General features: G+C 42.9%; 4 protein-coding genes and 1 pseudogene across 4 annotated transcripts; 2 read left to right on the forward strand and 3 right to left on the reverse strand.

Moving 5' to 3' along the window:
• The first annotated feature begins 270 nt into the window (after window positions 1-270).
• LOC132571985 (olfactory receptor 2D3-like) lies at window positions 271-1,209 on the forward strand. The gene has a single exon (XM_060238777.1). It carries the CDS (start codon window positions 271-273, stop codon window positions 1,207-1,209), a length of 939 nt encoding a protein of 312 aa, XP_060094760.1.
• Window positions 1,210-7,185: 5,976 nt separating this feature from the next.
• Window positions 7,186-15,868, forward strand: LOC132571459 (olfactory receptor 2T2-like; the record flags this gene model as incomplete). Its single annotated transcript, XM_060238254.1, has 2 exons — window positions 7,186-8,109; window positions 15,830-15,868. Coding segments are annotated over exons 1-2 (963 nt in total), but the record flags the coding sequence as incomplete, so codon positions are not given.
• A 14,484-nt stretch (window positions 15,869-30,352) lies between these two features.
• On the reverse strand, window positions 30,353-32,875 carry LOC132571986 (olfactory receptor 2Z1-like; annotated as a pseudogene).
• A 229-nt stretch (window positions 32,876-33,104) lies between these two features.
• LOC132571987 (olfactory receptor 2T5-like) lies at window positions 33,105-33,992 on the reverse strand. Its single transcript, XM_060238778.1, has one exon. It carries the CDS (start codon window positions 33,951-33,953, stop codon window positions 33,105-33,107), a length of 849 nt encoding a protein of 282 aa, XP_060094761.1. The 5' UTR covers window positions 33,954-33,992.
• Window positions 33,993-45,606: 11,614 nt separating this feature from the next.
• LOC132571988 (olfactory receptor 2T5-like) lies at window positions 45,607-46,198 on the reverse strand. Its single transcript, XM_060238780.1, has one exon. It carries the CDS (start codon window positions 46,189-46,191, stop codon window positions 45,607-45,609), a length of 585 nt encoding a protein of 194 aa, XP_060094763.1. The 5' UTR covers window positions 46,192-46,198.
• Between the last annotated feature and the right edge of the window lie 25,891 nt (window positions 46,199-72,089).

A 72,089-nucleotide genomic window follows, 5' to 3' on the forward strand; every position in this document is an offset into this window, starting at 1 on the left:
CATAGGTCAGTAGGCAGATTCTAAAAAGGGGTAATATATCCATTAAGGTTTTGCATACATTTACAGGTATTTACAGGTATTTGCATGTGATCTGTTCTCCACACTTTTTTTTTTTAAAAAAAAATCATGGTGTATTTGATCAAACTAGTTTCTCTGTGTGGATTGATTCTTCAAAGCAATTTGATTTGGCACTTTCTTTAGCTTTGGCACTTTCTTTAATTTTAACATTTTAGAAAAAGTAAATAACTCCTCATCTCTCTTAGACTAAGGATGGCAGATGATCTTGAATGGGAAAATCAGAGTTCTGTGTCGGAATTCATCCTGTTGGGCTTCTCAAGCCAGCCCCAAATGCAACTGATGCTGTTTGTTGCCTTTCTAGTCCTGTACCTTCTGACCCTGTTGGGCAACAGTCTCATTATCACCCTCATCATGACAGACTCTCGCCTCCACACACCTATGTACTTTCTCTTGGCCAACCTTTCCTTCTTGGATATTAGCTATACCACCACCACAGTGCCCCAGATGTTAATACACCTCCTCTCCAAGAGGAAAACCATTTCTTATGCTCGCTGTGCTGCCCAAATGTACATCTTCCTGTCCTTGGGGATAACCGAGTGTGTCCTCTATGCTGTGATGGCTTATGATAGATATGTTGCCATCTGTTACCCATTGCGTTACACCATCATCATGAGCAGACCTTCCTGTATCAAGCTTGCTGCTGGGTCTTGGACCTGTGGCTTTCTCTTTGCCATGATGCACACTGGCTTCACTATGAGGTTGCCCTACTGTGGCCCAAATGAGATCAACCACTTCTTCTGTGAAGTGCCAGCCATCTTAAAATTGGCCTGTGCAGACACACGGGTCAATGAGATGGTGGACTTTGTGCTAGGTGTGATTCTACTGATGACCCCTCTTTCTTTGATTGTGGTGTCTTACTGTTTAATCTTTGCGGCTGTTTTGAAGATCCGCTCCACTGAAGGCAAGTTCAAGGCATTTTCTACTTGTAGTTCACATATAACTGTTGTGACCCTCTTCTACAGCGCCGCCATGTTCATGTACATGCGCCCAGCCTCCAGCTACAAGCCAGAGAGAGACAAGAAATTTTCACTCTTTTACAATGTGGTATCTGCTTTGTTGAATCCTTTTATCTACAGTCTAAGAAACAAATATGTCAAAGGAGCCCTGGTCAAACTGATCTGTAAAGAATAGCAAGTGTTTCCTTGGGATTATAAATGGGCAGCGTGAAAAATCACAAGTCCCTTATATCTACATTGCACAAACCAGGCACTGTGCATGAAGATGAGGGTCAGCAATTGTCTGGCTTTTGTTATATGACCTCTTCAAAACTGTTATATGACCTTTTGTTATATGACCTCTTCAAACTGGGTGTGGCAGCATAGAAAATATATGCATTGGCAAAGTTCCCTGACTGCCATGCACAGAATTCTTAAGATAATTGATAAGAATTTTAAAGGCACCTTGCAAATGTTATGAATAAAGTGATGCTCATACATTATTCAGGCATGTATAACTGGTAACTAACTGTGAAAAAAAGAGGTCAGTAAAATAAAAACACAAGACAGTTAAAGAACATCGGTGTTTGTACCTTTCGTTTTTTGAACTAACTTGTGTAATTGTGCAGTTCTATTGTATGTAGAAGAGCTTGAAGTGCTACTATTACTAGAACATTATGCTTATTTATTTTTTTAAAGTAAATGGGAAAGTGGGGTGTTGGTATGTAAGTTCATTCATATTACAATGCAGAAAATAAATGCTAGAAATTTTACAGAGCTTGGACACTTTTAGAAAGAACAAAAAGTATGCTCATGCTATTTAAGCATATGCAGAACAAAAAAGTGAGAAGACCCATTTTTTAAATGGACTATATTTAATATAGATCAACTTTATATAGCATTTGAATTACAGGTATAAAAACTACGAAACTGACAGCAGTATTGCTTAAGGAAAATAGCCAAATGCTGTGGAGCTGAAATTAATTAATAAACTTGACCATGTCAATATGGACTATAAATAGGTGTGCCAAACCCTCCCCCACCCCAGTGGGGATGGGAGTCTCTTGCTGCCAGGTCCCACCTCTCTGCCACCACTGGTGAATTACTTCTCTGCTGCCAGATCCACTTCTGCACCGTTGGTGAATTACCTCCCCCTCCAAAAAGGGAGGAATGGCCAGCATTTCAGCAACATGCCTATGTGACCTGGAAGTGATGTAGGCACATGAGGGACACTGATAGCAAAACTCTGGTTTGGGACAAAAACTCTATGGTAGAAACTAATTCAACCATAGATGCTAATTCAACCATAGAGTTTGCCCCCAAACCAGAGCATTTCCCTCCAATGACCCTGATATGCCTACATCACTTCTGGGTAATGCAAGTGCATCACTGAAATGCTGGGCATTCCCCCTAGCTGCTGGTAAGTCCCCCATGCCCTGCCAGCGGCTCGGAGGGATCTGGCAGCCCTTACTATAAAAGGACATTTTCTTCCAGTGGGATGTGTTTGTAATTATGTTTAAATGCTGTATCAGTCAGACTAAGCTTTTATTGATATTCACATTAGTTCTTATTTCATTAAACGTGAACTAGAGAGGCCTTCTATATGGAGAAGAATTAGCAAGACACAACCATCCTGGTGTTTTTGGGAGCTTCCCTGTAGTATCTGGTCTACCACTGCTGACGGAGAATGCTCAACTGGATCTGCTGGGGCAGCTCTTGTATTCTTCAGTAAATGGCAGTCTGGGCATAAAATGATATCTATATGTCTTCTGGGCAGGCCTGTAGCTTTGAGGGGGCCTGTGGGGGCACAGCCCCCCAACTTCTGGCCAAGGCCCCCTGACTCCGGGGCCCCAAGGAGCCTCAGGGGCCCCAGCAATGTTGACGGAAGCTGCCACCAGCCCCATGAGCAATTTGTGTGGTGCAGAATTCGCTTGTCTTTCTAAGCTGGCCACGCGCGCTTTCTCCAGTGGGGGTCTGGCTGAGGAGAAGAGGCACCGGCTTGCTTGCTTGCACCCTGTACAGATTTTGGGTTGGGCCACTGTAAGGGTAGAGTTTAAGAACTTTAAGGGCAAGCTGGACATTCTCGTGGTCAAACGCCAGCTCACCACATTACTGGGGCTGGCCTGGTTTCGACTGCTGGGTATTCAAATAGTGGGGGTGCAGCAGATGCGAATGCAAAATTTCGAGCACATGTGCCGAGAATTCCTGGAAGTGTTTGATGGGTCCCTGGGGTGCTACAAGGGCCACCAATCACCTTATCCCTCGATCCCCACATGAGACCGATAAGGCTGAAGGCCAGGCGAGTTCCGTTCGCTCTTAAACCAAAAAGAGAAGCGGAGTTGGACCGTCTCACGGCCCAGGGAGTGCTAGAACTGGTATCCTATGCTGCATGGGAAACACCTATAGTCACTCCAGTGAAGCCGAATGGAGATGTGCGCATATGCGCTGATTACAAGTGCACAATAAATAAGGCACTTCAGGACAACCCATACCCTGTTCCGGTGGTCACCCACATACTGGCAGCCCTAGCAGGCTCTAAGGTTTTTGGGAAACTGGACTTGGCCCAGGCGTACCAGCAACTCCCGGTGGACGCCGAGACAGCAGAAGCCCAGACCATTGTGACTCACAGGGGAGCTTTCCGGGTGCAGCAGTTGCAATTTGGGGTTAGTGTGGCTCCGGGGATAATGGATGCTCTTCTCAAAGGGATCCCCGGAGTGCAACCGTTTTTTGATGACGTTTTGATTGCCGCCCCGGACGCTGAGGAGTTCAGCAGCCGTCTGCGCGAGGTACTCCGCCGTTTCCAGGCGGTGGGACTTAAAGTAAAGCGGGAGAAGTGTTCCCTCGGGGTGTCGAGGGTAAAGTTCTTGGGGTTTGCAGTAGACGCCGTGGGAATCCACCCGACAGCCGACAAGACCAGGGCTATTGTCCACGCCCCAGCCCCCACGTGCAAGATGGAGTTACAAAGTTTCTTGGGATTATTAAATTTTTATCATTCATTTTTGCCCCACAAAGCGACCATCACAGAACCCCTTCATAGGCTCCTCAATAAAAACGCCCCGTGGGTCTGGGAAAAGAAGCAGGCCGCCGCTTTTCAGGCAGTCAAGGACCTCCTAGTTTCCAATTATGTGCTCCACCATTTTGACGAATCCTTACCAGTGATTCTGGCTTTCAATGCTTTCCCGTACGGGGTGGGCGCCATTCTGGGGCACCAATTCCCAGACGGGAGGGAGGTTCCCATGGCCTATTATTTGAGGACCCTGACCCCTGCGGAGCACAACTATGCCCAGATGGACAAGGAGGCCTTGGCAATAGTGGTGGGTGTGCATAAATTCAACAACTACCTGTATGGTAGGCGTTTCACGATTGCTATGGACCATAAGCTGCTACTGGACCTCCTTGCCCCAGACCGCCAGACACTGCAAATTCTGTCACAGCACATCATGCGGTGGAACCAGTTCCTCAATTCGTACACATATGCCCTGGTCCACCACCCTGGCAAAGCTATGGGACACGCGGACGCCCTCAGCCGCCTGCTGCTGCCCTCTATGGACCCGGATCCCACCCCCGCCCACCATGTGATGCTCATAGAGACTCTACCAGAGAGGCCCCTCCACGCCGCTGAGGTAGCTAGGGCCACAGGTAGAGACCTCATCCTTGCACGCGTTTTAGACTGGGTGGGAAGGGGCAAACTGGACGCAGAATTCAGGGCATTCGCATCACGCAGAGAAGAACTGTCCATGCACAAGGGGTGCCTTCTCTGGGGTAGCAGGGTGGTGGTCCCCCCCCCATTGCAAAAGCAAGTGCTGGAAGCCCTACACGAAACACACCCAGGGATAGTGCACATGAAGGCCCTGGCACGTAGCTATGTATGGTGGCCGGGGATGGATGAGGAGAAAGAAGGGTGGGTTCGAAGGTGCCAACCCTGCCAAGAGTCCCAACCTGTTCCGCCCCTGTCCACTGCTGGGAGTCCAACAGGAGGCCATGGTCCTGGTTACACCTAGCCTTTATGGGGCCATACCAGGGCCAGATATTCTTTATCTCAGTCGATGCATACACCAAGTGGTTGGAAATGATTCCCGTAGCTTCAACCTCCTCCATGGCAGCAGTCAGAGCCTTGCAAAGGGTCTTTTGCACTCATGGGATTCCCGAGACCCTCATCACAGACAATGGGACCGCTTTCACCTCCCGGGAATTCCAGGAGTTCTTGAATCGGTACCTCATCCAGCAGGTGAAGGTGAAGCAAGTTGCAACCCTGGGGCAGGTAGTGTAAAATCCGATGGAAGCCCCACGGAGGAGCATGAGAGTGGCATAAGGCTAGTGGGGAATCAGTCTCTGTGTATGGAACACAGAGGAATACCGATAGGGATGGGCGACTTCACTGGGGAGTTATTCCAAAGTGACAAGGAGTCCTCATCACTTCTAGCCCTCCACAGAATTTCCAGTGGTGATTCATGGAGAGCGACTTCTGATCATGACCATAATGATGCCCCGGGGTTGCAACTTGCTTCACCTTTTTCATGCAGCAAACAGAAATCAGTTTTTAGAGGATCTTGTTTGATGAATAAAAATAGCAGAGCAAGTTGTAGCCTCGGGGCAGATGGTGTGAAATTCTACAGAAGTCCCGCGGAGAAGAGGAGAGTGAGAGCAGCATAAGGCTAGTGGGGAATTGGTCAGAGTGATGAATGATGAGTGGCTGAGTGATGAGTGATGAGCCAGTTTGGCTTGGAGTGCTTGGTATCAGTGTTCCTTCTAAACTGAATTAGTGTAGCTAGCTTACACTTTTTAAAGCTTCTGGCTCACACATTTTTGCCTTAGATCAGGAAAAATGGCCCCAGAGCTAACTAATTTATGCAGTAGCTCACAACTTTAATGTCAGTAGCTCACAAAGTAGAATTTTTGCTCACAAGACTCTACACCTTAGAGGGAGTATTGCTTAGTATACTACTAGCATTGCAAAAAGTGCAAAAAAAGTGCAGAAAAGGGCAAGTAGAATGATTAAAGGGTTGGAACACTTTCCCTATGAAGAAAAGTTAAAACTCTTGAGTCTCTTTAGCTTGGAGAAGCGTCGACTGAGGGGTGACATGATAGAGGTTTACAAGATTATGCATGAGATAGAGAAGGTAGAGAAAGAAGTACTTTTCTCCCTTTCTCACAATACAAGAACTTGTGGACATTCAATGAAATTGCTGAGCAGTCAGGTTAGAACTGATAAAAGGAAGCACTTCTTCACCCAAAGGGTGATTAACATATGGAATTCACTGCCACAGGAAGTGGTGGTGGCTACAAGCATAAACAGCTTCAAGAGGGGAATGGATAAGCATATGGAGCAGAGGTCCATCAGTGGCTATTAGCCATAGCTTATTGTTGGAACTCTCTGTCTGGGGCACTAATGCTCTGTATTCTTGGTGCTTGGGGGCGGGGGGACACAGTGGGAGGGCTTCTAGTGTCCTGGCCTCACTGGTGGACCTCCTGATGGCACTTGGTTTTTTTGGCCACTGTGTGACACAGAGTGTTGGACTGGATAGGCCATTGGCCTGATCCAACATGGCTTCTCTTATGTTCTTATGTACTAAGTGTGATCTCAGTGAGACCAAACAACATTAGGACTGTACTCAGTTTTGCTTTGTTGCTTTTGTATCTTCATTTACATATATATAAATTGCTTTAGCTTCACTAGTTAAATATGAATAAAAGTTTTAGGAGTCAGTATCAAAGTCCCCAAAGAAAGCCATACCTCAGAATATCCCCCCCCCCCAGAGATCAGAGACTTTGAGCTCCCTGGATGATGCAAACAGCAGCCACAATGTTGAAAAAAAAACCCTAATTAGTTGTATCACAGCATATTTAATGGAAGGATGTTCCAACCACTGCTTGGTTTGTGGGCACAATGCTGAGCATCAGAGCAAAATATCAGAGGGTTTCAGTAAGACTTAACTTCAAAGGTAATAACAAGGTCTTCAGATCTTAAAGAATATTTAGATTTCTTTTTAAAAATTCTATTTTTAATGTGGACCAAGGGGGCCTATTGAATTGGCCTCATGACAAACGTCATTATGAAACTGTAAGCAAGATGTTGTATCGTTTAATACAATTGTTTAATAATTTCCCCCCCACAGATTTCCCTTTCTGTTTCAATATCCAGCCTTCCTTTTGTGCCTTCTGGTGAAATGAAATGGACAAGATGAACAGGACATTATGGACTGAGTTTGTTTTCCTTGGGTTACTGAACCACACAACAACCCACACAATTTTCTTTGGTGCTCTTCTAGTTGCCTTCCTTATTGCCTTGTTTGGAAATTGTCTCTTTCTTTTGCTGATCCAAGCAGGTTCTGCTTTTCAGACCCCCATGTATTTCTTCCTCAGTCAGTTGTCCTTCATAGACATTTGTCAGATCTTCACCATTGTTCCTAAAATGTCAATGGACTTCTTAAATAAGAAGAATGTCATTTCATTGGCTGGATGTGGCATCCAGATATTCTTCACAATGACCATGGGAGGGGGAGAATGTCTCTTGCTGACTGTGATGTCCTATGACAGGTATGTGGCAATATGCAAACCCTTGCAATATCCTGTACTCATGACCAGGAGGATCTGCCTAGTCTTGTCATCAGGAGTCTGGATTGGTGCCTCTTTCCATGCTCTGATACACACCATTTTTGTCATCCATCTACCTTTCTGTAAGTCAAATGTCATCAATCAGTTTTTCTGCACAGTTCCCAGTGTGCTGAAGTTGTCCTGTTCTGAGACATCCACCTATGAGAAGGGATTATTCCTCGCAGGTATTGTGATTCTTCTTAGTCCTTTCTCAGTCATTCTGGCTTCCTATATTTCCATTCTTTTGACAGTCCTGGGAATGCAGTCAATTGAAGGAAGGCGCAAGGCATTTGGCACCTGCATATCCCACTTGTGTGTTGTAGGGATCTTCTACGGAGCAGCCAGTTTTAACTATATGAGACCTGGGTCATACAGAACACCACAACAGGATAAGATTGTCTCAGTGTTTTGTGACACTGTGACCCCTATGCTGAACCCCCTGATCTATAGTCTAAGAAACAGAGATGTTTTAGCAGTACTGAAAAAATCGCTTGGAAAATGCAGTTGATATACATGAAGGACAGCAAGACCTAGATTTGTGATAAATTTAAAGGCTGTTAATTCAAAGGCTAAATATTCAGTTTTAGGCAGCCTCAAGAGTATCAGATTTAAGACAAAGTAGATCTCTGCTCCTTTAAACTTCTGTTTTCTGCCTTCAATAATCATCCACTGTTCAGTCAATGTAATATGCATGCTGTTTTATCATCTCTGTGAGCTTCCTATAATAGCAGAAGAATTTAGGCATGTAATATCAGACCATCTCCTTTTCCTTCCTTTGAGGTGATATTCTATGGTAGCATTTGTAGAGCTTAGTTTTGAGTGCTATAGAATAGCAGGTTCCCTAATGTTAGATAAAATGTCTGTTTTTCTGTCAGGACACTGAGGCTGATTCCACACTCACCTTTCTCCAGGGCAGGCTTATGTTTCTGGGAGGAGCAAACTGGTGATTTCGCACCAGTTGCTCCCCGCCAGCATTTTGCGCAGGGTAAACCTGCTATTTGCCCAGCTGCAATGTAAATGTGTTTTTTCAGGTTTACACTGCAGCGGGGCAAATTGCTGATTTGCCCCGCGCAAAATGCCAGCGCTGAACAACTGGTGCGAAATCGCCAGTTTGCTCTGCCCAGAAATAGAAGCCTGCCCCAGAGAAAGGTGAGTGCAGAATCAGCCCGAGTCAGCAAGGCTGACAAGAAGGATTTATTTTTAAGTTGTCAGAACAGGTTACAAATAAAGTAACATTACAACTCAGGCTATGATAAAATGTTATCTTCTTCCCAAATTACAGTGTATAAGAATAGTGTATACAAATTAACATAATAATTCACAATGACTTTACAGCCAATTTCTCAGTGACTTAAAGGAATTATATGAATCTGATTAGACCCACTGGTATGCAGGACTTCTAATTTACCTGGTCTGTTTTACCCAGGAGACAGACTTTTTTTTTTGTAATTTCACCTGATTTTTTTCTTCCTACGAGTGAGACACCAAACTAACATATCTGCTCACTCCCAGAGACAGATCTTAAATCCACATGTCTGCTTTTCTCAAATCTCACACTATAAACTGCTAACTTACAGCTCTTCACCTAAACATTCTATCAGCTCTTTGCTTGGATGTTGCAACCACAATCAAATCATCTCAGACATACAGAATATGATTGGTTGCTTTAAAGTTCAGGGTCAACAGGCCCTCCTCCATCACAGGCCCCAGAAATTGGTATTTGTTGAAATAGTAGAGGTTTTGCCATAGCTGGTTATTAGGGTTACTTTGTGCATGAGCCCCATCTCAGTGTCCAAGAGAGACCAAGTGATGTTGGATCTGAAAAAGGGTAACTTAATCAAGCCGAGCTAATCAAGGAATTTCTTGAGTTCTGCAACAGGGTTAGGAAACCAAGGCACTAGATTCTGTTCTTCTCTCTCCCAAGTAGCCCTGCCTGGGTTCTCCGTCCTTCACCAGGGTTCTCCGTCCTTCACCAGACTAGCGGGCGGGGGGGAGGGGTGGCCTTTTTTATACGTGAGGATTGCTCCTTCAGGGTGCTTCCGCCGCCAAAGATCAAGGGTGTGGAGTATGTGGGCCTGGTGTGGGACATTGGGGAGAGTTTGGCAATCTGGCTGGTGTACCGTCTGCCTAACGCACCAGCCAGTGCCTTACCATCCCTGATGGAGGCTGTAGCAGGCTGGGCATTGGAGCATCCTCAATTTATAGTCCTGGGTGACTTCAACGTCCATGGTGAGGATGCGGCTTCCACTCGGGCGACGGACCTAGTGCTTTCCATGGCAGCACTAGGACTCTCCTAATATATAACAGCACCCACGCTTCGGGCTGGGCACACACTAGACCTTATCTTTGCAGCGGGAGTTGTAGTGGATCAGATTTCTGCCGAGGCAGTGCCATGGTCTGACCACCAGGCCTTGAAGGCTCATGTGAACATCCCACCCCTTTCCCGTTTAGGCGGTGAGCAAGTTTTAGCTTGCTCGCGTAGCCAGATGGACCCTCTGCAGCTTCAAATGGCCATGCGGGATCCCTGGCCCTCTGGCGACTCGCTGGATGAGCTAGTGGAGATCTGGAATAGCCAACCCTCCACAGCCATCGATGAGATCGCTCCCCGACGTCCTCTTCATCCTCGTTCACGATCCGCTCCATGGTATACCATGGAGTTGCGATCAATGAAACAGCGATTAAGACGACTAGAGAGACGATGGCGACATACTCGCGATGAAGCTACGAGAACATCCTATAGGTAATTTATGCAGACCTATGAGATGGCAGTTCAGGCTGTAAAAAAGACTTATTTTGCATCCAGAATTGCATCTGCGACCTCGCGCCCAGAACAATTGTTTAGTATAATTCAGTCACTAACAACTCTATCACAGGGTAAACAAAATATTAGAGAACTGGAAATAGGCTGTGAGGCATTTGCGAGTTTTTTCGCAGATAAGGTCTCGTCGCTCCAATGTGACCTTCCCGCCATAGTTGATACAGTGAAAGAACTTGGGGCACCGAGCGCGTCTTCTGGTCCAATTCTGGATTCCTTCAGTCCACTCAGCCTGGAGGAAGTCAACAGGATCCTTTTGGCTGTACGCCGTACAACTTGTAGGTTGGATCAGTGCCCGTCATGGCTTATAAAAGCTAGCCAGACGTGGCTACGTGAACCACTACAAGGTATTGTCAACAGATCCCTGGTAGAAGGGAACTTTTCCACACCTCTTAAAGAGGCAGTGGTCCGCCCCCTCTTAAAAAAACCATCTGCAAATCCGGCCGAATTGGCAAATTATCGGCCGGTATCAAACCTTCCTTTTTTGGGTAAGGTTATAGAGCGGGCGGTGGCAACTCAGCTACAGGGATTCCTGGAGGACACTTCCGCACTGGATCTATTCCAGTCCGGCTCTCGACCAGGTCACGGGACGGAGACGGTTCTGGTCGCCCTCATAGATGACCTCATGCAACATCTGGACCAGGGTGGCTCAGCGGTGCTGTTGTTATTAGATCTGTCAGCTGCTTTTGATACGGTTGACCATCAGCTACTGACTAGCTGCCTTGCCGATGTGGGGATTCAGGGGTTCGCCTTACAGTGGTTGACCTCCTTTCTCCAAGATCGGGGACAAAGGGTGGTGATAGGGGAGGAAGTATCCCAGATGCACTCTCTCATCTGTGGGGTGCCACAGGGAGTGGTCCTATCCCCGATGATATTTAACATCTATATGCGCCCCCTTGCCCAGATTGTCAGGAGGTATGGACTGGGTTGTCATCAATATGCACCCAGCTCTATCTATTGATGGGCGGCCAGTCCAACTGTACCCCGGAAAATCTAGACCTTGCTCTTCAAGCCGTGGCTTCTTGGCTCAGGCCGAGCCGGCTGAAGCTGAATCCAATGAAGACGGAGGTTCTCTGAGTCGGGGTGACCCGGAAAGGGAGGTTTGTCTGCCGGCTCTTGACAGGGTGCCATTAATACCGGCCCCTAAGGTCAAGAGCTTGGGCATGATCCTTAAGTCCTCCCTCACAATGGAGGCCCAAGTAGCAGCCACTGTTAGATCCGCCTTTTTCACCTTTGGTGGGTGCGGCAGCTGGCCCCGTTCCTGGAGCACAATGACTTAGCAATGGTGATCCATGCCACGGTCACCTCAAGAATAGATCACTGTAATGCTCTCTACATGGGGCTACCCTTGACGCTAACCCGGAGACCACAGCTAGTGCAGAACGCTGTGGCACGACTGTTAATGAGACTCCCTCGATGGGAGCACATTCAGCCGGTGCTGAAAGAGCTGCACTGGCTTCCTGTTGTGTTCTGAGTTCGTTTCAAGGTGTTGGTACTGACCTTTAAAGCCCTTTATGGTAGGGACCTGTCTATCTGCGGGACCTCCTTTCTCCGTATATTCCCCAGAAAGCACTGTGCTCAGGGACGAAAAATCTAATGTCCATCCCAGGACCAAAAGAAGCCAGGTTGCATATGACACAAACCAGGGCTTTCTCGGTGGCAGCGCCAGAACTCTGGAACGCTCTCCCAGAGACCATAAGGGCCTTGCAGGATCTGCCTACGTTCCGCAGGGCCCGTAAGACCGAATTGTTTCGATAGGCCTTCGATATCTAACTGAGAGAGAGCTGCCACTGGACATCATATAGAGCACCAAGTAGAGTACTGGTGGTCACTACCGAATTTTTAGAACCGCCTATATTGTACTGTATTAACACAGCACCATGAAATGGTTTTAAATAATTTAAATATGTAATTATGTTTTATATGTTTTATTGGTTTTAATGGTAGTAATGTAATATTGTGAGCCGCCCTGAGTCCACTTGAGGAGAGGGCGGGATATAAGCTTAATGTAATAAATAAATAATAAATAAATAAATTCTCAATATTGGGTGTCTGCCTACTTTCAAAATAACTTCATTTAAAAGGCAAAACCCATGAAGAAAGTAGAAAACCAGCTGCGGAATGGGGGCTAACTTCTTGTGCTGTGTGCTATATGCATGACTACCTGCTTGCTAGGCAAAAGATATGGGTGCATGCTCAATGCAATAGCTCCTGGGTTTCAGGGACTAAGCTCATAACCTTGAGATTAAAATTGCAAACTTGCCAAATGTGGTCAAGCATAGTGGCAGTCATTGCAAAAGTTCTTACGGTGCTATCCTAAGAGTTACGCCCTGCTAAGCACATTGATCAATACCTGAAGCTCAATCAATAGCATTGTGCCCCCTTGCTTTTGCATTCTTTAATATTTTTCAGTAGCTATGTCAGTATTGTTTGGGAACGTGCTAGCTTCACTAGATTTTGTCTATAATGAAGGAAAAGCCTTGATATGAAAAAACCCAACAAGGCTTCTCTAAAGGGAACTCCTGCCTTGCCGGTTCTTTGGAATTCTTTTTGATAGTGTCAGTGAGAAAACTAACATTGATCCCAGGCATAATATTTGGATTTTTAAAAAAAAGCTTTTGACAAAGTCAGTCATAAAAGTCTTTTGAGTGGTCCCTTGGGTAACAGACTCATGGATCATGGAGAAATGCACAGATATTTTAACCCATAAATGAATTTTACCTTGGTTCGTTCTTTAAAACTTTTATCTGTTTTCTTTATTATGGTTATTATACCTGGTCTGATATTCCCCTATGTATTTTTAATTTTAATTGGTTTCTATGAGAAGATATTTATTTGTGCAACTTATTGCATTTTTTTACACAATAAGGATGCAATTCACAAAGTGTATTCATCACACAGAGTCCTTTCTGCCAAATTTTACACAAGCAGCATACCCATTTTTGAGGAAATTAAAATTCTCACTTGCCAAATTAGCAGAAGTAAACAAGAGTTGTGAACGAATGTTTTCTCTATATGTTGTTGAAGGCTTTCATAGCCAGAGTTCATTGGTTGTTGTAGATTTTCCAAGCTGTATGGCTGTCTCTAGCCTTCTGTGTTGTACCTCTGAGGATGCCAGCCACAGTTGCTGGTGAAACGGCAGGTTCTACAATGCCAAGACCATGACCATACAGCCCAGAAAATCCATAACAACCAATAATCTTTCCTCCTTTATAGACCTCCTCAGTGGGAGGTGGTGGTCTATTTTAAAACAAAAATAGTTTGGATCAATAAGAAGTACTATACCATACTTCCTTTATCCTACCACACTGTTCAGTTGATTTTTCTCACATCCAGCTGATATTAGAACCCAGACAATCAACAAAATTACTTTAAATAAAAGAATGGTGTCTAAAGGGCCTATCTGCCTTCATCTGCACACTAGAGGTTTGTTGGAAAATAGACACCTCTCCATCACACATCTTTATACATGAATGTTTTGTGTTTTTCCCATGCCAGGCTTAATAGACCTCTGGGTGTTAGGAGGATTTGGTTTGGATTCATATTACATGGAATTAATGCTGAGAAATCCTTAATAACAGTTTTGTCTTATATAGAGAAGTGATGGAGAAGGAATTGGATCTTTCCTTATCACTTTCCTCTGGTATATCTTATGGTTTGGTGGGATTGGAGACTGATGTCTTAGCTTTTACTTTTACAAAGCAGAGGAGTCACATTTGAAGGGTGGAAGGGACAAAGCCTTGGCCCCGGGCTCTGCGCCCTTATAATCTGCAAGTCAATAGAAGAAAGAAGTGTATGTGTCATGCACCACCTGGACTGGGGGTCATGCCCCTCGAGTGGCCATCGCCTGTCTACCTCCTGGGTTCCCACCCTGGGAGGCGGGGGGGGGGTCTCAGAGTAGGGTGGAGGGCTGAGTTACAGCACCCTGTCATCCCTCTGGCTGGGCCTTAGTTCTCCTCTTCCACCTTTCTCTCTCTCCTTCTGGCTATATGAGGCTTGCTCAGGCACCAGCTCCATTCCTTTGAATCATCACCGACCACCCCTCACTGGCTGCCCAGCCCTCCTTTGATTCCCCTTCCAGCTCCCATGTCTCCTCCCCCATGGTAACCCTCCAGGCTCCCTTCTTAAGGGAAGACACCCAGCAGCCCCCTCCCTCTCCTGGGGCTTGCTGGGCTGGCTCTGGCAGGTGGGCTAGATGTTTAGGTGTGGTGTGGCAGGCCCTATGGGCCTGCCGCAGTCTGGAGCAAAATGCTCTTGCTGGTTGGACTCCTCCCTTCCTATTCTTCGTGGGGGTGTGAGGGAGCCAGGCAATGCCGGCTCGGATTTGGGGCTGGGCCTGCCTATCCACAGGGCAAGTCCCAGGCCCGGTGTCTTCGGCGGGACCTGCTTCGTCCCCGCCCTCTGGAACAGCCACTCCTCTGACCACAGCGGCGGGCGCTGGCTCCCTGGCCCTCTGGGTGAGTGGGGGAGGGCAGGGCTGTCCATACCATACCAAACCTTTAATGACATAACAGTTGGAAATAAAAATACACAGAATATAAAAATTTAAACATTGGAGATAAAATCAAAATGAAACTGAGCTTACAGATGCATTCATACATTGTCAGATTTAAATTTAAGGATGTCAGCCAAAAATTTTGCCACAGCCTCGCTAACCTCCCCCTCAGTATCATTCAATAAATAATAACAGTGTGGCAGAATAGACAAATCTGGGGAGAAAGAAAGCTTGCAGAATAAATCTTTACGGAGATTATGATAATCTTATGCTTGCAGCCTGCAGCGTAGCTGCTAGGCTGCATGAGCAGAGTTTGCTTCCCTGGATGGGAAGAGTCAGGGGGTGCCCGTTTCGGCGAACAGAGAAAAAGGTCTGCGCTCCTCGTTGGCTCCTTTGTCTTGGCAGATGATTGTTTTTGGTTGGATGTCGGAGTTTGTTGTGGCAATCGACTGGGCAGCGGCGGGTGAAGCGTTGGCTGGAGCATCAGCGTTGGTTGGAGCGTCGGCTGCAGTACTGCGGACTGGCAGCGGCATCGGAGGCGGTGGAGGACGTGGCGTTGTCCTTCTTGTTGGCTGAGTCTGCCTAGGGTTTGGGGTCTGCTGGGGCAGGGGTTGTGGAGCCCAGGGGTTGGTCTTTCCCCTTTTATTTTTTGGGGGTGTGGGCCTGTGGGGCAACCTGGGTGTTTTATTATTGCCCTTGAAGTTGGCAGGTGGCCATATTGGAGAGCCTCCCTCCCCCTTTTTTCCCCCCTTCTGGGGACATTGGTGTGCAGCAGAGCCTTTTCTGGCCATTTTGAGTTCCCTTTCTTGTTCCAGGGGGAAGCCATTTTAGAGTGGAGCTGCAGGAGGCCATTTTATGGTCTTGTGCTTGCTATTTAGATGGCTGGTGGAAAAGGGTCGGGCAAGCCCAAAGGGAAACAGCCAGCGCCTAAGGCACTCAAGGCTCCTGCGAAAAGGCCACCACCATCGTTATCCTCTTCTGATGAGGAGGGTGATATGGTGGTTGATTCCAATATTGCTTGTAGATTGAGAGCATTGGAACTAGGCTTCCCAATCCCCAGGTCCCAGAGGGGGGTCCCCCGGTTTTACAGACTTCCCCCCTCCCCCAGCCAGCTGGCCGGAGGGGGAAGCCCCGCCCCCACAACCATCATGCACTTCCATGAACGATTCCCATAGGAAATGATGGGGAATTGATCCGCGGGTATCAGGGGCTCTGAGGGGGCTGTTTTTTGAGATAGAGGCACCAAATCTTCAGTATAGCATCTAGTGCCTCTCCCCAAAATACCTCCCAAGTTTCAAAATGATTGGACCAGGGGGTCCAATTCTATGAACCCCAAAAGAAGGTGCCCCTATCCTTCATTATTTCCTATGGAAGGAAGGCATTTAAAAAGATGTGCAGTCTCTTTAAATGTGATTTGCTGCATAAATGGCAGACTCAAGTGAATGGATTTGTATGGCAACATCGGAAGCCAAGGCTTAATTTTGCGTCTTGTAGGCGATCTACTTCGAGGGGTGGTTTAGCGGTCCCAGATATCTCCAGATATCATGATGCTATCATCCTCTCCACCTTAATTAAATATTACAGGCCTTCCTATGTGGCAGACTGGAAGCTGATTGAAAACTCCTATCTTAAGACCTCTTCTTTTCAGGAGGAGCTCTGGGGCATCTCTAGACGGGCTAAGTCTTCTTTTTCTTCCAATCCTTTTCTAGCTTCTCTCCTGCAAGTTGGCGCAAACACTGCAACCTGCTAGCCCCCCCCAACTTCCCCCTTAGCCATATTTGTCGGTCAACCCTGGTTTACTCCAGGTTTGAATAAACACTCTTTCACATCATGGAAACAGTTGCGGCTGACCCGCTTTGCTGATGTCCTCTCCAACGGTGTTCTGAAAGATAAAGTGACCTTGGAGGCAAACTCTGAAATTCGACTCCCCTGGTTTGAGTACCTGCAGCTTAAGCATTTATTAGACACTCATCACTTTAGCCTTTCCTTGCGGATTCATCTTGGGGAGTTTGAGAAATATTTGTATAGTGACGAAGCCCCTATTAGGGGATTGATATCGAAAATTTACAAACTGTTACTCCACTCCGTTGACACAAAACCACACTCCTATCAAGGGGCCTGGCACCGAGATCTGGGTGCCGAGCTAACTAAGGAGCAGTGGCAGGTTATTTGGGGCTCCTCCATATATAAAACGAAGGCACTAAATGTGCAACTTCAAGCCATTAAAGTTCTCACATGCTGGTATATGACTCCAGCACAATTATCCCACTCTTCCTCTACTTCACCTCTTTGTTTTAAGAACTGCGGCCAGAGAGGCACATTTTTCCACTCCTGGTGGCTTTGCCCCGTCATACAAAGCTTTTGGAGGCTAATTTACCAAGAAGTGCATGCCCTCACCTCATACTCTCCACCATTCACGCCAGAGTACGCTCTTCTGAACCTTGTAGGCGCCTCACGCGGTCCTGACCACACAGAAGAACTAGTTTCACACATGTTCGTAGCAGCTAAATTCGCAATTGCCCTGGTTTGGAAGCAACAAACTCCTCCTTCGAGACAGGCATGGTGGCTGAAATTGTGGGATTATTTTGTTTTAGATAAGCTCACCTATGATTTGGATCCTCGTTGCTCCTCCCAAACCACTTCCCTAGACTTTATGTGCAAATGGCGTCCCTTTATTGATAAAGTCTCGAAGGACAGCAGGAACCCTAATGACTCATACCATGCTATTTTGATGTCATGTCAACTAATGTTGTAGTTAGCCTTTAATAGCTAACCTTGTATGTTTCCATTTCCCTATTTTATATTGGTACATGCTACACATCTGTTGATGTCTCATCACTATTGTACCTTGAACTTTATATTAATAAAGCTTTTCAAAATAGAAAAAAAAATGTGATGGCCAGAACTCCCTTGAAGTTCAATTATGCTTGTCACACCCTTGCTTTTGGCTCCACCCCAATGTCTCTTGGCTCCACCCCCAAAGTCTCCTGGCTCCATCCCCAAAGTCCCCAGATATTTCTTGAATTGGACTTGGCAACCCTAATTGGAACAGGCAGCGGGCATCCTTTCTCCAGGTGGGAAGGATGGTGTGAGGCAATCTAAGAAGGGTAAGCAGGCGAGTATTCTCACCAGCTGCCTATTCTTTTTTTTTTTTGTATAAACAATTTTTATTAGTAACATATGGTAGCAGAACTATATCTACAACTTATAAAAACTTAAAATAAAAGAGAAACCTTTCTACCCCATATCTTACTTTTCTCCCACCCCTCCCCCCGTTACTTGACCCCCGCCAGTGTTATTTACTTAAAGAAAGCAAATATTAAAGGTACCCTTAACTATTAAAAAAAACAACCCCCCCCAAAAAGTTATATTCTTATTTTAAAAACCTTAATCATTATCAAAGATTGTCCAGTGTCCTTTTATTTTCCACTCTTTTTCTACGTATCTTCTGAATTTCTTCCACTCCAACTTAAAAAGTTCCAAATCATAGTCTCTTAGTTTTCTTGTTAATTTGTCCATTTCACTCCATGACATAACTTTTGTAATCCAATCCCATTTCTCTGGTATTTTTTCTTGCTTCCGCAGCTGCGCATACAATGTCCTAGCAGCTGAGAGCAAGTACCATATTAAAGTTCTATCTTCTTTTGGAAATTTTTCCATTTTTAATCCCAGCAGAAAAGTCTCTGCCACTTTATTGAATTCATATCCCAAAATCTTAGAAATCTCTTGCTGAATCATCTGCCAAAACATTTTAGCCCTTTCACAAGTCCACCACATATGGTAGAAAGAACCTTCGTGCTTTTTACATTTCCAACACCTATCTGGCATCTTGTTGTTCATCTTTGCTAATTTTTTTGGAGTCATATACCATCTATACATCATCTTAAAACAGTTTTCTTTAATACTATGACATGTTGCGAATTTCATAGAATTCTTCCACAGATATTCCCAAGATTCCATCTTTATTTCTTTGTTTACATTAATTGCCCATTTTATCATTTGAGATTTCACTGCTTCATCTTCTGTAGACCATTGTAAAAGTAATTTGTATACTTTTGAAATTAATTTCTCACTATCTCCAAGCAGAACTCTTTCCATTTCTGTTTGCTCCTTCCTTATTCCTTCGGTTTTAATATCATTCTCCACCAAACTTTTTATTTGTTGCATTTGAAACCAATCATATTTGTAACTTAGTTCTTCTGCAGTTTTCAGTTCTATTTTTCTACTTTGTATTTTTAGTAACTGCTTGTATGATAGCCGTTTTTCTTTGGCTGTTTTAGCCGTTATCTTTATCACTTCAGCTGGCACTATCCACAAAGGTCTCCTCTCATCACCATATTTCTTATACTTTATCCATACATTTAGTAGATTACTTCTTACATAATGGTGAGAGAAAAGGCCATCCATCTTCTTTTTTCCGTAATATAAGTATGCATGCCAGCCGAATTTTTTTCCATGGCCTTCCAGCACTAAAAGTTTTTTATTTAACAACATTGTTAAATAACGTTGTTAAACCAGACTGCCTATTCTTGAGGGCAGGTCTGGTGGAGTCATGCCTGGCAAGGACGCTGGCCTTTGCGGTCCAGATGTGGGTTTGATGGCAGCGGCTGGAGCATCGGGGGTTGGTTTGCCATTGGTTCCTGCTGGATTCGGAGGTAGGTCAGGTGATAATTTACAGGCGGAGCCTGGGCAGTTTGGCTATGGGGAGCATGGGGGCCTTCTTCAGCAGGGGCACCTGCCTCCTCTGCGTTGGGTGAGTTTCAGAATTGGGCTTGGCCATGTGGGCAAGGCGTTCCTAGTGTGTACCCAGGCGCAGGGCATCCTGGCATGGCTGGTTCCTTTATGGGGGCACCCTCAACATATGGGATGGTGCCTTTTGCTGCTTTGCCATTTGGGGAGGTTGCCTTGCCGCTGGGGGACCACTTGCTTCCCGCTACTAAGGAAAAAATATTAAAAGGGGGGTACGTGGATATTTTTTCTCTTCTCTTTCGGGAGGTTGAGAAAAAAGACAAGGAAGATATGGATGAGAAAGAGAAGAAAAAATGGAAAAAACAGAAGGTGGACAGGACCTGGGCTAATTGGCTTCCTGGGTTCTGTATTTATGCTGGGGTGACTGCGAGGGCGCAGCCGTGGCGTGCAGCATCCCTGTTCCAGTATTTGGACATAATTTATAAAGGCTATACGGCCTTTAGTGGACCAGCCTAGTTACAATATGACGAGGAATTTAGGATGAGGGATGCCCTGTATCCGTCCCTTCAGTGGGATTGGATCCATCAGCAGCTTTGGCTGCAGGTTATGCCCCCGGCTAGGCCTAATCTGGGTGATCGCTCTGATAGTAGTCACTTGGTGAGTAGGTCATCCACATCCGCTGCTGGTTCATCAGGCTCTCCCCACAGTGCAGCGGGGCAGGCGGTTCAACCCCGCATGCTCTGCTGGGAATTTGGATCCCTTGGGGTATGTAATAGGAAGGCGTGCCAGTTCAAGCACGAGTGCCCCATGTGTGGTGGTTCCACTCATTTGAGAACTGCCCTAGAACCCGTGGGCATAAAAATACAAAAAAGCCTGGCGGGAGCGGAGGAGCCTTTCCAGCTAAGAAAGGGGCCCAGCCCGATAAGGGTGGGACCTCTTGAGCAGTGGCTGTCACGGTACCCTCGAAGGGTTGATAGTTTGTATTTGTTAGAAGGTTTTAAAGTTGGGTTTAGGATCCCTTTTCAGGGTCCTCGAGTTCCGTTTATGTCAGGAAACCTTAAGTCAGTTCAGGGCTTGGAGCAGGTCGTTAGGGACAAGGTTGCAAAAGAGCTGGCTGAGGGAAGGATACTGGGTCCCTTTTCACATCCTCCAGTGAGTACTCTTAGAGTCCCACCTTTGGGTGTGGTGCCTAAAAAGGCGCCTGGTGAATTTTGTTTGATTCACCATTTGTCTTTTCCTAAGGGGAAGTCCATGAATGATGGGATCCCGGAGCACTTATGCTCTGTTAGGTACACCAGCTTTGACCAGGCTATTGCCGTGGTGAGGCGTTGCAGGGTGGGGGCAGAATTGGCGAAATGCGACATTAAGTCTGCGTTTTGCCTTTTACAGGTCCATCCCGATAATTTTGAGCTTTTAGGGTTTTCTTTTGAGGGTCAATTTTACATGGATAGAGCATTGCCAATGGGCTGCTCTGTGTCATGTTCTTCTTTTGCGCTTTTCAGCACATTTTTAGAATGGGCTGTGTGGGAGAAAGCGGGTTTGCAGGATGTCGTTCATTATTTGGATAACTACCTTTTTGTGGTTCCCGAGGGGACTGGGCGCTGTGGGCAGCTGCTGTCTGGCTTTGTTGAGCTGGTGGTGGAGCTTGGGGTTCCTTTAGCGCCTGAGAAAACTGAAGGTCCGACCCAGAGGTTGACCTTTTTGGGGATCGAGATTGACACTATTGTGCAGTTGTCTAGGGTGCCTCTTCAGAAAATAGTGGAGCTGAGGGCTAGGATTTCTACCTTTCTTCTTAAAAGGACGGTTACTTTGTTGGAGTTGCAGCAGCTAGTTGGGCACCACAACTTTGCTTGCAAATTGGTTGCTCCTGGGAGGGTTTTCCTTAGAAGGCTGTGCGATGCTACAGCAGGGTTACGCTTGCCTCAGCATAGAACTATGGTCACCTGCAGCATGAGGGATGATTTGAGGGTTTGGCAGGAATTTTTTGAGTCCTTTAATGGAGTCTCTTTTTGGAGGGACAACATGAGGCTCGAAGCTGAGCTCCAGGTCATGTCTGATGCCGCTGGATCACTGGGTTTTGGAGTCTTTCCAGGGACATCGGTGTGCGGGTAGTTGGCCTGACTCCTTGTCCTCTCCCACCACATTTGACATTGTCTTTCCCAAAGACAAGAGCTTCACTTTTGGAACCCATGCTTCCTCAATACCTAGGCCTACAGCCTACTAATTCTCTAATAATGGTTTCCACCAACCATATTGACATCAGACTGACTGGCCTGTAATTTCTTGGATTTCCTTTGGAACCCTTCTTAAAGATGGGGGTGACATTAGCTACCTTCCAGTCCTCAGGAATGGAGGCAGATTTTAATGAAAGAGTACCTATTTTGTCAGGAGAGCCACAAATTCATACTCTTGGATGTATGCCTTGTGGGCCTGGTGATTTATCAGTTAAATTGTCTATCAGTCGTAGGATCTCCTCTCTTGTCACCTCAATCTGACTCAATCACTTTCATCACTGCCTCCCAAATTTCCTCACTGGACAGCTGAGGTGACCTGGCAGCTCTATCACCAGCACAAGAATCACACAATACTTTGAAACCCTAAATGAATGGGATTAAAACATAGAAACAGAGCTGGAAGTGACCCCAAACAACATATACTGCAAACGCCTCACGCAATGAAGAAAATTCACAGCTACTCCCCCCTTCTCCAGTGACTCTGATCTATGCTCAGAGGAAGGCAAAAACCCTCCAAGATTCCTGGGCCAATCCAATCTGGAGGAAATTATGAAATGTTGAAAGGGAGAGTCAGGATGGTCAAATCTCTTCTAGATGCTTGGTGGCTGTTTGAATTCATGACACTACATGTTCAGTTACAATGAATACCGCATATGTTCAAACACAGCACTTTTTTCTTACACTTCTTTATTTTCAAAACTGCAAATTATCTATCTATCTATCTATCTATCTATCTATCTATCTATCTATCTATCTATCTATCTATCTATCTATCTTCATCATCATCATCATCATCATTATCTATCTTTCTATCTGTTTAAAAGTTTTTATTAGTTTTGAAGAATTGGGAATAGGGGATAAGAAGGGATAAGAAATAAAAGTTACAAATCAGTCTTAATCTGCATAGAGAGTACTTGCAAAAAATACTGCATCTGCCATGCTTTCTTAAAATACATAGATTGTCGCATATTATTATCTCTTAACTTTGCATCATCAACATTTTGATATTTTGTTTTATAAATCTTTTTGTTATAATATCTATTGAATTTGGCATTTCCAGTAAAAGCAATCTTATAATACAGAATACAGGAAAAAGGAGACATAAGTTCACACCAGAGAATCTTCAGAGTCTTGAGTATCTAGCCAGGCATAGAATTTCAACCAATATTTTCTTGCTTCTTCCTTAGATTTCCCAGCCAACAGCTGGGATAAAAAGTCCAGTTCTGCTGTTTCCAGAATTTTCCCCACCAAGTCCATTCTCGTGGGAATTTCCTGAAGTTTTCATCTCTGTGCCAAAAGAATCCTGGCTGCTGTATTGAAATGCGCCAACAAATATCTCATCTCTTTGGAATAGTCCTCAGGAAATATGTTCAATAAAAATAGTTCTGGTTTGAATTGAATCTGTGTCTTCATAATCTTCTGTAGTAATTCATGAACCATTTTCCAATAGTCCTTCCCCATCTCACATGTCCACCACACATGATAAAAAGAACCCACCTGTTTAGCACATTGCCAACATTTGTTAGTGACAGCAAAGGGTTCATTGAAGTTCCAAAATAATCAGACTTGTCTTTGTTAAAAGCTAAGTTCCATTTATTGATTACAACAATGTTACTCTCTACTGGTAGGCATTGAAAGTGATAAGGGATAGCTTGATACATTGGCATATATGGGCACACATCAAAGGAAGGCTCTTTAAACCATTTCTCATAATAAAACTACAGTCCATTCTGCAAGTGATACTTTCACACGCCGCATTATCTCTTCCTGGAGATGGCTGCACTCTCCCCCCTGGTGATGTCCTTGCTCCGTTTAAAAGGCACCAGAGAGGCTAGCTTGGCGCTTTGCACTTCAAAGGTTTCACTGACCTTTGGAGTTCTGGCAACCTTGGTTCCCACCCCTCCTTTTTTCTCTAGCAAAGCACAGGGGTTAGTAATGTAGGGGCTTATTCAGTAATGTGGTTAGTAAGCAGGAAATATATAGGATCACACAATACAGTTGCTTTAATGAATCACAAGCTGACAGTTAGACATATTAGTATACATCTTACACAACTTCTGTGGAGTCATGTACCATCTGTAAAACATCTTATACAAGTTTTCTTTAAAGATCACTGACCTTGCTAATTTAATATTGAATTTCCACAATCTCTCCCATTCTTCTAACATAATATTATGACCCAAGTTTTTCGCCTATTGGACCATGCAGTCTTTTACAACTTCATCTTGCATCTTCATCTGTAATAGGTACGCATATAGTTTAGAGATTAGCTTTTCTTGAGGACCTAGAATAATTTTATCAAATGGGTATTGTTCTGTGTTAAAGCCTATCGACTTGTCTTTGACATACCTAGATTCGACTTGCATTCTCAACCACCAATTCATTTTAATGTCCAGGCTTTCTAACTCTTCTCTGGTTTTCAGTTGATTGTCTTTTCCCAACAGGTCATCATATCTATAACTCTGGTTAGGTTTTAAAAGATTTGGATGAGTGAATGCTTCCACTGGAGATACCCATCTTGGAATTTTCTGATAAATTCTCATTTTTAACCATGACCATGTGTGATACAAAGATTTCCAAAACCAATGGTTCTTAAAATAGGAATGTCCTTTAAGTCTTTGATACCATAGATACATATGCCAACCCAGATTGAGATCATTTTATTTATTTATTTATTTATTTATTACTTTCAATTTATATCCCGCCCTCTCCGCAAGCGGACTCAGGGTGGCTTACAACATCATAAAATACAATCAATATGTCCCTCTAACAGCAATTGCCTCTTCTCATTCAATAGTATCCGGTCTCTTACCCACAAGAACACAGAAGCTTTATAATACAATTGCCAATCTTGAAGGCCCATATCTGCTCTCAATTTAGAATCTTGCAGGATCTTTAGTTTTATTCTTGGTATTTTGCCTTGCCAAATATATTTAGAAACCATCTTATTCAATTCCTGAAAAAAACCACTATTTAAAAATACTGGGATAGTTTGAAATAGAAATAATAGCCTTGGGAGGATATTTATCTTTATTAAGGCTATTCTTCCCATTAAGGATAAATTCAAATCATGCCATTTTCCCAGGTCTTTTTAAATTTATTTTAGTAGTTTATCATAGTTGTCCATTTTTAAACCGCTGCACTTATTTGAAATAAGTACACCTTTTCTCATACAAAAACCCTGATTTTGTTGAAGAGATTGAATTTGTTCTATCATCAAAATCTTTGTCAAAAAATTTGTTTTGTGGTAGTTGATCTTCAGTCCTGCCCAGTAACTAAATTGAGTGATCTTATTTATAAGACAGTCTATTGAGTCTATTGGTTGCTCTGATATAAAAACTAGGTCATCTGCAAAAGCTCTCAATTTGTATTGTTCACCTTTTACCACCGCTCCCTAGATACTTGTATCTTCTCTTATCTGGTTATTCAATATCTCTAAACATAAAATAAAAAGGAGTGGTGACAGTGGGCAACCTTGTCTTATACCTTTTTGAATATTAATTGCTTCTGTTAGTTCACCATAACCCTTCCTCTTTGGAAAGAGTATATTGATTCTACTGCTCTCAAGAAATTTTCACCACATTCCAGTTGTAACATAAATTGCCAACGAACATTTTCAAAGGCCTTCTCAGTGTCCAAACAAATTAGTGCCAGTTGTTTCTCTGGATGACTCATAATATTCCAATATATTACAAACTGTTCTAACATTACCTTTCAAATATCTTCTAGGAAGGAATCCAGCCTGGTCTTGATGTATTGTAGACTGTAGAACTTTCTTCAAACGTTGTGCCAATATTGGAGCAAAGATTTTATAATCCACATTTAAAAGAGAGATTGGATGATAGTTTTTTATATCTTTCAGATCTGCACCTTCTTTTGGGATTAAGGATATTGTAGCTTCTTGCCATGAAGCTGGTATTTGGCCGTCTTGAATCTTTTCAAGGAGACGTTTAAATGATAACAGTAAGGACTCCTCATAACCTTTGTAGAATTCCGCAGGCAGTCCATCTGGACCCAGGGCTTTACCATTGTTTTGAGATGTCATTATGTCTCCAAGTTCCCTTATTGTTTTTGTTGTTCTTCTGTAAATTTATTAAGATTATTTTGGTTAATATAATCTTCTAAATCTGTTTTGTGAACTTGTTTATCTTCATATAGCTTTTTATAAAATTGTTCCACAATTTGACATATCTCCTGTTTTTGAACTTTCTCTTTATTATTCTCATCTTTCAAAACTGGTATTATTCTTTTGGCATTCTCTTTTCTCATTCTATAGGCCAACCACCTTCCAGGTTAATTGGCATGCTCAAAAAAGTGTTGTCTGGCATATCTCAATTTTCTCTCCATCTCCTCTATGAGTAACAAGTTCAATTGATGTTGTGTTTCTTTCACCTCATTTTGGAACTCCTGTTTTGTCGGTTGCGTTTTAAGTTCTTTTCAGCTTCTCCAGCTTGCAACATTAGTTTTTGAAAATTTTCAGTTCTTTCTTTTTCTTTGCACTATATCTAATTGTGAGGCCCCTGAAGTATGCTTTAGCAGTATCCCAAACTACTTGCATCTTTACATCTTGTGTTATGTTCCGTTATCTGGTCTTCCTCCTTTTAACAGGAGAATTGAGTCCATTCACATTAATATAAATTATTGATGCCATTATGGATTTTTCTTATCACTCTCTTTTTTTTATCTTTTTTAGTCTGCAGTCTTGTCGGGTATTTCCATGATTCATTTGGATTCTCTTCACCAGAGCTTTCTTCTTCCTCTTCATCATCCTTTTCCTTACCCTCTTTTCCCTTCACTCTATCCAGAAAATTCTGGGCTTTGAAAATGGAGTTTATCCTGTACCTGTTCTCTTCATAAGTAAAAAGGAGGCCTTCTGGCATTAGCCATGTATAGGGTATTTCTCTTTCTCTCAGGAAGCCTGTCAAAGCTTGGTATTCTCTCCTCTTTTGTCTCACTGGCCATGGTACCTCTCTCAAAATTTTCACCATATTTCCAGCTATCATCATTGGTTTGTCTCTTGCTTGCTTCAAAATATCATCTCTGGTCCTCTTTCTTGTAAGTTTCAAGTGAACTTTACTGGGCAATTTATTCCATCTCGTAAAGCTTGATGGCACTCGTCTTACTTGATCAAACTCTTCTTCCATCCTTTGAGGAGTCACCTGTAGAAATTCAGCCAAGGCTTCACTTAATATTTTCTGTAGATCTTCAGTTTTATCTTCTGGTATGTTTTGAAACCTCAGCATATAGGCAGCTCTGTCTGTTTCCACTTGCAAGAGTCTGGAATCATGTATGTTCTGTTCTTTTCCCAGTTGTTCCACCTTTTGTGTATTATCTGTCACCTGGGCATCTAATGCCTTTAAGGCTTTATTAATCTCTGCTGTCTGTTTGCTGTTCTCCAAAAGTTCTTGTTTGATCTCTGCCATCTGCTCTCCTTTACTAGTCAGCTGTGCTATGGCTGTTAGTAGAGTATTTTGCATCTCTTTCAGATCTTCCTGTATGGTCGTAAATTTCCCTGGCCCAGATGAGGAGCTGGGTGAAGATATTGGTGGTTTGCCTTCTCGATTATCTTTTTTTTAAATTGTTTCTTTAAAGCCAATCGCGGCTTTATTTTCCATCCTTATTAATATAATTGCACTCACAACCACAAGATCCATATGCTGCCTCTTAGGGATTTGCTTTGGAACTCAATATTCCTGTTTATAGTAGATAAGCTAATCTCTGCCAGACAGTGCCAGTATTATAGAGTGATTTTAAAAGGAAAACAGCCTTCTAGCTTCTGTCAACAATTTGCCAGACCCAAAACAATGATATGACTAGTAGTAAACAAAATCTTTTTAGTACAACATCCTTAGTGCCACTTAGCCAAAACAGTTAAACTCACTAAAACAGAAACGGTTTTGGCGACGCGCTGTTAGGAACGGCTCGGACCAGCACATCCAGAGCCGCTTCTAAATCTGACAGCGGAGGGGAGACTGGGACCCAGGAAGGGTCCTGGAAGGCAAGCAGCTCGAGCAGTCGAATGGGGGTGACAGTGGCGGCTGCCCTCTGATCCCAGCTCGCTCCAAGCCTTGCTGTCTCGAGATCGCCATTTTTAAATAGCTCGAGGGTTGACTGCCGGACTTTTCCTTTTCTTCTTTTGAATTAAGCAACTCTGCATCAGTGGGACAAGCTGCATCACTATTATGAAGACTAAGTTTTCTTCTTTTCACTACTGAATCCTGAGGCATTGTTTTAGACAAGCAGGAAAAGCAGAGAGCTGGGACTAAAGCAGAACTCAGACAAAGGCAAAAGCAGAAAAAGTGGGGGGACTCTCTCTCTTTCTCTTTCAAGGCTTCCAAAAGTTTCTGCCTAACCTGGTGATGTTTATAATCCCTGCATGAGAAATATGAATCACACTAATTTCTAAACATAGAAGAGACTTGATGGCTGAATTTAACTGATCTGTTTTAAACCTCTTTCTGGAGAAAGATTTGACTTTGGGAAAGTTGTTTGCAAGTATATATGGATGAGAAGGACAGCAGGCTTAAGAAGTAATTTGAAGCCTATGTTGAAGTGCTCTGAACAAATTTATGTGAGCTCCAACTAGACACTTAAATCCTGGTAGGCTTTATATACTGGATTATAAAACATAACCTGATTGTTGGTTGAAGGAAGAATGACTGTGCAAATTTTCAAAGTGGATTATAATTCTCTGATGGTGGATGTTATGGATATTGTCACAAGCTGGGGCCAGGTCAGGCGAAGTCCAGGGGCAGTCCAAGGTCTGTAGCTGGTGAGCAAAGAGGGTCCGATGCACCAAAACCGAATCACAGTCCAGGTATCACAGGTCAGAGGTCCAGGAGCCGAAGTCCGGGGGTCCAGAAGTCAAAGCCAAAGTCAGGGGGTCCAGAAGCCAAAGTCAGAATCAAAATATAAATCAAATAGAAATCAAATCAAAATATAAGAAGCCGAAGTGGATGCTAGAATGCCAGGTAAGCAACTAGTTGCTTCCACAAAGCCCCCTCCCAAAGCTCACAGCTATATAGCCCTCTGCTGTCTGTTGCCCATTTAGGCTAAGTGCTGACTCAGAGGGCGGCCAGGATCCTGCTGAGACTCACGCATCCTTACTTCTAGAAGAGCCAGGATCCTTTCAAAACTCAGGGCTCAGGGAGCATCTTGCTCGTGAGCGTGCCGCCCTCCTCCGATCCCTGAGGTCCTGACGAAGGCGGTCACGCACACGAGCCACCCGAGAGGGTGAGGCAGGGGGACTTGGGTCTTCTCCTGCAGGAGGCAGGGACACTGGTGCAGGTGGCCAGGGCCCTGGTGCAGGTGGCAGGGGCACAGTTTCTTCTGCAGGCTCAGCTTCTTCTGCAGGGTCCCCAGCACCCATGACAGATATAACCCTTTAATTTTGTTTTTATTTTTTATAAAGTTTGAATATTTTTGGCTTTTGATTCATTTTTCCATTTTTCCTCTTTTTATATACCATATTTGGAGTCTTTCTTATTTTTGTTACTGCCTTTTTGGGAGTGTCTGGTTCAATTTGTGTTTTTCTTTTTCTCTTGGGTTGTTTGTTTAATTTTTGATCTCACTTGTGGATTATAAATAGGGCATTCAGCCCTGGATTATAAATTTACACCTTGAAGCAGTCGGATGATCCTGTTGTGACTTGGATTTTAATTGAGCTATCATTGGTAGAAGACCTGTTATAGTGAACTAATCTAGCTATCTATCATCTATTTAATTAATATATCATTAGAAAGATAATGAATTTTAACAATTACAATAAAGTATTTGTAATTTAATCATTATAACACTTACTTCTTTCATCCACTAGCCTCTGTTTAAAAAACTCCAAAGAAGAGCTCACCACCTCGCGAGGAGGTCTGTTCCGTAGATGAACTGCTCTAACTCAATATGAATTTTTTGGAAGTAGACATACTAGTTTCTTTTGTGGTTTCTCAGCACGCAAGAGAAAACTATGGTATTTTCTCTGATCAAAATAACAGAATTCAACAGTAAATTTTACATGAAAATTGACATGGGTTTTTGCATATAAATTGCATTAAATGCCTAATAGTACCAGAGGGGGATAGTCAGATAGTCAGACTAGGATACTGATGGAACCTGGGTTTAAATACCCATTTTGGTAAGGGAGGTGACTATGGGTTTGTTACTTTCTCTGAGTCTAACCTACCTCACACAATTGTTGTGAGGGTTAAATAGAAGAGCAGAGAGTGAAGTCATAAGCTACTTTGGTCCCACTGGAGAGAAAGGCAAGGTATAAAACAAGTAAACAATAATGGAAACATTTCCCTTAAATGCCATTAAAATGTTATTAAAATGGTGCATTTTACAAAATTGCCATCAAATAAACAGAATAGGGAAACCAGCAAAGAAAATACGTGGAATGTCGAGTGGGAGGAGAGAACCTCAGAAAATAACATGTATAAAACCAAAAGACATACAAAAATTGGCATATTCAGGCTTCCCTTGAAAAAAACATTTGCCAGAAAACTCACGCAAGCATTTGCTACTTTTTCTGAGATGCGGTGTTTTTTCTGAGTACTTTCTTTAGTGCTCTTAACACATCTTGATTCCTCAAGCTGTAGAGAAGGGGGTTCAGTGCAGGAGTAACAACAGTACAAAACAATGAAACCATATCGTCCTGGTATGGCATTTGGTAGGATCTGGGCCTCAAATACTTGAACATGGCTGCCCCGTAGAAGAGTTCCACCACACTCGAGTGAGACAGGCAGGTGCCAAGTGCTTTGTGTGTCCTTTCGGCTGAACGGACCCTCAGGACTGTTGCAAGAATGCACGTGTAGGAGAACAAGATGAAAGAGGAAGGGATGATAAGCAAGGTAATGCCACTAATAATCAGAGTCTTTTCAAAGTGAGACATATCAGAACAAGACAGCTTCAGCATTGAAGGGAGGTCGCAGAAGATATGGTGAATCACATTTGACTTACAGTAGTATAATGGCAGCACATAAACGCTGGGAACTAAAGCATGCAGAAATGCACCAAACAAAACAACCACAGTCAGAATGATACAGATATTCCTCCTCATGAGAACGGGGTATTGCAAAGGCTTGCATATTGCCACATACCTATCATATGACATCACAGCAAGGAGAAGGCATTCTGCCTCGCCCCATCACCAGTATGAAAAATATCTGGGCTGATCATCCATTCAAAGAAATAATGTTTTTCTTCATTAAAAAATCTAGAGTCCAAATCCCACCTACATCAGAATTTGAGACAAATTAGGGAGGGTTTTTTTTAACAATGGTATAATTTCCTGAAATTAATGGCAATTTGCTTTGGTTTGGGAACAGTTCCCCATGTGCATGGGTTGTTGGGAATAACTGAACATTTCATGATATTAAAAAGGCACCATTATATCATCAATTGCCCACATTACATATTATCAGAGAGCCAGTGGGGTGTAGTGGTTAAGTGCGCGAACTCTGATCTGGAAGAACTGGGTTTGATTCCACCTCTCCTCCAATTGCAGCTGTTGGAATGGCCTTGGGTCAGCCATAGATCTCATAGGAGTTGTCCTTGAAAAGGCAGCTTCTGTAAGAGCTCTCTCAGCCCCACCTACCTCACAGGGTGTCTGTTGTGGGGGGGGCAGAAGGTAAAAGATTGTGACTGATCAGCATGAGTTTAGAGAGATTTTTCTGAAAATGAAGTTACTTCAGAAGAAGAGGCAGGTTTGGGGGAGTGCCCTGGAAGTGGGGTTTTGGTTCAGTGTGCCCCGGAAGTGACATCACTTGGCCCTTGACACCACAGGAAATGACATAACTCCTGTCTCCTGGCACCACCTCCAAAGTCTCCTGGCTCCACCCCCAAATTTTAGTGGGCCATGAAGGAGAAGTATAAAAATAACCAGGCCATGGGAAAGAAGAGTTTGGGAAACCCTGGTCTAGCTCATCAAGGATCCAGACTCTTCCTTTTAATAATGGATGGATGAAGGTATGAATGAGGGTTTCTTTTTGTTTGTTTTGACAAATATTTCCTGTAGCCACCATTTTCTTTTTCTCCCTCCCCCCCCACCCAAGATGGCAGATACAGTGATTTCAGTCTTTAACTTTCACACAGAACGCTCATCTTGGTGTCAAAATACATGTTTTGGGGATCAATAAAGCCAAATACATTATTAGTTGTAAAGCAGTTTTTACCATCCCTGTATCATAGATTGGGGGTCGGGGAGAAGCAGGATTTTGCTTAGAAGTTCAGTGGCTCTTTCTATCAGTTTGGTGGAGTGGTTAAGTGTGCGGACTCTTATTTGGGAGAACTGGATTTGATTCTCCACTCCTCCACTTGGAGCTGCTGGAATGGCCTTGGGTCAGCCATAGCTCTCACAGAGGTTGTCTTTGAAAAGGCAGTTTCTGTGAGAGCTCTCTCAGCCCTACCCACTTCACAGGGTGTCTTTTGTGAGGGGGGGGGGGAGGTAAAGGAGATTGTGACCGCCCTGAGACTCTGAGATTCAGAGTATAAGGTGGGATATAAATCCAATTCCTCCTTCTTAAAGACCAATAACATTTATTATTTTATTATTTATTCTATTTCTGAATTGCCCAATCGCTACTTACGCAGGGCTCTGAACAATGTACAGTAACATATATTACATTAAAACAATATAATTAAAACACACACCACAATATTTTGCTATTTAATGAAGTGAGCCCTGACTCCTGAGAGCTTGTACTCGAATATGTCTGGTTAATCTTCAGGTTGGTACTGGAACTTTGTTCTATTATGCTGCAACAAACGGACACAGCTCTTCCTCTAGAATTTTGTTTAAGGTCACTTACAGCATCATACTATAAGGCATGGCAAATAATGTGAGTTCACTAAAGTGGATACATTACTGTTGCTGACATTAACCCACCCTGGGTCTCTGTGTTCTTACATACATGTCACTTGTTCACACACATGTAAAAGCACATTCATTCTCTGTGTGCCACCACCCCAAGTTAAGTGCCCGTTATGGTAATGAAAATTAAACTTTGCTTCTGTTATGTTGCTTTCTCTTGCAATTACCCATGTAACAGGCTCATAGATTACACAAACAGCTTCTTCTGTTTTCTGTGCCTGCCCAAATCATTTATAAAATGAGTGTTTCACAAAGAGTTTTCTCAGTGCTAAAATTAATTAAATGAAAATTAAACTTTGCTTCTGTTATCATAAGTTGATTTCTCTCATAATTAGCCCTGTGACAAGCTCAGAGATTACACAAAACCAACTTCCTTTGTTTTCCATGCCTGCCCAAAACATTAATGCAATGCATATTTTGCAAAAAGTTTTCTTAGTGCTGCTGACACATCCCGGTTTCTCAGACTGTATATGAAAGGGTTCATTGTGGCAGGAACAATAGTACAAAACACGGTATTAGTCATGGACTTTTGCGCTGAATAGGAAGATACAGGTGTCATGTATGTCAACATAGATGCTCCATAGAAAAGCCCCACCACGCACAAGTGGGACAGGCAGGTACCCACAGCTTTGTGGCTTCTCTTAGAGGAATGAGGTCCTAGGACTTGCAGGAGGATGGCTATGTAGGAAGCAAGGATGACTGAGACTGGGATGAGGAACACCAGGAAATCCCCAATGTATATTGTTCTTTCAAATGCAGAATTGTCAGAGCAGGACAACTGAACAAGGGCTGGGTAATCGCACATGTTGTGTTTAATCACATTGGACTTGCAGTAGGGAAGAGGAAGCACATAAAAAGAACATGTTAGAGCCTGTACACAAGACCAGAACCAGACACCCACTGACATGATGTAGCATATTCTTCTCCTCATGAGGAATGGATATTGCAAAGGCCTGCAGATGGCCACATACCTGTCATATGACATGGTAGCCAAAATGAGGCATTCTGCTCCTCCCAAGGTCAGTGTGATGAAAATTTGTGTGACACATGCATACAGTGAAATGTTGTATTTCTGGGTTACAAAATTTACCATGGTTTGGGGAATAATCGAGAGAACCTGGCAGAGATCCATGAAGGCTAACTGGCTAAGGAAAAAGTACATTGGTGTCTGCAGTCCAGAGTCCATTTTAATTAGAATCAAAAGAAAACTATTCCCAATCAAAGCAATTAGAAACATTATGAGATTCATTCCAAGAAAGATGGTGGGTGCCTTATGATACAGAAGACCAGCAAGAACAAATTCTGTCCAAGATGTTGTATTCTTCTCTCCCTTTGTTACATCCTTTGCAATCATTTCACTTAAAAATAACAATATAATGGAATCAGTCATTAAGTACTGTATCAAAATTGGAGTAATATCCATTACTAATATTACCTTAAAAAGTAGAAGTTAGCTTGCCTGGGGAATTATAGATGTTTCTATGCAAATGCTAGAAGTGTTCGAAGAAAAATTGGTGAATTGGAATGTTTTGTGTTGGGAGAAAACATAGACATTGTGGGAATTTCAGAAACTTGGTGGAATGAGGAGAATCAGTGGGACACGGTGATTCCTGGATATAAGTTATATTGGAAGGATAGGAAGGGAAGGATTGGAGGTAGGGTGGCTCTGTATGTCAGAGAGAATATATGGTCCAGTAAGACTGAGGTCAGAGAATTAGATTCCCTTCTAGAAATGCTTTGGGTTGAAATAGAGGGATTTGGTCCTAAGTAATGCCCAAGACTTGGTGAGAGATGTAAACGTGATCGCACTGCTTGGGAGCAGTGACCATAACGTTATTGATTTCACCATTTGTATAAATTTCTTCAAATATATTAGAAGCAGGAAACCAGCCAGGGAGGCAGTGGGGCCCTTGGATGACCAAGGGGTCAAAGGATTACTGAAGGAGGATAAGGAAATGGCTGAGAAGCTGAATGCATTTTTTGCCTCTGTCTTCACTGTGGAAGATGAAAAGTGTTTGTCCTCTCCAGAACCACTAATTTTGGAAGGGGTGTTGAAAGACCTGAGTCAGATTGAGGTGACAAAAAAGGAGGTTCTACAACTGATAGATGAATTAAAAACTAATAAGTCACCAGGTCCGGATGGTTCTGAAAGAACTCAAAGTTGAACTTCTGGATCTTCTGACAAAAATCTGTAATCTTTCATTGAAATCTGCCTCCGTTCCTGAGTACTGGAAGGTAGCAAATGTCACCCCCATCTTTAAAAAGGGTTCCAGAGGAGATCCAGGAAATTACAGGCCAGTCAGTCTGACTTCAATACCAGGAAGGTTGGTAGAAACCATTATCAAGGACAGAATGAGTAGGCACATTGATGAACACGGGTTGTTGAGGAAGACTCAGCATGGGTTCTGTAAGGGAAGATCTTGCCTCACTAACCTGTTACATTTCTTTGAGGGGGTGAACAAATATATGGACAAAGGAGACCAAATAGATTTTGTTTACCTTGACTTCCAGAAAGCTTTTGATAAAGTTCCTCATTAAAGGCTCCTTAGAAAGCTCGAGAGTCATGGAGTAAAAGGACAGGTCCTCTCGTGGATCAAAAACTGGCTGATTAATAAGAAGCAGAGAGTGAGTATAAATGGGCAGTCTTCGCAGTGGAAGACGGTAAGCAGTGGGGTGCCGTAGGGCTCAGTACTGGGTCCCATGCTCTTTAACTTGTTCATAAATGATTTGGAGTTGGGAGTGAGCAGTGAAGTGGCCAAGTTTGCAGATGACACTAAATTTTTTGGGGTGGTGAGAACCACAGAGGATTATGAGGCACTCCAAAGGGATCTGTTGAGGCTGGGTGAGTGGGCGTCAACGTGGCAGATGCGGTTCAATGTGGCCAAGTGCAAAGTAATGCACATTGGGGCCAAGAATCCCTGCTACAAATACAAGTTGATGGGGTGTGAACTGGCAGAGACTGACCAAGAGAGAGATCTTGGGGTCGTGGTAGATAACTCACTGAAAATGTCAAGACAGTGTATGATTGCAGTAAAGAAGGCCAACGCCATGCTGGGAATTATTAGGAAGGGAATAGATAACAAATCAGCCAGTATCATAATGCCCCTGTGTAAATCGATGGTGCGGTCTCATTTGGAGTACTGTGTGCAGTTCTGGTCGCCGCACCTCAAAAAGGATATTATAACATTGGAGAAAGTCTAGAAAAGGGCAACTAGAATGATTAAAGGGTTGGAACTCTTTCCCTATGAAGAAAGGTTGAAACGCTTGGGGCTTTTTAGCTTGGAGAAACGTCGCCTGCGGGGTGACATGATAGAGGTTTACAAGATAATGCATGGGATGGAGAAAACAGAGAAAGAAGTACTTTTCTCCCTTTCTCACAATACAAGAACTCGTGGGCATTCGATGAAATTGCTGAGCAGTCAGGTTAAAACGGATAAAAGGAAGTACTTCTTCACCCAAGGAAGTACTTCTTTGCCATATATATATATATATATATATATATATATATATATATATATATATATATATATATATATATACACACACATATATATATATACATATATATACATATATATATACATACATATATATATATATATATATATACATACATATATATATATACATATATACATATATACATATATATATATATATATATACAGTATTTTTTGCACCATAAGACTCACTTTTCCCCCCCAAAAAAGTGGAGGGAAAAGTGTGTGCGTCTTAAGGAGCGAATACTGCAAAAAATTCACACAAATGCCTCTAAATTCACACAAACGGCTCTAAAAACTAGGTGCGTCTTATGTTCAGGTGCGTCTTATGGAGCGAAAAATACGGTATATATATATATATATATATATATATATATATATATATATATATATATATATATATGTTAAACTGGATGGGCCATTGGCCTGATCCAACATGGCTTCTCTTATGTTCTTATGTTCTTAATTTGAAAAAAATCCTTACAGAAAGTCTTTGTTTTGTATCATCATAAAGTTTCAACCAGGGCATTTTCCCCCTCTGGAAAAAGAGGTGCCGGAAGTCTCGAGAGGGAAATGAAGGACAAACACATGTATGCCCTTCATGAACTTTAAACATATTTTGATAATTTTATTTTCCACAAAGAGGTTCCAGAACTTTATTCCACCATGTTCCCCCATAAAAAAGCCCTGGTTTCAGCCATATGTATGCAGATAGGCACTCTGATTTATTTGAACATGAATGGAGTTGCTGGAACTCAAATCTTACCTATTCTGTGCCAGATCTTATCCATTTGTGAACATACAAGAAACTACCTTATACTAAATCAGACCTTTGGTCCTTCAAATTCAGTATATAGGGTAGCTCTAGAAATTGGCAGCAATTCATCTCCAGCAGTTCCTAGAGCTACCTATGTCACTTCCAGTTTTCTACTGGAAGCTACAGGAATGCACAGCAAGAACTTGTGAAAAGGACCAATCACCTGCTAATGTTCCTTCTAAGTTCCACAGTGTTGTGAGCAGAAATTCTACCTTGTGAGGGAAAAAAGCTGCTAGCCTTAAAATTGTGAGTGAACCTCCATATAATTGTTGTGTAAATTACTTTTTTTGGAAGATTACTTCCATAAAATCTCAGAGAAAATTCTTTTAAATTACATTTAAATTGTATTTTAAAATAATTTAAATGCTATAAGAGAAAACAGAATCAAGTCAAATTTCATCCACCCCTATCCAATATATTGGTAGACCTCTCCTCCGGAGAACAGGTCTACTTGCTCCTTTCCACTATATTAGTAGACCTAGCCTTGAACTGTCACCCTGTGCTAAGCCTTAGAAAGGGGGGGAGGGGGGGCAGTTCTTGCAGTCTACTTTTTTTTTAATAGTGAAATATGACAACCACCATTATAGGTCAAGCATAATAGAGGAGGAACAATCACTGTCAGAACCCTGCGTAACATAGCAAACAGAAAGTTGTTTAAATGTTAATCTAACCAAACTACTTATTTATTCAAATATTTATATCTCACTTCTCCCTTGATACAAGGCAGGTTACAAATCATACTGAAAAGCATAATAGGGGTGTGCATTTTTCCTGTTTCCATTGTAGCCTATGGGGACTGTTATAGCCAATGGGCCCCATAGGCTATAATGGAGAATAAATTTGGGGGGGATCTGGGGCTCCGAGGGGGCTGTTTTTTGAGGTGGGTGCACCAAATTTACAGCATAGATACTGGTGCCTCTCCTCAAAAATCTCCTCAAGTTTCGAAAATATTGGACCGAGGCGTCAAATTTTATGGGCCCCAGAAAGAGGTGCCCCCATCTTCAATTGTTTCCATAGGACAGCCAGTATCAACCAAAACATCAATATATTCAAATACTAGATTGAAAGAGCACTTAACATTGTTTTACAATATGTTTTATATATTTCATCTATGATGTATTCTTATTTTTATGTTTGGCTTATAATAATATTGGTTTTTATGACCTTGAATGTGAGCTGCCCTGAGCCTGCCTTGGCGGGAAGGGCGGGATATAAGTCTAATAAATAAATAAATTGTTTCCAATAAACAGGAAAGAATGCCTTGTGGGCTGTAGCAGAAATACCTTGAGCTGCCAGTTAAAATTTTGTGCACCAGCACACCCTAGCACAGCTTAGAGGGAACTATGATCACTACCTCTCAGCCTAAACTATTTCATAGAGTTGTTATTAATATAAAGAGGAGGGAGGAACCAATTCACACACCACATTAAAGTAAAATTCAACTGAAAATAATAAAAGTGGGTTACAGCTCAGTGCTGCAAAATCCTGAGGAGTCTTCCCTCCCTCTCCCCGCCCCAAGTCAGAATATGGCATGAAGCAGAATCCTGATTTTTACCCACATTTAATACTCCAACAGCTGGAAGTTTGTATCTGAGATGGCCGCATGATGTTGGTGCTTCCCTTTAAATCCTTTTTATGGGTCTGAGTCCAGAATACATGATTCCACCCCTGCATGAAGGAATGCATTCTGACATGTTTGTCTTTCAATATTAGTGTAAAATTCCTGAAGTTTCAGCTTCTGTCAAAGTGACGGTCAACTTCAGGAAAGCTTCCTCAGCCATTATGGAACTATGGTAGTTGCCTCTCAAGTTTTCCAGATTTAGGATTCTGACTCATTTAAAGTCTTACTTTGACATACTGTTAATAGTATATGGTTCAATTAAATTATACTTATTTTCTGATTATTGTCTCCTCCTAATAAATCAAAAGATGCTTTCAGTCATATCTTCATTCTATTTTTATTCACTTCCTTGAAAATTGTGCTGTTATGTGATTATAAAGTTTCAAAATAGAGGACTAAATTGAGAATTAGAGACAGGTTTTAAACTTGTCTCTGTGCACTTTTTAAATCCAAAGTGAACAAATTGTCATGAATATGCAAAATATTTAATACTTCTGCAAGATCTAACCAAATATGAATAAAAAGGAAATCTATAATTTGTTTGTCCATTGGTCTGCCTATTCTTCAGTCAAACTTTTTTTGTATATGCAAAATAATGTCATCAAGTAACATCAGGTTACAAAGAAGGTATGCCTTCTGTAAAGCTATATTTTTTGTCCAATCCTTACTGTAAGGAAATTAGGACAGTATTCATGGTATTCTCCTATATCTTATCGTCATAATAATTCTGTCAGATAAATTCGGCTAAGAGAATGTGGTAGTGAAATTCATGGCTAAGCATTAATTTGAACCCAGATCTTTCAAGGCCAGAATTCTAACTACTCTGCTAGACTGGATGAGATTTGTTTCAGAATTTAAGAATCACTTAAGAATCACATACTTGAGCCTTCAGATATTCACAAGAGCAGATAGAAAAACTGTTCCAGATTTTTTTTCAGTTAGCATATGTGCAAATGATCAAAGGAGAAGTTTTAATTCTCCAATTTCACCTGTTTTGTAGGTTCCCCAAATGATCTACTTTGATTCTGTCAAAATGTTTACATGTCTTCAGTGCCCAGTTGTTGGCCCTCCAGCAGAACTGGTTAGCCACTGTTTGAGACAGGATGCCCAACAAGATACAACACTGATCTGATTCAGTAGGGCTTGTTTGATAGTCTTACATACTGTTGTTGCAAGTGATCTAAAGTCAAAAAGTTTAGAGTTTATGATTGTAAATATTTTAGTCTGTAGAGTAAAGAAAACACCTTCAACAATAGATTCAGGTGAGTAGCCATGTTGGTCTGAATGAGAAAACAAAGACTGATTTCACACTAGGCCTGTTCCGGGTGGAGAACCCTTTTGCTACCGGGGCTTCTCTCCATTTTCACACAAGTTACCCTGGAGCTGCGAGTTGGCACACGGCTATTCTGAAGCAAGCAAGATCCTCTGACAAGCAGTTTCTGCTTGCTGAGGAAAAGCAGCATGCCAACTCGCTGCTCCGGGGCAATTTGTGCAAAAATGGAGAAAAGCCCCAGTAACAAAAGGGCTCACCACCCGGAACAAGCACTAGTGCAAAATCAGTCAAAGTTTTAGTTCAATGGCACTTTTAATGCCAACAAACTAATTCTGGGTAGAAGATACCCAGAAATGAACTTGGTTGGTCTTAAAGGTTCCACAGGGTTCAAACTTTGTTCTATCTTCAACAAGGTCCTACCTTCAATTTGTACTCTTAAAATGTTTTTAATTTTTTAAATGAAGTATAAATATTTATATTTTGCAGCAAATTGCATTAAAAAATAAACATTTTTCCCATCTCTTTTTCCTCTCTGTTTCAACAAGTTCAGACCCCCATTAGCATATAGTGGAAGTTGGGATTTTTTCTTCCATGTGCATCACCCTACACTTGACAATATTTAACTTCATCTGCCATTGTTGCCCACTCACCCAATTTTTAGCAGTCCTTCTGTAGTCTTCATAGTTGTCCTTGGTTTTCACTATCCTGAATAATTTTATGTCATTTGATAACTTGGCCACTTCAATGCTCACCTTCAGTAGATAGTAACTTACATGGAAAAATTGATGTATCTTCACCTTGACATTTTCTAAGCTACATCCTATCTTACATTCTAAGTTGAACACATTCTAAATTACATTTTCTAGGTGACACTCTTTATTAAGCTACCATTTATAGAAGAATATAAAAAGTGTTGTTTCATTTAATTCCATCCAAATCAGGAGCAGCATTTCTATCATCTCATTTTTAAAATCTCCAATGACAAATTCTGAGCTTTCACCATCTTGAGGGAATTTTGCACCAAGACTTTAATTAAGATGCAGTTTACAGAAGTTTTAATTTGCCACCTTGCAAAGTTTGGTACCACTTTGTTGTTCAATGATTTTTTCTTATGATAATTCCTTTAATGGGGGTTTAATGGTTCCATTTCTTGTTTCCCACTCTATATCTTACATATAACATGAAGAATGGCATCTGAAAGGAGGGGAGTTGAAGGGGACATTAATTGTTACTTCATGTCCCACTTTCCCCCTCCATCCCTCTCTACTATACACTTGTTTTAATTTTATTTACTAAATTAACTCAAATGCAAGACTAGATTCCCCCCCACAGATACACTGTCCAAAAAAAGAGAGAGAGATGGAAGTCACCTTAAATGCGCATACAAAACGTGATGCCCAATAATAAAAATCTTTTGGGCTATAATATTAGGGGGAGTTATTATTCAATCAGGGTCATCTTTCTTTTGAGTAAGTATGATAGCCTGCTTTTAAAAATCAACACACCCATAAAGAGGCTTATATATAAAATTATGCAGTGTAAAATTGTTAAAAATATTTTTAAATCACAATAATAAAATAACAACAAAAGAATGGCCAAAAGGAAAAAATCCACAGTTAACGCAGTTGTGAAAGGGTTAACCAAGCCCATAAAGTTGCTGAAATATAACTTGTGTGTTTTGAGTGACACCAATGAGGAAGCCAACTGGGTCTCCCCAGGGAGAATGTCATATCTATAGCCTCTGTGACAATACTGAGGAAAAAAGGCCATCTTGCTTGACTTCCCAGTGTACCTCAGATGGCTACACTGTACCTGTTGCAGAAGATCAGAAGCCAATGAATTTCATATAAGACAATGTGATCCTTCAGGTAACCTCGCCCCTGACCATTAAGGGCTTTACTGGTCAACCCCAGCACCTTTAACTGGTCCAAGAGGAAGGTGTAGTTATTTTAAGCCTGCAAAAACATTAATAAAGTGCCTTGGATTTTGATCATCTGTAGCTTTTGAACAGATTTCAAAAGCTACCTCACACAAAGCACAATACAATAACCTAGTTTATATGTCACCAGGATATGTGAAACCAACATTTTCTTAAGGATATGGTTCAGTGGTTCCCAACCTTTTTGACACCAGGGACCGGTTTTGTGGAAGACAATTTTTCATGGGACTGGTGGGGGGGTATACTGGGGGTTTTGCCGCTCCAGGCTGCCCATGCCTGCCCCGTCTGTGCCCCCCATAGGGGTCTTTAAATGAGGGGTAGGTGAAAATCGCTGCTGCGATGCCCCCTTCTGCCCACCTGGGACCTGGGCAGATGAAAGAGGTGGTGCTTCAGAGCTAGTCCACCAAGACCCCAGGCGGGTGAAAGGGTTGGCAGGGCTGCTCTGCGGCCCGGTTGCTAACAGGCCATGGACCGGTGCCGGTCCACGGAATGGGGCTTGCGGACCCCTGGTATAGTTGATAAACCATCTTTAGCTGGTGAAAACCACTGCTAGATTTAGGAACACACCAAAGATCTGGCTCTGAGTATTCAGTGAAAGTCCAGCCACTTTCAAGACAAACTGAGCACCTAATTCTAGATCAGTTGTGTTCCTGATTGTCAAAACTTCTTTCTAATTCAGATTAAGTTTTAACTTGTTTATTCCCATTTAGTTATAATGAATACTTCATATTAGCACCCTCCCCAAATGGAGCACAAGATAACCAGACTTAGGTTTAAGTACTTTATTTAAACGTAATAAGTAAAATGTAATAAGGCCCATTGTGGGGAAAAATACAACTGGCTCTAGAAATTTGTTGTGGGTGAGTGTTGTGGCCTGGGGAGGGAAGGGAAAGATAGAGGAAGACAAAGTATGTCAAGAAGGCAGCTGTTGGGAAGGGCAAAGGAGACAGTGGGGAAATATGAGGCAGATTATCACAGCATGGGGGAGATTGAGTAATTGCCCCAGTGTGTGTGCTGTTTTTAATTTGGCTGCTGTGTGTGTGTGTTCAATTTCATTTGGTAGAAGTGCAGCCATCTTCTGGTAGTGTGGGGAAATGAAAATTGTATTCAGGGGGAGTGCACTGCTGTATTTTTATTTATGTTTTTGGGAGGAATGGGAAAGTCTCCTGGCTCTGGCCCAAAGTCTCCCAGCTCCACTCCAAAGGCCCCAGGTATTTTATATGTTGGTTCTGGCAAGCCTACAACCAAGCTTGGTCCTGTCAGGAAAGGGTAAGGGGAGGAGGCCTTTTCCAGGCCTATTTTGGCCTTTGAGGGCAAACCCATCAGGGCCAGTCCTGACTAGGGTTGTCAGCTCCAGGTTGGGAAATTCCTGGAGATTTTGTGATGGAGTCTATGGAAGCCAGACTTTGGGAAGGGGAGAGACTCTAGTTGAATATAATCCTCCAAAACACTTATTTTCTCCAGGGGAAAAGAGATCTATTGTCTGGATTTCACCATCTGGTGCATTTCAACAAGCTTCTTCAGACTAACAGAAAAACAAAAGCAGAGCAGCCTAAGGAGTGGTGTTTTCTTCTGTACAAACAGAGGGACCCTGCTGCTTCTCTTCCTTTTACACACTCACCAGGAAGACCCGTGGCTCTGCTTACTTGACCCACCCATTCAGCTTTCCTCTTGGTCTCCCATCCAAGCTGGCTGCACTTCCATGAAATGAAACTGAATACACACACACATATACACTCACAAGCCTTCTGCTGTATTTCAACCAACCTTTTCAGAGTAACAGGAAAACAAAAGTAGAGCAGTCTAAGGGGTGAAGTTTTCCCCCAGAGGAACTCTGCTGCTTCTCTTCCTTTTATACTCTTATCAGGAAGACCCAGGAGTCCTCAGTCAATTGAGAGATGGCTTTCTGTGGCAGTTTCCTCCCTCCCTCTGTTTGCCAATCGATGGAAAGCTTTCTTTCTCTCCTCTGTGAAACAGTGCCTCAATCCTTAGCCAGTGGAATACAACAGATCTTGATTGACGGTTTCACAGGCCAAAGGTAGATGCAGTACAGCCCAAACTAATCAGGGTGCTCCATTTTGCACCATGAAAGGACTTTTATTTTATAAAGAATGGTTTAAATCATAAGTAAGGATGGACATGAACTGGCTTATGAACTAAAGTTTGTGACAAATTTGGGGCAGTTCATGGTTTGGGAACTGAAGTTTGTGGCAGGTCAACCAGCATGTACTTTCCATGAACTTTCAAGCAGTTTATGGTAGTTTGGGGTGGTTCATGAATGGATACATTCCAAGACAGACTGTCTCCACTCAAACAAAATATTTAACAAACTTCAAAGCAATGGGGGGGGGGAGAATTCTTCAGCCTTGGAAACACCAATTCGGTTCCCTGCGTATTTAATGTGTGTAGTTTGCATTTTAAACCTGCATTTCCCCCAAAAGCACTTTCCTGGGGGATCTTCTGGGGGAGGGACATAACTCAGATGCCCTAAATCCAATCTGTACATAACTTGGAGAGCATGTAGAGGAGCATCAGTGGGAAGTCCCTTGTGAATATGATGTCTCTAACTTCCACAGGGTCTGTTCTATACACTTCAGAGTCTCCTGAACCTGCACTTGTCAAAATGACCACCTGTCATTTCCACAGAAAGCACTTTCCTGGGGGGCACCTTCTTAGGGGGAGGGTGTAACTTGGACCCTGTAAATCTGGTCCTCACCAAACTTGGAGGGCAGGTGGAGGAGAGTCAGCTAGAGATCCCCTCTGAATTTAGTGTCTCTAGCATGCTGGAGTGGGGGCGGGTGTTATACCATGTCACAAACTTCACGAACTGAAACACTTCATTTGGCAGCTAAAAGTTCATGACAGTTCATGGTTCACAAACTGGGCACACCATGAACCACAAACTGAACCACATTTTCATGGTTTCTACTCATTCCTAATAATAAGCTATTAACAAATTTAAGGTTATGATGCTCTACTACCATTTGGGCAACACAACCCTGGCTTTGAACCCATGGGTTCTACTGGGCTTGTTTTTCCTCGCCAATATCTGTGTTCAGTGATGTCATGCCTAATCCACCTCCAAAAGTCCAAAAATTACATGGCCGTTACTGCTGAGGGTGCCCACTACTTTTTTTTACATGCCCTGAGATTTTTGTTTCTGTACTTATCTATGAGTTAATATTTTCTAGCATATATGTCACTCCTCACAAATCTTTAGTGTTCTTGGCGGTTACTGGCATCATACTAGGCTTTGAATTTTTGTCTCACTCCTAATGCCTAAAAGTTACAGATCTAAGAAAAATAATGTAAACTTAAGTCTATGCTGGGTTACTATACAAGACAGTTACCTCTGAAGGCCCATCTAGAGCAAATATACCACTAGATGCCCCACTGCTCCCTTGCAGAGGCATCTGGGAAAGCATTTTTGAACAGGAACCTTCCACAAACCAAGTTTAGGGAACCCTTCTGGGAGATTCCTCAAAACACTCTCCAGTTGGGTTATACTGAGCCCACATCAAATTTTACAGTATCTGTCTATCATGTCTCCCTGGCATTTGAATTCTCAGGAACTCTCCTAAAGTGCCTCAAATGACTTTATTTCTAAGAATCCAAAACATTTGCCTGTTATGTAATGAAAATTAAACTTTGCTTCTGTTATCATAAGTTGATTTCTCTCGTAATTAGCCCTGTGACAAGCTCAGAGATTACACAAAACCAACTTCCTTTGTTTTCCGTGCCTGCCCAAAACATTAATGCAATGCATATTGTGCAAAAAGTTTTCTTAGTGCTGCTGACACATCCCGGTTTCTCAGACTGTATATGAAAGGGTTCATTGTGGCAGGAACAATAGTATAAAACACGGTATTAGTCATGGACTTTTGCGCTGAATAGGAGGATACAGGTGTCATGTATGTCAACATGGATGCTCCATAGAAAAGCCCCACCACACACAAGTGGGACAGGCAGGTACCCAAGGCCTTGTGGCTTCTCTTAGAGGAATGAGGTCCTAAGACTTGCAGGAGGATGGCTATGTAGGAAGCAAGGATGACTGAAACCGGGATGAGGAACACCAGGAAATCCCCAATGTATATTGTTTTTTCAAATGCAGAATTGTCAGAGCAGGACAACTGAACAAGGGCTGGGTAATCGCACATGTTGTGTTTAATCACATTGGACTTGCAGTAGGGAAGAGGAAGCACATAAAGGGAACATGTCAAAGCCTGTACACAAGACCAGAACCAGACACCCACTGACATGATGTAGCATATTCTTCTCCTCATGAGGAATGGATATTGCAAAGGTCTGCAGATGGCCACATATCTGTCATATGACATGGTAGCCAAAATGAGGCATTCTGCTCCTCCCAAGGTCAGTATGATGAAAATCTGTGTGACACATGCATACAGTGAAATGTTGTATTTCTGCGTTACAAAATTTAGCATGGTTTGGGGAATAATCGAGAGAACCTGGCAGAGGTCCATGAAGGCTAACTGGCTAAGGAAAAAGTACATTGGTGTCTTCAGTCCAGAGTCCATTTTAATTAGGATAAGAAGGAGACTATTTGAAATCAAAGCAACTGGAAACATTATGAGATTCATTCCAAGAAACATGGTGGGTGCCTTATGATACAGAAGACCAGCAAGAACAAATTCTGTCCAAGATGATGTATTCTTCTCTCCCTTTGTGACATTCTTTGCCAGCATTTCACTTAAAAACAAGATAATGGAACCAGTCATTAAACGATATGACAAAATTTGAATAAAATACAATATTAATATGATCTGTGAAAAGTAGAGTTTAAGTTTTTTAAAAAAAATCCTCACATAAATCTTTGCTGTTTATCATAATAAAGTTTCAGCCACATATATGCAGTCTGATATATCTGAACATGAACAGAATTGCTGGGACTCAAATCTTATCCATACATGAAGTTGCATTATACTGACCTTTGGTCCATCAAATTTAGTATCATCTACTCAAGCTGGCAGATGGCCAGGGCTTTGGGTAGAAGTCTTTCATATCATCTCTTTCCATTTTCCCTATGAAAAAAGCTTAGAACACTTGGGGCTCTTTAGCTTGGAGAAACGTCGACTGCGGGATGACATGATAGAGGTTTACAAGATTATGCATGGAATGGAGAAAGTAGAGAAAGAAGTACTTTTCTCCCTTTCTCACAATACAAGAACTCATGGGCATTCAATGAACTTGCTGAGCAGTCAGGTTAAAACAGATAAAAGGAAGTACTTCTTGCTCCCCAACGACGGAATAAAGAGTCAGACACAGAGTACTGGTATAAAATTGGGCCACTTTATTCAATATTCTAATAAACAGCAAGGGTACCCCACCAGCGGCCTGGCCAGGGCTAGGGGTCACCGCGACCACTCCCCTGCCATTAATGGGTGAGAGACCCAGCCCCCCAGCCGGAGCTGAGTGTTACTTAGCTTCCTCCAGGCAGGCCCAGCAGGGAGGCACACAATAGAGGGCCCAAACCCAGACGCATGTCTCGACAGAAAGGCACCCTCTATCCGAGCCTCCCAGACAGTCTGCATTCTCCAAACCTGGATCTTCAAACCCCAAGGTTGATAATACCAGACCCCAAATTCCCCAAAAGGGGGATGCTTCACAGTCCTCCCCTAGCCGCATAGTGCCCTAAACCCCAAAAACCTGCCACTAAAGTGACCGCCTATTTAACAGTGCCTCCCGATAGCCAAATCCTCAATCCACTGCATTGCTATGTAGGGTAGGCAAAAAATGCACCCCAGCCACTGCCAATCAGCCAAGGTGTAAAAAATTCCTACCCGGCTCCTCCAAGGAGGCAACCAGCAATTGCCCAAATAATATGCAGGGTGGGCCAGAGGGCCAATCGTCTGCCAAGATGAAGGAGACGACAAGAAGCGCAGATCTGACGGTTAGACTGTCAGATCCCGCCTTTTTCTCTGCGCGCCGAAACAGGCACCCCCTGACTCTTCCCATCCAGGGAAGCAAACTCTGCTCATGCAGACTAGCAGCTACGCTGCAGGCTGCAAGCATAAGATTGCTCCCCAAGGACGGAATAAAGAGTCAGACACAGAGTACTGGTATAAAATTGGGCCACTTTATTCAATATTTTAATAAACAGCAAGGGTACCCCACCAGCGGCCTAGCCAGGGCTAGGGGTCACCGCGACTGCTCCCCCGCCATTAATGGGCGAGAGACCCAGCCCCCCAGCCGGAGCTGAGTGTTACTCAGCTCCCTCCAGGCAGGCCCAGCAGGGAGGCACACAACAATGGGCCCAAACCCAGACGCACTTCTCGACAGAAAGGCATCCTCTAGCCGAGCCTCCCGGACAGTCTGCATTCTCCAAACCCGGGTCTTCAAACCCCAAGGTTGATCATGCCAGACCCCAAATTCCCCAAAAGGGGGATGCTTCACAGTCCTCCCCTAGCTGCATAGTGCCCTAAACCCCCAAAACCTGCCACTACCAAGGCCAAATCTCTACTTAGGGCTTAGCGCCCACCAGGAGGCCCAAAGTCACCCGCAACCCTTACCGCAAATCTCTCAGGAAAAGCATATTACCCTTTTCAGAGAGATGGACCCCATCCCCTCTGTAGAAGTCAGGAAATTTCAACGAAATCTCAGGTGGGGCAAATAGTGGCCCAACCCCTTTTCCAGCACCTTTCTGATCTCCTTATTAGCCTTATACCGGGCCCTTTCTATAGGTGCAGGTTCCCAAGCACAACGCCACACCAGGCGGGGCAGCATGGCTGACCAAATTATGGTGGTCCCAGGCTATCGCTCCCGAATGTGCTGGAAATCATCTCGGGCCTGCCAAACTAAGGCCTTGCCCTTTAAGAGTCCCAGATGGTTACCTCCCAGGTGAACAATAAAACCTGAGGAGGAGGACCCACACAATCTTTAAACAACAAAGGCAGCAGGCCCCGGCGCCCCCACCATTCCATACACACATATTGGCTGAGTCCCAGCTGAGAGCCAACTGCAGTTCTCCGTGCCCGATGAGCGGCCCAAAACATGTGGCTATGGCCGTATACGAGAACTCGGCTGCTTTGGCCAGGAACAACAGCATCTAAAGAGAAAAACAGTTAAACAAGAACAGAACCAACAATAAACAGCCACCAAGTCACTCACGGCCTAATAAAAGGTCGCACGTAGGCCTTATAAACTGATGAACGCCACCTGCCCAATCTCTGCATGGAGGTGGAAGGATACCCCATGACAGTCGCTGTTGAGGCTGCCCCAATTCTAAAGGAGTGGGTCCCAAACCGCACCCCAGACAACCCCAACTCACCCAAAGCCCGTGACGTTACTGCCCAAAACTGATGCTTCGTCAACGGGCAACCATTCGAATGTATAAACAAAACCCCCTCCATGGGCCCCCTAACTGCCAAATAAGCAGCCAACGCAGTAACTGGACACAGCTCAAGCTCTGAACAACTACCCAACTCGAGCACCGTACCCTTCTGCAACTGATCCATCTTAGAGCAACAGACAGTGATGACTGCCTTACCCACAAATAGCTACAGATCCCTTAACAACAGAGTCTTACCAGAAATATCGTTTCTAGACTGAGCCACCAGCTCACTTACTCTAAGAGCCCCCCCAAAAGCTAACAAAGACGCAGCATGAAACAAACATGCTTCAAATGACAAAGCACACACCACGTCCCAAACCCTCTTCAAACTCCGCAGAATCGAAGGAGACACAGGATTCCGCGTATCAACCCTGGGACCGGACCCTCTGGCCCACCCCTCCAGCATCTTTTGAATATGAAAGTCAGCTGTTTCTTCCCTATAACCCAGCGCCTTACTGACAAAAGCCAATGCAGACAGACGCAGCAAAACACCGGGAGGGGCCAAATCTTGCAATACCCTACCTCAGCCCTAAAATCTTCAAACTGCAACACAGCCCATTCTTAAAACTTCCTGGTGCTGGGCGCAATGGCTAGACCTATCGCTCTGCAGGCCTCGGCTCTCTAATCAGCCATAGCTCCTGGGGCATTGGCACCGGCTCTCTGTCAGCATCTGGGGCCAGCTGACGAAACCTCTCCATCTGTTTATGAGATAGAGCATCAGCCACCCCATTACTCACCCCAGGAACATGCTTGGCTAAAAACAAAATGTTAAGCCGCAAACAGCGCAGAGTGAAGGCCCTCACCAATCTCATAACCCGGCCAGATTTGGATGAAAGGGAATTAATGATGTGACTTAAGGTTTCCTGACATAAACAGAACTCGAGGACCCTGAAAAGGGATCCTAAACCCAACTTTAAAACCTTCTAACAAATACAAACTATCAACCCTTCGAGGGTACCGTGACAGCCACTGCTCAAGAGGTCCCACCCTTATCGGGCTGGGCCCCTTTCTTAGCTGGAAAGGCTCCTCCGCTCCCGCCAGGCTTTTTTGTATTTTTATGCCCACGGGTTCTAGGGCAGTTGTCAAATGAGTGGGAACCACCACACATGGGGCACTCGTGCTTGAACTGGCACGCCTTCCTATTACATACCCCAAGGGATCCAGATTCCCAGCAGAGCATGCGGGGTTGAACCGCCTGCCCCGCTGCACTGTGGGGAGAGCCTGATGAACCAGCAGCGGATGTGGATGACCTACTCACCAAGTGACCACTATCAGAGCGATCACCCAGATTAGGCCTAGCCGGGGGCATAACCTGCAGCCAAAGCTGCTGATGGATCCGATCCCACTGAAGGGACGGATACAGGGCAGCCCTCATCCTAAATTCCTGGTCATGTTGTAACCAGGCTGGTCCACTAAAGGCCGTATAGCCTTTATAAATTATGTCCAAATACTGGAACAGGAATGCTGCCCGCCATGGTTGCACCCTCGCAATCACCCCGGCATAAATACAGAACCCAGGAAGCCAATTAGCCCAGGTCCTGTCCACCTTCCGTTTTTTTTCAATTTTTCCTTCTCTTTCTCATCTAATTCTTCCTTGTCTTTTTTCTCAACCTCCCGAAAGAGAAGAGAAAAAATATCCACGTACCCCCCTTTTAATATTTTTTCCTTAGTAGCGGGAAGCAAGTGGTCCCCCAGCGGCAAGGCAACCTCCCCAAATGGCAAAGCAGCAAAAGGCACCATCCCATATGTTGAGGGTGCCCCCATAAAGGAACCAGCCATGCCAGGATGCCCTGCGCCTGGGTACACACTAGGAACGCCTTGCCCACATGGCCAAGCCCAATTCTGAAGCTCACCCAACGCAGAGGAGGCAGGTGCCCCTGCCGAAGAAGGCCCCACATGGCCAAGTCCAATTCTGAAATGCACCCAATGTAGAGGAGGCAGCCGCCCCCGCGCTTGACATGGAAGCGCCCTGCCCGGCCGCTGAAGCAGGCCCCCATGCTCCCCATGGCCAAAACTGCCCAGGCCCCACCTGTAAATTATCACCCGACCTACCTCCGAATCCAGCAGGAACCAATGGCAAACCAGCCCCCGATGCTCCAGCTGCCGCCATCAAACCCACATCCGGACTGCAAAGGCCAGCGTCCCTGCCAGGCACGACTCCACCAGACCTGCCCTCAAGAATAGACAGCCTGGTGAGAATACTCGCCTGCTTACCCTTCTTAGATTGCCTCACACCTTCCTCCTCACCTGGAGAAAGAATGCCCGCTGCCTGTTCCAATGCTCTCAATCTACAAGCAATATTGGAATCAACCACCATATCACCCTCCTCATCAGAAGAGGATAACGGTGGTGGTGGCCTTTTCGCAGGAGCCTTGGGCGCCTTAGGCACTGGCTGTTTTCCTTTGGGCTTTCCCGACCCTTTTCCACCAGCCATCTAAATAGCAAGCACGAGACCACAAAATGGCCTCCTGCAGCTCCACTCTAAAATGGCTTCCCCCTGGAACAAGAAAGGGAACTCAAAATGGCCAGAAAAGGCCTCTGCTGCACACCAATGTCCCCAGAAGGGAGAGGGAGGCTCTCCAATATGGCCACCTGCCAACCTCAAGGGCAGTAATAAAACACCCAGGTTGCCCCACAGGCCCTCACCCCAAAAAAATAAAAGGGGAAAGACCAACCCCTGGACTCCACAACCCCTGCCCCAGCAGACCCCAAACCCTAGGCAGACTCAGCCAACAAGAAGGACAACGCCACGTCCTCCACCGCCTCCGATGCCGCCGCCAGCCCGCAGCACTGCAGCTGACGCTCCAGCCGACGCCGATGCTCCAGCCAACGCTTCACCCGCCGCTGCCCAGTTGACTGCCACAACAACCTCTGACGTCCAACCAAAAACAATCATCTGTCAAGACAAAGGAGCCGACGAGGAGCGCAGATCTGATGGTTAGACTATCGGATCCCGCCTTTTTCTCTGCGCACCGAAATAGGCGCCCCCTGACTTTTCCCATCCAGGGAAGCAAACTCTGCTCATGCAGCCTAGAAGCTATGCTGCAGGTTGCAAGCATAAGATTCACCCAAAAGGTGATTAACATGTGGAATTCACTGCCACAGGAGGTGGTGGCGGCTACAAGCATAGCCAGCTTTAAGAGGGGATTGGATAAAAATATGGAGCAGAGGTCCATCAGTGGCTATTAGCCACGGTATATATATATATATATATATATATATATATATATATATATATATATATATATATATATATATATATATATATATATATATATTGGCCACTGTGTGATACAGAGTGTTGGACTGGATGGGACATTGACCTGATCCAACATGGCTTCTCTTATGTTCTTATTCCCCCAGTGGAACAAGGGATCCCCAACCCCCTTCTTCCATTGCCCACTGCCACTTTGAGGGTTTGTGGGAGAACTTAAAAAAACACACACACACAATGCTGATTGTGACATCAAATCACTTCAAGAAAGAAAGAAAGAAAGAAAGAAAGAAAGAAAGAAAGAAAGAAAGAAAGAAAGAAAGAAAGAAAGAAAGAAAGAAAGAAAGAAAGAAAGAAAGAAAGAAAGAAAGAAAGAAAGAACGAACATCAGGTAGCTCTTGGAATTGCCAGAAACTCCACAGTTTTCAGCAGTTTCTATAGCTACCTATGTTCCTGTCAAAAGACTTCAAATCCAAACTGCCAAACCAGGGCAGGAATCTTATATGGAGTGCTGGCCAAGCAGGACAAACAACCAATAAAAGCTGAAGTGTGAGTTCTCACACCTCAGGGTAGTTCTGCTATCGGTCCCCTTCTACTGTCCAGATATAGTCTCAGGCCCTCCTAGAACTGAAGTAAGAAAGTCACCATTGCAGAATAGGACACCTTTGAGGCAAGTTTCACAAACAAATACTCTGGTCAGTGGTGGAACTACATTTTGGGACCCTGAAGCTTGAACTGTTCTTAACCAGCAACAATAGGGCAACATCCAACATGCTGCCCTTGCAAGGACCTTGAGGCCCAAATGGCAGAGAACAGGGTGGTGGGGTGGAGCCCTTGAAAGTGGGTTGATATTAAGTACTTCAACCCACTGGCTTATGATTCTGTCACTAAAATAACCTTATTTTAATAACAAATACTTTTTAAAACTCCATTATAAAATACTCAACAGTGGTATTGAAAGATGGATTAGATCAGAGGTGTCGAACTCATTTGTTACGAGGGCCAGAGCTGACATAAATCTTACTTTGTTGGGCTAGGCCATGCGTGCCGTAAAATGTAACATGAGGTCCCAGTGATACAAATTTTATAAAGGTGATTTCAAATGTCAAATGGCAATAGCAGGTGAATGACAATAGCATTGTCTCTAATTGTGTATTCCTTAAATCCAATGAACAGATGTTTTTATTATGTTTCTAAATGTGTATTCCTTAAATCCAGTGAACAGATGTTTTTATTATCATGAATATGAAAATATTGAATACTTCTGCAAGATCTAATAAAATAAGAACAAAATATACCCTTTAAAGTAAATCTATGCGTTTGTTTGTTCATTGGTCTGCCTGCCCTTCAGTAAAAAAAAAATTGTGCATGAAAAATCAAGTAACATTACAGGACATCACATTACAAAGAAGATATGTCTTCTATAAAACTATCATTTTTTTTTGTCTCACCCTTAGCATGGTACTCTCCTCCAGTTTATCCTCACAATACCCCTGTCAGGTAGATTAGGATTAAAGTATATGGTAGCCCAAAATCACACAGTGAGCTTCATGGATAAGCATTAATTTGAACCCACATCTTTCAGGATTCTAGCTAAATTTTGCTTCAGAATTTAAGAATCACTTAAGAATCACACTTGAGTCTATTGCATATATTTATATAAGCAGACAGAAAAAATCGTTCTAGATTTTTTTTTAAAAAAAATGTGCAAGTGCTCAGAGGAAAAGTTTTAGTGTTCTGGTTTTATTTTTTTGTAGGTTTCTCAAATGATCTATTTTGATTCTGTCAAAAATGTTTACACTCTATGCCTTGTTGTTGGTCTTCCAGAGGAATTGATTGACCATTGTGTGAGACAGATTGCCGGACTAGTTCCAATCCATCAGGGTTTTTCTTATGTTCTTATGTACTATTATTTCAAATGGTCTGAAGTAAAAAAAATTAGAGTTAATTATTTTAAATATTTTAGTGCATAAGAATATTGATCTTAGTACTTTCCATGATTTCTGCTCTTAAAATGTTTTCAATTTTTCAAAATGGAAATGATAGCACTTCAGCATAAATATTAATATTTTGCAGGAAATTGCCTTAGAAAAATATATGTATCTTTCATGTATCTTTCCCTCTCACTCAGCAAGTTCAGACCCCCATTAGCATATAATGGAAATTGGGATTTTTATTCCAGTGTCATCACCATACACTTGCCAAAATTTAGCTTCATCTGCCACATTGTTGCCTACTCACCCAATTTATGGAGATCTTCCTGGAGCTCTTCACAGTTGGTCTTGGTTTTCACCACCCTGAGTGATTTCATGTCATCTGCAAATTTGGGCACTTCACTGCTCATCTCCAGTAGACAGTCACTGACTCCATAAAATGATGTATCTTAACAGTGACATTTTCTAAGTTACCTCTTAATTTATAATCTAACTTAAGTACATTCTAAATTACATTTTCTAAGTGACACTGAGATCTTTATTAAGCTACCATTTGTAGAAGAATACAAAAAGTGCTTTTCATTTAGTTCCATCCAAATCAGGAGCAGCACTTTCATTACCCAGTTTTTTAAATCTCCAATGACAAATTCTCAGCTTTTGCCATCTCAAGGGAATTTTGCACCAAGACTTTAATTAAGATGCAGCTACAGAAGTTTTAAGTTGTCACCTTTCAAAGTTTGATATCATTTTGTTGTTCAATTGATTTTTCGTATGGCAATTCCTTTTTTTTTCCTGCCAGATAACGGGGGTGGAGGTGGTTTATGTGGAACACATTTCTCCAGTACACTGGTTCCATCTCCATACCTGCTGCATAACAATAAGCTCCCTTGACCAGAAATCTTGAGTCATACAATATAATTGCTGTACAAGTACAATTACAGAATGACAATGTCTCAAGGAAATTATAATAGTCAAGAATTGGGCCAGAGATCACATAGCTGCAGCAATAAGCCAACAAGAGGAAACTATCTTCAGTTCAATGGCAAGTTGGTAGTTGCTCAAAATGGAGGAAATCCAGGGATTTTTTTGTAGCAGGAATGTGAAAAGCCAACTATGGTTTTCCCCTACAACACCCCCCTTTTAGCCTATGGACTATACAAGTACTGGAATTCATGCTAGGCCATCAGTAGGCAACTGGCACTTCCCCAACTAATGGAAAATTAGTTGGCATGCCCATGCCACTTTGGAACTTCAGCCCTCATGGATTGTAAAGGTGCTAGGACCAGCTAAGCACCTCTTAGATGAACTATTATGCTAAGGGAAGATGCTGTTACAAGGACACTGAATAGTGCTTCTTCTCACAGCTACCTAGCTCTATTGTAGACGACTGCAGTCATGTCTCTGCAGAAATAGACAAGCAGAAAGTATGTGAGAAGCCATGAATCTGAGGTTTTCTAAAAGGCCTCTGTCTTCCTGTCTGCAGCTGCCATGCTGAAACTGCTCTCTCGACATGTCCTGCATTCCAGAGTCTTTGATTATGCAGATATGTATACCCAGCTGTTAATAATGGGACTGTTGCAACGCTTACCTACCAACAAAGAGAATCTTCCTGTCACCTATACAAACCATCACTTCAGTCAATAGAACATCATTGGATAAATTACTGCACCATCAACCAGATCATGTCACCCATCTTCTGTCTTTCTCAGACCTTTATTCTCCAATCCATGAGGTGTCATCTTCAAATACAATTAGACTCCAAATCACCCATAATCATTATTTGTTTCTCAGCCCAGAGGACCATCACTGGTACTCCAAGTTATTTTTATATTTCCTGGGAAGCTTTTAACCAGGCAGATAATCCTGTCATGGGATCCTGCCTCAGGTTATAAATTTGACTTTTTAAGGCAGAGCCTTCTGCCATTCTGTATGTCTCTTTCAGACCTCCAACCTTGCTGAAAGAGCCATTCCCAAGCCTGATTAGTTTGGGCCCGTTATTGCAGATAACGCTGGTCATTGCACACATCCCTTTCCTTTCCCTTCCTCATCACTGCCAGATCTTCTTCTGATCCTTGGAGAGGTACAGTCAATATTGCTTCCAAGCTATGGAGTCTTGTGAGCAAAAATTCTCCTTCATGGTCTATTGGCATTATATACTGCATAAATTAGTTTGCTCTGGGGCCATTTTTCCTGAGCTAAGACGAGAATGTGTGAACCGAAGGCTAAAAAACTGTGAGCTAGCTCCCATTAATTCAGCTTAGAGGGAACACTGGATACCCACCAGCGAACTCTCATTCATGCAAATGTTTCTATTATCTTTCCTTCCCGTTTTCCTAACTCTGTATAGTAGGTTGAATTCTTGGGTTTTCTTGTGTGCTTGAACTTCCTTAATAAATACCATTCAGTTTAAATATAATTCTCATTATTGACTCTTGAATGCACCTGGGAACTCTGACTCCAGTATACATAGGTTATCGATTCCATACTGTTTTTGCCATCTTGCCACCTAGCTAAAATTCTCCCCAAAAACTCATTATTGAGGCAATTTGACTTTCAGAACTCCTTTGCATATTAGGCCATACACCCCTGACGTAGCCAATCCTCCTGGAGCTTAAAGTAGACCCTGTACTAAGAGCCCTATAAGATCTTGGAGGATTGGCTACATCAGGGGTGTGTGGCCTAATATGCAAAGGAGTTCCTGCTACAAAAAAGCCCTGGGGAAATCCGAAGTTCTCATAATGATGACCATAGGTCACAGAATAAGAAAACATGATCCATGGGTTCAATCATGCCAGAGGGACAACAACAGAGGAGTCCAGAGAATGGAGTATTAGCAAATTGCCCCTTCAAATCAGCTGTAGGCAAAGTATTATCTGCCTAGCATAAATGTGCAGCAGTTACTAGGAACAGCAAGATATTTTAAGTATGAAGGGAGACTTGCAGGGGGCAGTTTACACATTTTAATTTTATTTACTGAATTTATGCAAATGTAAGACTAGGTTTTTTTCCAGATATGCTATCAAAAAAAAGAGAGGAGTCATCTTATATTTGTGTACAAGTTATACTTTTAGGGTGGACATCTTATATTTAGGGTTGCCTTCCTTTTGAGGAAATGTAATGTTTATAGCCCAGTTTTTAAAAATAACATATCCACAAGGAGGTTTATGTATAAAATTATACAAAAATATATAACAATCACAAAATTAAAGAACAGCTAAAGAACACCCCAAAGGGAAAGAAATCCACAGTTAACACAGCTGTTAATAGGTAACTAAGGGTGAGGTCACACTCACCATTAAATCCATCTGCAACGCGCCTCTATTATAATTCACACAACCAATTTCCCGATCAGACAACAGCCAAGCTACCATTCTATCCCATGTGGGTCCCGTCGCTGGTCGATCAGAGTGCTCAACCAAAACTCATTTTTTGAGATGGCATTTCACACTCACGCAAGCACAGTACCATGGGATATCGTGCTTGGCTTTTTTTTTAAAAAGGTGCCAGAAAAGGTGGGTGATCTGCCCCCCCCCCCCATTTAAACACCCAGAAAGGAAAGGGAAGCCTAGGAGTTCTCTTTGCTATCTCTCCGCCTGGCGGGGAGATAGCAAAGGTGTGGGATCTTCCTCCCCCCCCCCCATTAAAACATCCTGCCGTGGTGTTTAAATGGGGGGGGCACACGGCAACTCTCTTTGCTGTCTCTCCGCCTGGCGGGGAGATAGCAAAGGTGCCGGATCTTCCCCCCTCCCATTAAAACACGCTGCTGTGGTGTTTAAATGGGGGGGGCGCACAGCAACTCTCTTTGCTGTCTCTCCACCTGGCAGGGAGATAGCAAAGATGCGGGATCTTCCCCCCCATTTAAACACCCCGCTGTGATCTGCCCCCCCCCCCCATTTAGGAAAGGTCCCCTGTGCAAGCACCAGTCGTTTTCGACTCTGGGGTGACGCTGCTTTCACAAAGTTTTCGAGGCAGACCTTTTATGGGGTGGTTTGCCATTGCTTTCCCCAGTCATTACACTCGCCCCCCCCCAGCAAGCTGGGTACTCATTTTACCAACCTTGGAAGGATGGAAGGCTGAGTCAACAATTGCTGGCTCAATGATATCATTTGGAGTGGGCTCTCGCAGGGAAGCGGATGTGCGCTTGCGACGAGTCGGCTACAATGGAGCATTCAAACATAGAAAGTACGCGCGGGAGTCGTCAGAAGCATTCTTATTCCGGATTTAATGTACTATCAAAAAAGTCCGCGTCTCAGTTGTGGCAGTTCGGGACATGAACGAGCCAACGACCATTGCCAGATGCTGATGTTTGGACAACTGCATAAAATCCGACATGCATCTGGCTTTCATCCATGCCCATCTCGTCAGTTTATGTGCGTCTGACTTCGGCCTAAGCCCATGATCTTGGTGAAACATTACAGTTGTGTGTTTTGAGTGACATTAGTAAGGAAGCCAACTGAAACAAATTTTGCACTAGGCTTGTTCTGGGTGGAGAGCCCTTTTATTCCCAGCACTTTTCTCCATTTTAGCACAAGCTGCCGCAGAGCTGCGAGTTGGTGTGCCGCCCTCCCACTGCAAGCAGGATCCTTAGAAGTAGTTTCTGCCTGCCCCAGGAGAGCTGTGCGCCAACTCACAGCTCTGTGGCAACTTGTGTGAAAATGGTGAGAAGCCCCAGGGGCAGAAGAGCTCTCCATCCGGAACAAGTCCTAGTGCAAGTTTCCTAGGGGGGAATTCCACATCCATAGCTTTGGGGACACCACTTGTGCTCTGTGCTGTGCGGCCAAAGGGGATCTCTGAACTATATGAACAGTCAACCACCTAGCAATTGAAATTCAAAGCAAATAACTATAGACTAAGTCAACTGCTTCTTATAAAGTGCAATAAATGACTCATGAATAACCACTAAATGCATCCTTGACAAAGTCTGTAAGGACAGAAAAATCAGTAACTAAGTTGGACTAACAACAATTATTTGCGTATACCAGGAAAGGCAGATCTACCCATAAGGATTAGGAATGATGCAGTCAAAGATGGACTTAATTCAATGAATTTACACACTGTGAAGTTTTTTAAAAAAATCTTTTTCTGGAACTAAGAGTGAATTGATATTTATTATGTTAGTTTTAAAATGTAGTGATGACTGAGTTGCTAGCTGTTATAAGAAGCTGATGGCAGATTCTGTATTTTATAGTTCTTTATAGTAATTTACTGCCTGTTATAAGAAACAGCTGAATGTGATAGCCTCATATATAATTGCTTTGTATCAATTAATCAAAAGCTTTTATTGGCATATGTCAGATAATAAACAAACAAATAAACAGCTACAGAAATAATATAACAGTCATATGCAGCTATACATTGGACAATTGATCCTTGATTATCTGACTCAAGAATAAAGCAACCCTTTCAATTACTTCAGATGACAAATCATTCAGAAGACGGCAAATCTTTACAACGTCTGAGCAGCCTGTCATATTGAACAGAATTGGATCTAGAAACCGAAGGCAGATTTATCATATAGGGGACAATAAAGAAGAATATGAGACTATAAGTCAACTTGTTTTAAATTACATATACATAGTCTTAATGAAAGTGGGATTTTTTCATATCTACCATAGGTAACTGCTGATGGGATTGTATTGCATCTAGCAAGGGTAAATGCTCTACGCAATTTTGGAACATGGAGAGTTGATAAATAAGAAGGCAGATGACCAATAGTTGGGGAAATTCCAAAATTCAGAGGGGAGCAAGATTTGTTCACAGCACTCAGTTTTTGTAATTCATTATCTAAAATTCTGCTTTTAATTACATAGTATGCATTTGTAAGAGGAAGCATGTAAAGAGAATCCATAGACAAACCTGAGGTGATTATTTTCCTCTCTATGCAGGAAATCCATTTGGACAAAGAGGATTCAGACAGCATTTGATATAAATAACTCCCACAGCTGGCGGAATAGTGCACACATAGTCAATATTTGATATAAGCCATGCTCTAGTTTCTATCATATTGAGGCCTGTTTCTAGGCAAAGAGTGGCATATGAGACACAGCATGGTAGGCCCATGATTTTCCTAGCAAATTTGGACTGAACTCTTTCAATTCAGACTCAAAGGCACTAATCCAAGTTGGAATGCCATACAATAACTGTGGGATTACTTTGGCCTTATAAATTTTTAAAGCCACTGGAACAAACCGGTTGCTTCTATTAAAGAAACACGGGAAATGGCTGATGCAGTAATGGCTGCTAAGTTGACTGCAGATTTATGGCGACATGACCAGAACATATTGTAACTAAAATGGAGACCTAGGTATTTAAAATGCCTGACATGTTCTATTTCTTTCCCATTGAATAGCCATTTGTGGATTTTACAAGACTTAGCAAAAACCAGAATCTTAGATTTTTCGCAATTCAGATGCAATTTGTTTTCTTGAAAAAAAAATGAGACATCTACTCAACAGTTGTCTAAGCCCTACCCTCGTACGAGAAAGGAGCACTGTGTCATCCGCGTATAGCAAGATGGGTACACACGTAGAGTCCAATTTTGGGGGGTGGCAGTCTACTTCTGTTTGTACAGGAGCCAAATAATTGCGAAATAGATTGAATAAAAAAGGAGCAAGTATGCATCCATGTTTAACTCTTTTATTGAAGGGAATTTTAGGTGTCAGTTCTCCAGTAGTTGAAGTTTTGATTTGGCAAGTGGTGGAGGAATGTAGAGTTATGATTAGTTTGAGAAGTCTCTTATCAATGCCCAGTTGATGAAGTTTAATCCATAGTCATTCTTTATCTACAGAGTCAAATACCCCTTTAAGGTCCAAAAAAGCTGCATAAAGTTGGAATTCCCAGGGGTAGTATATTTGTCAACCAGGTGTGCTAGAGTGATACAATGATCTACAGTAGATTTACCCTTACTAAACCCAATTTGTTCAGGGCCTAAGACCCTTTGCTGGGACATCCAAGAAGTTAATTTAGTTAATAGATGCTTAGCATATAGTTTGCCTATAATGGAAAGAAGGCTGATTGGCCTGTAATTAGAAGGAATTGTACAGTCACCTTTCTTGTAGATTGGGACTACAACTGCATTTCGCCAAGCATCAGGAATAAGGCCCGTTTGATTAATTATGATAAAAAGGAAAGCAAGAGGGACAGACCACCATTCTGGATCTAACTTTAAGAGCTCTGGGGGAATCAAGTCAGGACCGGGAGCTTTCCCAGTTTTCAGTTGGTTGATTAATTCTATTACTTCATCTGGTGTCACAGGTGGCCAAGCTGGTAAGTCCTTATCATAAAAATTACATGGCTTAATGGTACAATCTTGGTTTTGCTGAAACAAGTCAGAGAAATATTGAAACCATGCACATGATGGAATCACAGACATGGGGAGAAGCCCCACACATTCAGACCCTGAGGTTATAACCCAGAACTTCATAGAATTGTTTAGAATAGTGGCTTGATATAGTTGATCCCACTGATGGTGCAAATATTCTAATTTTTTCTTTGTCATACTCTCCCTTAGCTGTTTTTTACCTGGAAGTACTTTAAAAGAAAAGAGGGGTTGTTAGAGATTCGGAATTGGCTACAGATAACATGTAATTGAGTTTTTAATACTCTGCAATCTTCAGTGAACCAAGAGTTAATGCCGCTATTGCTCTTCTTTGTGGAATGATTAAATTTTATACTGAGTGACTGAGAAAAATGGGAAATCAGAGTATTGTAAGCTGAGATCTTTGGTGTGGGATCCACGCTATCAATTATAGAGACTCCAAGATCAGAAAAAGATCTGAGTTGAAGTAGTTGAGATGCCACCTGCATAGAATGGTCGTTTCATACAATTTTAGGTAAGATTTCTGGTTCAGAGATCAGAGAAACTGGTGGCTGGAAAGGGGCAGCAAAAAGGCTGGTTCTGTTAGGATCAGAGGCAGGTGGTCACTAATAACAAAATCCCCAATCTCAAAGTTCAAAACGCAAGATTCCAAGACAGGAGACACTAGAAAGTAATCAATTATGCTACATCCTATTATAGAAACAAAAATGAATTCATTGGCTTTAGGGAAACAGGTAAGTTCATTCAGCCATACTCTATTGAACTAAAGGCAAAATTTAGTGAGATGTAGGCCAGCCGAATTTATGTAGCAGTCTTTAGATAATCTCTCTGAGGAAAAAAGAGGGGGAGGGTGTCATTCTGGTTGACTTCAAGAGCTCTGAAAAATATCAGGTGGTCCCTGCCTACTCCCACATTAAAATCCCTGGCCAGAATAATTTCAGCAGAGGGAAATCTCTGTTCAAATGTTCCCAATGTTGTGAAAGGGCATGGCTATCTAGGGCAGGGAACACATATAGATTGACAATAATCAAAATGGAGCTTTCAAAATCAAGTTTGACAGCTTGTTCTGAATAAGTATCCGATGGTAACATAGTAACTCTACAGTTTAATGATAAGGAAATGAAAATAGACAACCCAACTTGAAAATGACCTTTAGGTTTGTCTCTGTAGGCTGGGAGACAGAAGGAACTGAATCCTTCTAATTAGATCACATTGTGAGACCATGTTTCCTGCAAAAGTATATCAACACTTTTTAAATAACTAAGAAAATCCATGCCATTAGCCTTACTCCTCCATCCTGCAATGTTCCAGGAAATTATTTTTAATGTAGTTGGAGGAGGAGTAATTGAAAGTCAGTTTGCTACAGAAAGTTGGTCAAGAGAGTTGTTCATATCATGGAATACACAGCCATTGACTGAACCACTTTGAAGGTTGGAGATTGTTTCTTGCAGGTTTTGCTGAGTTTCTTTAAACCCCTCGCTGTGGGGGGGGGGAATTATTAGTCCCCAAGATAGTAGTATGTATCTCAGCTTGAGTTGAAAGATGAATGATCCTCTCAGGGGCTCGTAACATCCGAAATGATCCTTCGCAGGCAGGCTGCCATTGTTTCCAGTCTATCAATTACCGCTGCCTTTTCAGATATAGGGAGCCCACTAAAGAGTTTCTGAAACTCTTGATCAATAGCTTCTTGATCCGAAGGATCGATATCCATGAGTTGGGTCTCACAAAACAGTGGCAGCTTCTTATGGATGACATTGGGACTAAATGAAAAATTCCCAGTTGTGCCCACAGGAATGAGTGGCACAATATTTGCATTGTGAAAGACCTGTGTAGGAAAAATTACTTTTGACTTTAGGTAAGTTTTTTTCTTAAAAATTAAGTTAAGTAAGGTTGAACTGTTAAATGATAAAAGAACCCTTTGAGTTGGAAACTGGCTATGTAGCAATTCTACCGATCTTAAGTCCACAATTCCAGTTTGGGAGTCAAATAAATTATGTAAGTGTCTCCTGACCAGGATAGGGGTCTTGCATGACAGGAGCACTCTGAATTTACAAACAGTCAAGCAAACTGAATAAGGTTGCTGAATCAGCTGCCATGTGTCTTGGGTTGTTTGCTTGGGTTGTTGATGATAAAAACTAAATGACCTCAAATCTACAATAGCTTGACTATCAAGGTCATGCTTGAGGTGATTCAGACTCAATGTCTGTGGAGGTGAGGATGTCGGTGTAGAAGTTAGCAGATTTGTGAACTGCCTGTGTCTGCCTCTGCCAGTTCACTCGATGAGGAATAGTTCAACACAGCCAACTCACACTGTGCTTCTTCAACGATTTACAAGGTTTATTATACACATATATACAGCTCTCCAACATAACGCTCCGCCAGACAATCAATAATAGTTGATTGGTCCACAGTTATGGTCTTAGTAAACATACTTGCAACATTTGTTTTAGACGTGCACTCCTGCAACGTTATCAAACCTCTGTTTATAGCATCTTTTACATTTTGGTATCTGATATTGATATGTCTACTCCTTGGCCTTATCCCCTGTGCATCAGTCAATTGCATATCCGCAGTGTTATCACAGTTTATACACACTGGTAGTTTACATGTCATTTCAAGATCCAATAACAGTTGATATAACCATTCAACTTGAATTGCACAATCCTTTCTCCCAGTTAATGAGTCACATTCTTTCTGTATGGCTTGCTGCCAAGCAACTCTATCAGTCTTAGGTAGAGATAAGAGTGCCTCATAGCTCTGTGGCTCTTTAATGAAAACATGATTTACACAGTTATTTTGATACCCATATCTCTCTGGTGGTATCCCTTTAGTACTCTGAGCTGACCGCCTAGGTTCAGCACTCTGCACATCCTCAGACACACTTTCAGACACACTTAGAGATCTCATCTCCTGTTTTATTGTAGTGCTTACACCTCCCTCTGTCATAGGTAAAGCTATCTGTTCAGGCACATCATTAGCGTGTATCTGGTTCCAACTCACATTCTCACAGAAATTGGCAGACCTACTGAAGCTTATTTGCAAATCTGTAGGCTTTCATGCCTGCCTGATAACCAAGAAACACAAGCTTCATTGATCTATTGCCCCCCTTCCTTCTCTGATTCAAGGGAATATTCACCCAAACCTTTGTGCCAAAAACTCTCAGGTGGTCCAGAGAAGGGGTTTTGTTGTTCTCCAGAGCTGGCACAGTCGATTCCCGGCTGACGCTTCCCTGCTGCCCTCGTGCTTCGCAGACTCCCCCAGTCTGGTATGCTGCCAAGCTGATAAACCAGACTTGCAATTGACGCTCCTCATCCAGTAAACATCCGGTAATATATTCCAATGTTAATTTGCTGGCCTCCACCGTCTCCAAAGCAGTAACTAGCATATTGTACTCTGCCAACAGTGAGCTCAGGATAAGATAAACCTTATCTTCCTCCAACACAGTTTTTCCTCTCTCAGCCAACTCATTGCATCACAGAGCTAGGGCATTTAGATGTGCTCTAACAGACTCCCCCGGCTTTATTACAGTTCTATAAAGCCGCCGGGTAAGTGCAATAAGTGAACCGGCTGTTGCTTGCACATAAACCGCTCTCAGAGAGTCCCAAGCAGCCTTCAATGTGCACTTACCGGTTAGGTGGATCAGTTGATCATCTCCCACGCTCAGGACTATAGTTGCTAGTGCCTTCCTGTCCTTGATGGTGTCCTCCTTACCCAGCTGGTCCAGAGGCGACTTGACCACATTCCACAAACCTTCATGTTTGAGATAATGCTCCAGGTGGAGAGCCCACACACTGTAATTAGTGGAGGTGAGCTTTCCCGCTATCTGAGCTGTTGCAATTAGAGCCATGATTCAAACCTTCGGCACCGCTGTTCCAAGCATCTCCGAGCTAGTCTTCACTCCTGCACACCAACCACATAAGAACATAAGAGAAGCCATGTTAGATCAGGCCAATGGCCCATCCAGTCCAACATTCTGTGTCACACAGCGGCCAAATATATATATACACATACACACACACACACACACACACACACTGTGGCTAATATTTTTATCTAACCTCCTCTTGAAGGTGGCTATGCTTGTGACCGCCACCACCTCCTGTGGCAGTGAATTCCACATGTTAATCACCCTTTGGGTGAAGAAGTACTTCCTTTTATCCGTTTTAACCTTTCTGCTCAGCAATTTCATGGAATGCCCACGAGTTCTTGTATTGTGAGAAAGGGAGAAAAGTATTTCTTTCTCTACTTTCTCCATCCCATGCATTATCTTGTAAACCTCTATCATGTCACCCCGCAACGGAGGCAGATTTCAATGAAAGATTACAGATTTTTGTTAGAAGATCCACAAGTTCAATTTTGAGTTCTTTCAGAACTCTCGGATGTATGCCATCCGGACCCGGTGACTTATTAGTTTTTAATATGTCTATTAGTTGTAGGACCTCCTCTTTTGTCACCTCAATCTGACTCAGGTCTTTCAACACCCCTTCCAACATTAGTGGTTCAGGGGTGGGCAAAAAGTTCTCATTTTCCAGAGTGAAGACGGAGGCAAAAAATGCATTCAGCTTCTCAGCCATTTCCCTATCCTCCTTCAGTAATTCTTTTATTTTAGCAGACATCCACTCAGCAGACATCCACTCTGGCTCAACACTTCACAGAAGGCCAACTCACCGAGCACCGCAGACGGTTCCAAACTGGGCAGACTGGGCAAACTGGGTAGACTGGGCCCATAACCCTGTCGGTGTAGAAGTTAGCAGATTTGTGAACTGCCTGTGTCTGCCTCTGCCGGTTCACTCAATGAGGAATAGTTCAACACAGCCAACTCACACTGTGCTTCTTAAACTATTTACAAGGTTTATTATACACATGTATACAGCTCTCCAACATAACGCTCCGCCAGACAATCAATAATAGATAAAAATATGGAGCAGAGGTCCATCAGTGGCTATTAGCCACAGTGTGCGTATATATAAAATTTTTGGCCACTGTGTGACACAGAGTGTTGGACTGGATGGGCCATTGGCCTGATCCAACATGGCTTCTCTTATGTTTTTATGTTCTTATGTTTTTGGAAGGCATCTGCTGATTCTAGGGTAGCTGTGGGGATAAAGTCCTCAATCTTAGTTTGTTTAGAATCAGGAAGTACAGATTCATCACCCTCCCTCCTCCGTTTGTGGGGCTGCATTTTATCTATTTCTTCACTTAATTTTAACCTTCAGTTAGATTCACAGTTCAAATTAAGAGACTCTAAAAAAAACCTGTCTTTGAGGGACAACATAAGACTTTGTAAAACTTTATAAAACATCAGCTGTAGTTCGTTAGCTGCAGCAGCTTCTGAGTCAGAAAGCGAAAGCAGAAGCTTATTAACTGATTAAACAGCCAGAACTTGAGAAAGACGAAACAGCTGCACCAAAAATTAAAAGTGAGGTGATAAGACTATTTTAAAACAATTCCTTCTATCAAGGCAAGATAAAAGTTAGAAGACTGAAGACAACTTAGCGTTTTTAGTAGCGAAGAAACAAGTGTCTGCCTTCCTCTGAGTCTGCGGAGTATTGTTTTGTAGATACATGAAGAGGTCCATTGACTATATTGGATGACAGATTGTTTGTAGTGACTGAATGTTATCTCTTTTGTCATGATATGAATCATCATGGATAGTTAACAATTAGAAACAATCACAGGTATCAGATTTTATCTGCTACCAACAGAGGACCTAATTTGGCCCCCAGCCACATGTTTGACACCCCTGAACTAGAGCATCAAGAGAAATCAGCAAGTCTTATAAAATCAGGTTGTAAAAGCATTTACTAGAATGGTAAGATGGCCCCTGTTCAAAAAGAGGTGGAGCCTTAGATAACACAAGTAGCATATACTTCTCTGAAATCATTTTGATACCTTCAGTTTCCTAAACAGCTTTCCTAACGCCAATAACACATCCCGGTTCCTCAGGCTATATATGAAAGGATTCACTGTGGATGTGGCAATTGTACAAAATGCAGAAAAAAACTGCACTTGTTCTTCTGGGTAAAAAGGTAATGGTTTTAGGTGTCTCAGTATACCTGACCCATAGAAGATGGTTACCACACATAGATGAGGCAAGCAGGTAGCCAGTGCTTTGTGGCTTCTTTCAGCCCAGTGCTGTGCTTTCATGATCTGTGAAAGTATGGATATATAGGAGGCCACAATGACTGAAAATGGAAAGAGGAGGAATAAATTGCCACCAAAGAATAGGGATACCTTTTCAAAGAAGGATGCATCTGAACATGACAACTTGACAACAACTGGGAATTCACAGAAGAAATGGTTCATTGTGTTTGATCTGCAGTAGGACAGAAGTAGTAAATAAACAGCTTTTATGAAGGCATATGGGAAAGATGTAACCCAGGCACCTGCTGACATGAATAAACAGATGGTCTTCCTCATGAGAACTGGATATTGCAGGGGTCTGCAGATGGCCACGTATCGATCATAAGACATGACAGCTAGAAGGAGACATTCTGCTGTGCCTATGTTCAGCGTGAAAAATACCTGGGCAGCACACTGGAAAAGTGTGATTGTTTTTTTCTGCATTACAAAGCCTACCGTGGTTTGAGGGACAATAACAAGGACTTGGCACATATCCATGAAGGACAGCTGACTGAGGAAAAAGTACATTGGGGTCTGAAGAGCTGTGTCTAGTTGAATTACCAGCAGGAGGAGACTATTTCCCAGTAAAGCAATAACAAACATAAGGAAGATTGCAGCAAAAGCAAAGGTGGCTATTTTTGTTTGGCTCAGAAACCCCAGGAGAACAAACTCTGTCCAGGATGTTGAATTCATTGTTCCAGTTTCTCCTTCATTTGACATTCTTCGATCTGAAAGGAGAATGAAATGGTTTGAAGAGAGATGTACATTAATTTTATACTTTCTTTTCTCTCCATCCCTGACTTCAGCATTTCATTTTTATCACACCCTTTCTTCCAAGGAACTCGGGGTAAAAATAAACATAGCGCACAAAGGTCAAACCTGTAGGTGCTGCCTCCATTTTAAAGATAGTTTTAAATATTACGAGGGCACATGGTGTGTTGTGGGCCTAATCAGGATTTCTAAATCACTTTAAATCATCATCATCATTTCAAATTAATGGATCGCCCCATCCCAGCTAGTGTTGGGCTCTGAGTGATGCACAACACGAGAATAAAATACATACATTTACATCAATAAAACCAGTTACATTAAAAAGAAATTATAAATCCCAATGGCATCTCATTTAAAGTGCTATTGTTCAGATTCCCAGTTGTTACATTGGGGGCAGGGAGAAAAGGTGCCAGCATGGCAACCATCACTGTCCTTATACAAAGGCTTGATGGAACACCTCTGCCTTACAGGCCCTGTGAAACTGTAAAAGATCCCACAGGGCCCTGATGTCTTCTGGCAGAGCGTTCCACCAAGTCAGGACAGCAGGACCTCTTTAGGGCAGCAGCATCCACCATTTCAGGACTTGGGAACCATCAGGTCTAGTTCACCCTCAGAGTTGCAAACAAGGTGCAAGTCATTGTATCTTCATAATAAACAGGGCTTTTTTCGTAGCAGGAACTCCTTTGCATATTAGGCCAAACAGCTCTGATGTAGCCAATCCTTTAACAGCTTACAATAAACCCTGTACTAAGAACCCTGTAAGCTCTTGGAGGATTGGCTACATCAGGGAGGTGTGGCCTAACAGGCAAAGGAGTTCCGGCTACAAAAAAATCCCTGGTAGTAACCAATGCTCCCTCTAAGTTGTGGTGTCTTAGGAGCAAAAATTCTGCTTTGTGAGCTACTGGCATTAAAGCTGTGAACAAGCAATTTGGCTACTCCATAAGTTAGTGTGCTCTGGGACCGTTTTTCCTGAGCTAAGACAAAAGTGTGTGAGCTGGAGGCTAAAAAACTGTGAGCTAGCTCACACTAACTCAGCTTAGAGGGAACACTGGTAGTAACCCCGTGGCAAAAATTATACTAAGAAAAGCAATTGGTCTCAAGGCATGCAAAGAGAGAGGAACTGAATTCGTTTCCTCTGTACAACACTATTGTCTTTGAAATTACATGCTGAGTTCACTGGTTAGCAACTAGGGCAGAAGAGTTGGAGGGGGAAACAGCAGTGGCTGAATCAACTGTTGAATAGTTCTACTCATTTCTCAGCTTGATTGGTTGATTCACAATAAAATGGTTGACAAGGAAATAACAAAATGACATCATGAACAACAATCCTAAACAAACATTTCTATGCCATTTTTGTGTACATATTGAACATATGAAGCTGCCTTATATTGAATCAGACCCTCGGTCCATCAAAGTCAGTATTTTGTACTCAGACTGGCAGCGGCTCTCCAGGATCCCGAGCTGAGGTTTTTCACACCTACTTGCCTGGTCCCTTTTTAGTTGGAGATGCCAGGGATTGAACCTGGAACCTTCTGCTAACCAAGCAGATGCTCTGCCACTGAGTCACAGTCGCTCTCCTTTGTAGCTCCTGTCTTGTCAGAGGATGACTCTCAAACAACATTTTCTTCTTCAGAACAAATGAAATTTTCTACACACACACATGCTCAAAACTCTCCACTGGTTTTAATGTGACCATTGTTTCTAAGACAGACTGACTGACTAACTGACTGACTGACTGTCCGATAGGGTGCCAAGATGGCAAATAAGTACAAAAAGGAATTTGGGTTCGCTAGCCTCCTAATGGAGCAGAGAGAGAGAATGTGAAGTTCCCTGGGCAAGAAATTCCACAACTGAGTTGCTCATACAAAGTAGTAGTAGTAGTACTTTATTCACGGTCATCCGACCAGCTTAATACAAACAAAAACAAAATCATAAAAACAAACCCATCACCTCTTACACAAAATTCCTAACACCAACTATTGCACATATTGTTAAAACTCATAAGCAAGATTTACACTCTCAATTTCCCTCCTTTCCAACTGAGCAACATAACAGAAACGGGCAATCTTAAATGAAACATCAGAATGAGCATCAGACAGGAGGAAGGCAATCTGCTCATCCTCCGGCCTGCCCGCCAAGGACCCAAGAATTGGAGAGATTAATCTTGCCCTCAAGTCGTTGTAATTAGGGCACCGCAAAACGATGTGGAGAGTTGTTTCGACCTCATTGCAATTACAGGGGCACAATCTTTCCAGATATGGGTACCCAGCGTAACGTCCCAAAAGCACCGAAGAGAAAAGTGCGTTGAGTCGTGCTTTTGAGAAAGCTATCCGATATTTTGGGATAGTGATGTTGAAAAGATACCTGGCTGGGGACAGTACTTCGGCTTGCTTCCCTAAGAAAATGTGCGCAGAAAGACTAGCTCTAGCAGATCTCAGTTCAAGCTCAACCAACCTCAGGCGCAAAAGTTCTTTCGCATCCCTCAGTTCCATCATTGCTAGGGACTCAGGGGAGAGATCACAGAGTCTAAAATAATCTAGACACCTTTTCTCCCAAGTTCCCACAAAAGAGTCGGAAAAAATCAGATGGGGAAGGCCACCTGGCTTTGAGAGAACCCTCAGAAAGTAACAAAGGGTATTTAACCACATTGATACAAAGATAACTTCCCACATCGAAAGAGATATAAACATCCAGCTGTGCAGGTACATATGAACATATGAAGCTGCCTTATACTGAATCAGACCTTTGGTCCATCAAAGTCAGTATTGTCTTCTCAGACTGGCAGCGGCTCCCCAGGGTCTCAAGCTGAGGTTTTTCACACCTATTTGCCTGGACCCTTTTTTGGAGATGCCAGGGATTGAACCTGGGACCTTCTGCTTACCAAGCAGATGCTCTACCACTGAGCCACCGTCCCTCCCCGTACTCAAAGAAAAGATGCTCAGCTGGTTTCAGAACTGAGCAATGTGTTCTCTAATGAAATTTTCGAGTTTAAACATAATGTTATATCCTATACAAAACTCTCACTGGTTTTACAGAGAAATATGGTTGGATCCAAAAATGCACTTCTACTAGGAGATACTTCGCCAACAATTGTACATATGAACATAAGAACAAGAACATAAAAAAAGCCATGTTGGATCAGGCCAATGGCCCATCCAGTCCAAAACTCTGTGTCACACAGTGACAAAAAAAAACAAGTGCTATCAGGAGGTCCACCAGTGAGGCCAGGACACTAGAAGCCCTCCCACTGTTGTCCCCACCCCAAACACCAAGAATACAGAGCATCACTGCCCCAGACAGAGTTCCAACAATACACTGTGGCTAATGCTACTGATTGACCTCTGTTCCATATGCTTATCCAATCCCCTCTTGAAGCTTTCTATGCTTGTAGCCACCGCCACCTCCTGTGACAGTGAATTCCATGTGTTAATCACCCTTTGGGTGAAGAAATACTTCCTTTTATCAGTTCTGTGCTAGCGGACCTTTTGATTGTGCCCTGGATATAGTGCCTCTTTGGGAAATGG

Source organism: Heteronotia binoei, chromosome 5, assembly GCF_032191835.1.
Source record: "Heteronotia binoei isolate CCM8104 ecotype False Entrance Well chromosome 5, APGP_CSIRO_Hbin_v1, whole genome shotgun sequence".
Classification (NCBI taxonomy): domain Eukaryota; kingdom Metazoa; phylum Chordata; class Lepidosauria; order Squamata; family Gekkonidae; genus Heteronotia; species Heteronotia binoei.

Bases quoted from the DNA above. Each gene is read 5' to 3' on its own strand.
- LOC132571985 (XM_060238777.1), top strand. From the start codon at position 271: ATGGCAGATGATCTTGAATGGGAAAATCAGAGTTCTGTGTCGGAATTC.
- LOC132571988 (XM_060238780.1), bottom strand. From the start codon at position 46,191: ATGTCATATGACAGATATGTGGCCATCTGCAGACCTTTGCAATATCCA.
- LOC132571987 (XM_060238778.1), bottom strand. From the start codon at position 33,953: ATGAATCTCATAATGTTTCTAATTGCTTTGATTGGGAATAGTTTTCTT.